Below are 60,948 nucleotides of genomic sequence, written 5' to 3'. Positions count from 1 at the left end.
AGTACACGTTTGATAATAATTTGATGTTCATACGATTGCCAACAATAGTGTGACAAATGTTATTCAAGTACAGACAAGCACCAGTGAGATCTATTGGGGATTCAATAGTAAATATCACCTCAACGAACTTTTTCTTCATTTTAGACATAAACATCAAAGGTAAATGTGATCTCCAGTCTCTTTCCCTGCTCCTAAGTTTCATGTCGGTTGGTTTTAGGCCGAAATCAATAGCCGGCATTACAGCACGACCGGTCAAAAGTCGTAATTCTAAAAATTCACTTACTAAATGATAAGTTTTAAAGTCCACAACTTTCTTTAAAAATGGCAATATATTTATCTTGTACAAATCAAAAAACACTTCCAAAATTATTGGTATTACATCGTATTTTGCTGTATTCTTTTTTGAATAATAGCGAATGTTGAATTCTCTAAATGATTTGTCAGTGCCATCGTATCCAAATAATGTTAAAAAGACTTGTAATTTGTCTCTAAAGTCATACTTTGTTTCTTGTTTATTCCAATTTCCGTTAATACTAATACCTTGTCGATAATTAGATATAATTTCATTATCTTCTAACTTATTATAGTCATATAATGCGGGTTCGTCTGAAATCTTTTTCTTATAAAAAGAACTCAATATGTTGGTCCAGGTCTCCCAGGAATTTGCAAAACCATTAACTAAATATGGCAGATCATAATAATGTGCAATTTCGTGCATTAAAGCCCATCGTAATCCTCGAACAGGATTTAGAAAATTGTTTACTATAGATTTACCAAATGATATACTTCTTTCATGATAAAGTCCAGTATATTTGTTATAAACTTGATCAAAAATTCTATATTTTTCAACCATAATATGTCCGTACGAATCATTTTTATTTACATATCGACTCGCACCTGTCACATAGTTGTAGTATTTTATTATATCCTCTTCATTTTGAACAGAAGCATACAAACTGAACTTATTTGCTAACATTGCCTTTACGTCACTTGCTGTCATTAAAATCTGTACATAATAACTCTCAACAAAACCATAAACTTCTATTCTTTTGTAAAACTCTCTTTCAGCTTCTTCTGACATACGGTAGGTTATATTTTTTGTATCCAAAACAGGTAGATCAATCCAATTGGTAGTTCTTAATTTTACCTTCACATCGATGTTGTACGATACTGGTAACATTGGCACACAATCGGATGTCGTTGTATAAACTTTTTTACTGTTGTTTGTCTTCTCAAAGTCTTCATCGATAAGGTTTTCATACTCTTCAGTAATGCAGTAAAAGTGAAAATATGTCAGATTTTTTACTGCCTGAGTCGTTAGGGTAAAAGTTGTTCCTTTTTTAATTATTAATATTCCAAAGTGACTCTTGTAATGATACCTTGGAGATCTGTACGTATGAACTTTCCATTTTCAAAAATTTAAAAATAGTCGATTCATTATCGAACATAAAAAATACATACATAGCTTGTAATAATTATTTTTCAATACGTACCTCGGTATTCCAGTTTACTACACCTTCGGTGTTCGAAACCTTAAATAAAAAAATATTCAAAATTGTTAATATTATCATTTTTATGTCTATTTTAGAAATTAATATAAGTAATTTAACAAATATTCTCTTACTATTAAAGAGATTTTAACCAGTTTTGTAATTTATATGAGGCATTTCACGTCAGAAATATCACGATTTGCAAAGGGTATGCCGATTTTCGCAAAATTTTGTGGGATTATAGTTCTATATAAGAGACTTCTTTCCCCCAAATTTTTTCAAAAAAAATTCAAAATTGTTGAAGATACGCCATTTTGAATTTTAATATTAATTTTATAAAATTTTGAATATCTCGGAAAATACTGTTTATGGATTTTTATGAAATTTACACATTTTTCAGGTAAAAGTATGTACTTTCAAATGCAAATAAAGTTAATAAAAAAAATTAATTTTTAAATAAAAAAAGTTTAAAAAAATTTTTTAAACAATTTTTTCTTTATTTACTTTCTCTGTTATTAACATATTTGGATTCCTTATGAATTCACCGTTAATTTCATAAAAAAAAATTGAAGGAGACTCAACTGGTTCTGGAGATATTGAATTTTTTGTAAGAAAAAGCGTCGCCGCGCCACAGCACCATATTGCACAAGTCGCGTAGTACGTTACCGCAGTCGTGCATTGCTGCTGTGACTATGACTATTTTTTACAAAAAATTCAATATCTCCGGAACCAGTTGAGTCTCCATCAATTTTTTTTTATGAAATTAAAGGTGAATTCATAAGGAATCCAAATATGTTAATAACAGAGAGAGTAAATAAACAAAAAATTGTTTAAAAAATTTTTTAAAAATTTTTTTATTTAAAAATTAATTTTTTTTATTAACTTTATTTGCATTTTAAAGTACATACTTTTACCTGAAAAATGTGTAAATTTCATAAAAATCCACAAACAATATTCCGAGATATTCAAAATTTTATAAAATTAATATTAAAATTCAAAATGGCGCATCTTCAATAATTTAGAATTTTTTTTGAAAAAATTTGGGGGAAAGAAGTCTCTTATATAGAACTATAATCCCACGAAGTTTTGCGAAAATCGGCATACCCTTTGCAAATCGTGATATTTCTGACGTGAAATGCCTCATATACTTTTTTTTAACAAATTTAAATTTATTCATGTTTGAATTGTCCTACGTGACTGCTGTATAATTTGATAAGTAAACAAATGATGTAGATGATCTCTTATAATAATTAATTTTCTTATGTAATTTCTAAGAAATTTCTAAAATCTAAAATCAATTCTTCAAATTTATGACGACAATCGATTGTCTCTATCGATTGACGTAGTTTCTACAAATAGTTTTATTAATTTTCATAGATTCTCAGTAGAGAAAATTTTAAATATTACTAGGATTTTATTATTTACTGAAACGTCAAATCATACCCATAATGTTGATAAAATGTAAATGCTCACTTTCCAAGAAATCTAACAGAATTTTGCTATATAAGACGTGACATTATAGAAAATTTTAAACTTAAGTTTTGAAGTTATTATTTAATTCTTAAAATAGTGAATAATGAATACCTTATTACTATTAAAGTTATTATCAATACTTGTCGTTTCATCAATAGCAAAGCAGAGGATTCAATGGAATTCATACGTAAGTTGCAATTCTACAAATTGTATAAAAATAATTCTTTGATTATTTCTCCTTTATAATTTATAAATTATTTATTAAACTACGTCCTGAAATCCGTAAAATCTATTTATATTTCGCCAAACTTTGCTAATAGTTATAAAGACGTGATCCACGATTTGCAACCTATTTATTAACAGGTTGCTTTGCAGAAAACGATTTTTGGAAATGTGTTATGAAATTATTTAAAATCGAAATGAAATTATAATATTCGGAAATTATTTTATAATATACAGTATTCTAACTAAGAAATATATCTTTTAGGTTACTACAAGAATCGTAAAACCATTGATTCGAGAATTTTCGGATCCCTGGACGAAAAATCTCATTCAAAATCAATTCTATCATTACAAAACTCATTTTGGAATAATTATTAAAGAAGGATCGAAAATAAGTTTGTCAGTGGAGGCAGCCTCGACAATAGAAAACTTATTTTTCTATTGTCTTGCTGATGCACCTGATGGATCATTCAACATATTGGATCTTGCTGGGAAATCGAATTTTAGTAAATCCTATACAGCATACTATGATTGTGTGCCTATGATGTCAGTTTCTAACAATGTTCCAGTAACGATAAGAATTAAAACTAGAGAATGGTTACCATTACCAATGTTTGATTCCAATGATGTTACACTTCATTCTTCAGAAAAGGATGAATCTGAATTTTACCAAAAAGTACAAGTTTACGGATTCGTTGAAAATTACTATACACAAATGTTGCTCTCAGTGCGAGACATTGAAAATTTAAAATCATCATCTTCTAGTCTGTACGTTGGCTTACTGAATCAAATTGAGGTAGTTGAGTACTACGACTATTTGACAACTATCCATACTTATGAGAAGAAAGACATTCTTTCTTCCCTAAAATTCATCGATCGAACATCTTTATTTATACGCTCAGAAAGATGCAATGAATACAATGTTCTTAATTCAGCAACATGTTCGAATTTCAATTTTCATTGGATATCTGTTACTGATAATATTGAAGCATTTCTACAACCTGAAAGAGGATCGAGTTGGATCTTATTGCAACAGTTTGCCCACTACTACAACAGGAAGGAAACGGATGTTAGTTTTGGAGAAACGTACAATTTGTGGAATGATATGTTTGCAATCATGTATCAACAAAGGTTCAGAAAACAAAATAATCGCGTTAATACAGACTTGCCATATAAGTTAAACGATATTTTTAGTTATCAATATGGAAAACTCTTCCCGCAGTGGAATTATGAAGAAAAGTTAAGTTTATTTATAAGTCTCTTTGGCTATGATGGAACTGACACGAATTTAAGGGAATTCCGAATTCGACATATGCCTAACAATCAGGTTGTAACTTCTTATTTTCCGAGTAATATAGTACCTACTATTCTGGAAATATTTTTTGATCTGTACGATATAAATTTATTACCATTTTTGAAGAAAGTGATCAATTTTGATGAACACAGTTTATTGAATTACGATTTTGAATTACTACTTGCAACCGGAAAGAATGTAATGCCTGCCGTTGATTCTCGTATTAAGCCAACCGATTTAAGTATCAGAAGTGAGGAACGCGATTTGAGAGAAATTTCTCCTCTGATGTTGATGACAGAGATGGAAATTAATTATGTAAAAGTTGCATTTAAAATAATATCTCCAATTGATCTCACGAACTGTTGTCTGTATTTAAATAACAAATGTCACACTATTTATTTTTGGATGATGCATTTGGAATTGCCGGCAGGTGTTTACTCTGTTTATATAGCAGAGAAGAAAGGTGAAAATGTTTACGCTAGTGACATAACATATCATTCTATAAAAAACTATTCGTATATTAAGGTTGATGTGAGAAATATTCCAGAGGATATAGCTTCGCCCTTGATTCACTACTCTTTTGATGTCTTAGATGTTAATGACAACGTATTTATAAACATATTTATAAAATACTCTGACATGACGCTCAGAATAAAAGAATTGCATAATGAAATCTCCGGTAATTCGACAAACGATGATGAATACTTTTCGATAAACTTGAAGCGAAATGATTCGTCCATTATGAAATACAGTTGCAGCCATTATTCACTGTACCAGACATTTTCTCCAGTTTTGCAAGTCATTAAAATCAACGATGAAATTACTATTTATCACCAAGATGCAGATCGTTTAAAATTAAATTTAGAGTGGGAGGATCAAGTAGCAGAGAATAGTTATACTTTTCTAGTTACAAATGTCGGTTTGAATCCAATCATTCCAGAATCAAAAGTAAAATCTGAGTCTGATGTTAAAAAAGCTGTAAATTATTTTAATAGGCCCACAACTGCATTGCAATATGCTTTTGATGCTCTAGGTTTTGGTGACGAACTCTTCTTGATAATTCTTATCGACTACATTGATTCAACAATAACTATGAAACAAATCAAACATAACATTCATGGAGTTTTTTGGAATGAACTTTATTTTTCGATAAGTTTAGAAAGAGATGGTGATGTTATTTTTAAACATGAATTTTCAGGCGATACGGAGAAGAATAAAAGTCTGTTAAATAAAGTTCACAAATTCTCTCCGGGTGATAAAATTAATTGCTACCACCGAGAACCAAGAAGACTGAAATTCAATTTACCCGAATATAATAGCGTAGAAGAGAAGAATTCATTTGTTTTGACCACTGACGGTTTATATTCTTTAAGCAAAAATTCAGTTTACGATATGAAGGAAAATAAAATTGCTTATAAAGGTACACGACGACATGTTATTAATGCTTTAGGTTTTGATGACGAACTGTTCTTTATAATATATATAAATTTCGACGATTCGACAATAACTTTAAAACAAAACAAGCGTGATATTCATCATCGTTTTTCGAATGAACTATATTTTTTGATAAGTTTAGAAAGAAATGGTAATGTTATTATTAAACATGAATTTTCAGGCATCACTGAGAACAATAAAAGTCTTATAGATGAAGTTCACAAATTCTTCTCGGGCGATACAATTTACTTCTATCATTCAGAACCAAGCAGACTGAAGCTGAATTTACCTGGATATCATAGTCTAGGAAACTCTAACTATTTTCTTTTGAAAAATGATGGTTTATACAATATCCAGAATGAGACGAGTAATATTTTGGGTGAAAAAGCACATACACCCGAACTGCAATATACTTTCGATGCTTTAGGATATGGTGACGTATTGTTCTTAAAGATATTTATAAATTACGTTAATTCGACAATAATTATAAAACAAATTAAAGACAATGTTCATGGTAGTATTGATAATAAATTATATTTTTCTGTCAGAGTTGAGAGAAATTGTTCTACCATTCTCAAACATAAATTTATAAGCAACGAGTATACTAAAAAGCTTGTCAATGCTACTATTAAATTTAAGTTTGGTGATAAAATACACTTCTTTCATAAAGAAGCAGGTCGTTTTAGAATAAATTTGAAAGAATACCGCAATAGTAAGTTAAATAATTACACTTTTGTTTTGAGAAAATCCGGTTTGCGTAAAATCAACGACGTTGATTCATTTGTTGCTGCCGATATACAAAGAATTATTAAATTCAACAAAGATTACAATATTGACTTGAGCTACAATGAAATATATCAAATTTTTTTTGCACATTATTTCCGTTTGCTGCGTTCTAATAATCTACAATCTTATATCAATAATTATTGCGATTCCACATATTGAATAAACTAATTGTTAAATGTACTATACTCCAACAATAAGTCCCGCAATTATATTATTTGTGTGCATAGAATTGAAGTTTTTCTTCTAAAATGTATATTATTTTTAACAATAGTTTATAGTTACTTTCCTCTCTTACAGCCTTCAAATGAAAGTGTTATTTATTTTTATATTCATTTGCTTGATTTCTGCAATTATACTCTATGTACTTTGTTTCTTGAAGGACTTTTAGCCCTATGGACTTATTCTCAATAAATAAATGAGTGAAAAAGTGAATCTATACAAAAAAATGTTAACTTAATGTTACACTGAATTTTATTTATTATTTAATTTTTCTGAAATAAAATGTTAATCAATAGGGGAAGAGGTTCGATTGTGGGCATGGTTCTGTTGTGGACACCTCCGCAGAACTTTTGACAGAAATGAGTTTTGTCAAATGTGATAAATATCACGTGTTTGTGTACAAATAAACAATGTTTCTATCAATTTTCATGTTTTTTTATTGCACATAATTATGAAAATTTTCATAGAGAACGTAGAATATTCATATATTGTCTTAAGAGTCCCTGATAATATCCCAGTAAAAAAAAAGTATTCAGAATAGAGAAAAAGTATTGGTGGAGACGTTCGGTGAATGCGTTTTCGCGACAAAACCGTATTGGTGGGTTACGGTGAATACATTTTGCTTACCGTGAATACTTTTTTTTTTAAACTTTCGATTTAAAGATTCCTAAGCAAAGTTGAGAATATTTATAAAGAGCGTAAGTGAGCTGAAGTATAAAAATGACTATTGCGAGAAGGAAATAAGAAATTTTGAGAAAAAACGAAAAATTAAATGTGACAAACAGATTGTCAAATGTTGATCAATTACCATATGCTTTTCTGTGCCTACAACGTATGATGATTAAAAGGAACTTTGACGTTACCGGCGGAACTTACTGTTTCACATACATTTACTTGGATTTCTCAAGTTTCTGTCGGTATCGTCAATGTTCCTTTTCATCATCATACGTTGTAGGTTTGTCACATTTAATTTTTCATTTTTTCTCAAAATTTCTTATTTCCTTCTCGCAATCGTCATTTTTATACTTCAGGTCACTTACGCTCTTTATAAATATTCTCAACTTTGCTTATGAATCTTTAAAACGAGAGTTTAAAAAAAATGTATTCACGGTAAGCAAAATGTATTCACCGTAACCCACCAATACGGTTTTGTCGCGAAAACGCATTCACCGAACGTCTCCACCAATACTTTTTCTCTATTCTGAATACTTTTTTTTTTACTGGGATGGATTATTCTTCAAATCATACATATATTTTCAATTAATTTTGTCAATTTTATTGATTTACAATGGAATTATTTTGTATTTCTTGTCAGCAACATTGTGTAAACCAGCATTTGTCAATAGAAAAGTGTTATTTTTTCAAACCATTGTAACCCTCTAAATTAAACTTCATATTTTCTGGTTTTGCATGGTTGATGTGAATTTTATCGTTGATATTGAAATTATGTTCACGTACCACAGGTAATAAATAAAGTGAAATAAATTTAATAAAAAAGAAAAATTAAAGAAACTTTCAAACCACTCGCATCCCGAGTGGCTTGATTCGATTAATCAAAAGTGAACCCAGCTAGGTGCACTTTCGGTGCACTTTTGGTTCTTTCATAAAATACTTGTTAATTTGAGTAGAAAAGTACGAAATATGCATAAATATGATGAAATAGTTAGATATAGAGTAGATTTATACAATAATTTTAATAAATAATAAATAACAATCATAAAAGTGTAGTGATGCGTGTCACATTTTTCTTCTTCTCTATTTTAGCCAATTTTTAAAGTGAATAAATATAGATCAACAGAGAAGACCCTTAATATTAATAAAGAATTGTTAAATAAGTCAATTTTCATTGATTATAACACTAATTTATTAATAATTATTAAAATTCTAATTAAATGTAAATAGTGTGGGTAACTATAAAAATTACACAACAAAGCAGATTTCCCCTGGCAGCGTTCGACCCAATATGCTAAAGTGCTTGCTGTTTAGAATACTACTGATATATCGCCGCGCATTTGTCACGACAAATGGCGAGGCTGACATTCGAACTCCTATTTTCAAAAAGCAATTATTATATTTGTTGTTTGTTGGTTTAGTTAAACAAAATGGAGAATCTAATTAATATTTGAAAAATAAAACATATAATACCAACCCCCTAAGAAAAAATGAATGATTTAAACCAATAAAAGTAATAAACAAACTCCTCCTATTTTCAAAATCAATTTTTCTAATTGTTGATTAAGTTAAACAAAATGGAGAAAATATTAAACTTTAAAAACCATAAAATTTAGTCACACCCTATTGAAAATCCCCATATGGGAAACCACATGGGAAACCACATGGGATCCTATGTCAAAAACCATGTAAAACCCTACTTCCGTGAAGGAAACCACGTGGTTTACCATGTGGTTTCCCAAGTCAAACCATATGGGAAATTGAGACAGGATTTTAGTTAGGAATAGACATGGGTATCATTTATTTATAATTATTTTCCCAAGTCAATCCCCAAGTGAAAAACAGTATCATTTATTTATAATTATTTTCCCATGTCAAATCCTAAACCAAATCCCATGTGAAAAACATTATCCGCCTTATTGAATATCCCTACATGGGAATCCACTTGGAATTTTACAAGGGATTTCACATAGGATTTTATATGGGAATTGACATAGGATTTCATGCAAGATTTCACCTAGGATTTAATGAGACATCACATAGTATTTTATTAAAGATCCAATGAAGAAATTTTCAAAGGATTAAAAATTATTTAATAAAAAATTAAATAATAAATAGTATTAGTGTTACAAGTCATCAAAAAAGTAAAAAAACGATCATTTGAAACACGTCCTCTCTGCTACAGGTTCTCAGCTTTTATATACTTCCAGAATCGTCTCAACAGCGAGAGAAGTCACTTTCGCCACCTAGCGGTGAAAGTATAGGAGCGACAGTAATCTTTAACATTACTAAGGAAACCATGTGGAATACCACGTAGGATTCCATGTGGTTTCCTACGTGGGGATTTACATGGGATTTTACTTAGGAATTTAAGTAGAAATAAATTCCCAAATGATATTTTTTATTCGTGGGTTCAATATTGGCATAATATTTTTCTCGGAAATATCATCCACAGTATCCTAGCTGAGTTAATTAAATATAATATTTAACTAAAATAATATAATATATTTCTTGAGATAAGTATTGAAATATAATTTATTCTTAAATAATTTGAAATTTTTAGGGGTCAAAATAAAAGAAATGCAAAATGAAAAAAAGAATTGAAAGGATATTGTTGAGAATAAGGAGAGTATTAATAAATACATAAAAAAAATTATCTCAATCAAATATACATCGTTTTATTTTATTCACAGCCACAAATATACACATAATCCAAGTTTTAAAAGTATAGTCATATTTATTCTAAAATTAATAAAATACATCATTTTCACAAGAAACAGTACATATTAAACTAAATGTAAAATAAAATGAAACGCCTTTTACTGTAAGTTTTTTAAAATTAAGAAAATTTGTCAAATTTTGAAAAATGAGAATTTTAACAAGCTGTGAACTGTTAAAATGTAGTACATTTTGAGATATGAATCGAGTATTGTCAAAAAATTGTGAAAATGAATGAAAAGTATGAGAAAATTCTCAGTTTTCAAAATTTAGCAGATTTTTTACATTCCCAGACAAATCATTTCAATTGTTCGATGATAATGAAAATGGTCATGTCGTGTTTATTTAAATTTTCCTGTGTTTATTGAAAGTTCAGATAGCGACTGCAGGTTTCCAGTGATTATTAAAGTACTTTTCAGTTCTGAGCCTTAAACTTGAAGGTTTAAGCTTTTATTTAAGCTCTTGTAGAGATTTTTATCATGTTGCGTTTTCTTGTTACACTGCCTCAAAAAGTGCTAAAAATGCTATTTTTTGGAAACTTTAGTCTCGTTTTGTATGAGAATGACCGAATGAAAAAAATTTTTTCTGGTACATTCTTATTCAGTGACATCTAAACTTTGAATAAACACAGAAAATTTTAAATAAACACGACTTGTCTATTTTTTTGTAACCCAGTGAAATCATTAATATACCTAACTATAAATCATTATAAAACCATTATTGGTTTTAATTAAATAAATATAATTAATGATTAATAATTAACCACTTACATTAATTTATAAATTTATTTATTTTCTTATTTCACCCTTGAAAAGTTGCAAAATTTCATTTTTCTATATTATATTTAAATGTTAAAACATTTTCATTTACCTAAATTTTATTTACTCGAATATTTACATGATTTAAAGAATTTTTAACCTAATTCCCATATGACATATTTTTTAAATTTCCCAACTATTTTTTAACACATAATGCAAGTCTCAGAAATTTCATTTTTGTCTTAAAATATTACAGAGGTGGGAAAAGTATTTAAAAATTTTATTCCTATTTTAGGACAAATGATATTTCTGAAACTTGGATTAAAATATTAAAAAATAATTCGTAAATTTTGAAAATTACAACAAACGAAATTTCGGATAAATGAATTTTTTTGTTAAATGGTTTTGGCATAATATTTTTCTCGTAAAGATCATCCACAGTACCCTAGCTGAGTTAATATGTTCAATCATTTTAACCCTCATTTAAATAATCTTATTATTTGGGTGATTAAATTTAAAATGTCATTTTCATGTCCTGCCCAAAAATCTGGAATACTAGTTCATATATAAAAGTTTTTGAAGTCAATTAATTTTCTTAATCACTCCTTCTACTTAAATTAATAATTCTTAGTCGCTAAAAATTCTCTGAAAAAATTTGGCAGAAGAATTAGAAGCAAAATGTCAGTGGTGTCCCTTGTCCGCACTTAAGAAATCAGAACTTTACCTAATAATAAAAATTTTGATTCTCACATTTTTAGTACCAGAAAAATTATTTTGTACAGCTAAGAGTCTATATTTTTATATAGTAATTGTGCTAGCAGAATAATTTTGATCCAGTGCTAGAAAAAAAATCAAAATCGCCTGTCCGTAAGTTTCATATTTTTAAGTAATTATCGCAAATTTTGAATATTATGCCTGATATTTAAATAACCTAGTGCAGATAATTGCCTTATTAAGCGTTAATAGTATTGGTGATATGTATAGCTTCTTAAAGAAAAAACATTACAACATTCTATCGCATCTATAACTTGTACGGTTGGTGGCAGAAAGCAAGTATCGCTTTGTCGAGTACACCATGTCAGTGGTGTCCCCATAAAAAAATTGTTCATAATATTAATATTTTTTAAATATTATTGTATCTCATTTTCAGTTATTACACGTACTTTAAAAACCGCACCGACTTTAACTTAAAAATAAAGTATTTCTTTTTCGAAATTGAGAAATGAAGCAAAATGTCAGTGGTGTCCCTTGTCAGTGGTGTCCCCTCAAAATTCTGTTTCTTGCAGCTTATTATTTTATTTTTAATAAATTTGCGTTAAATTTACTCTTTATATGCAGTTAATGAAGATTTGATACTGGATTGTAATTTATAAGCTGATTTTATTCTCACACTATTAAAAAAAAATTATCAGTGAAATCTTTCAAAAATGTCAGTGGTGTCCCTCAATGTTCATATGTCTTTTTGGTCTTCAAAAGCATATTAATTTATGGCAGAACTCATTACAAATATTTTTTAAGTCATGTTGAAACATTCATTATTGTAATTTGAAATATTTTAACTTTTTAAAGTTGTAAGAATTTATTTGAGAAAAGAATAAACGAAAACAGAAAATTTCTTATCATTTCTGCCTATCATTTTTCACCTGGTGAAAATTAAAATTTGCTTCCACCTGCTCGACCACTATTATTTTTGTCCATCATATATTCTAGTCAACCAAAATAGAGTATCGTTAAGTTCAAAATCCATTTACACTTTTTTAAGTATATTGTATGCAACCAAAAATTGTAGTGCAAGTTACTGCAAACTATATGAAACATGACTTATATAATTTACAATTAAATCGAAAGCTAAATTAAATCAAATTATGTTATTACCTTCTCTATAAATGCCATTCCCAATTTTTGAAATCCAAAAATTGAAAAAATTATTGGCAATTGTGTTAATCGTTGGCGTAAGTCATCCATCTAATAAATTGAAACAATTATTAGCATTAATGACTAGGACATTAAAATATTAATTTAAATTATTATAATTAAATAAATATATATAATGCTTCTATTTATTCAGCATCAGTGCCAGAAAATTATTTTTACTTCTAATGTTTTGGTGTAGTCACTTCTTAGTTATTTGCAATATCATAATTAAGATGCTAAATACCAATTATGTAATTTACTTTTGCTTTGATTCCGAACATTTTTATTACCTCTATTACAAGTGATTTGTTTATTTTGTAATTTGCTAATTTAGACAGAGTTTTTATTATCTCATCGCTCTAAAATAAATTTTTTTTTAAATTTATCAATAAACTTGTAAATTTTTTTTTTGTAGAATAAATTATTTAAAATTTAACATTATATATTTACCTGCTTCTCGATTTGACAACATGGCGCGACAATGAGAAAAAATCTTAAAGCGCTTTTAATAAATTTTAGTAAACATGCATACTCTCTAAATCTGAATATGTGAAAATTCACATATTATTTGTACTCGTCTTCTCGATCAATAAGTGCATATACACTTATAATAAGTGAAATTTCACTCAGAATAAGTGACACATATTCAGATTTAGAGAGTATAATAAATAAAACATTCCATAATAATATGCCGACATTGCGATGCTAACTGATCATGTAAGATTGATCCATTTGAATTTTTCTCAAACTTTTCTATCAGCAAGTTGTTTAAGAATTTGATTTTAATAGCAATGAATCTGTTACATAAAATAAAAAAATTATTTAATTCTTAAATAACATGTTTCTAAAAAACTTGTAAATTATTTTCAGTTGCTTTGTGATTTTAAAATACCATAAATATACGTACTTGATATTTGAGTGTATATTCAAATCTATAACTGTTGGAAAGTAGAACACCGAAAAATGTATTCCAAACAATTACCATTGTTTATATATACAAATTTCTGTCATGAAGCCTAAACATAAAAAGGCAAATATCCATCCTAGCAGACTTTTAAAAGTTGTACTATAATTTTCCTTGGAGCCAAAATTTCTAGTCGCATCATTCAGTTCCATCATACTTTTATAAAGATCGTTCAACTTCTATTAATTTGAAAGGCACAAATTACAATTCTTGTAGGAACTTTTAACATATGCTTGAATTTCGTCTTAAAATTATTATCACGTACCTTAAAATTAAACCAACCGTTTATGTGAGCAGCAAATATTACTATTGTGTCAATGACAGATACTCCTTCGAAAACATATGCAAATGAGCTTATCGAGAGATCATCAGACTGTAATCCGTGAAAAACGTCACAAATCATCAAACAAAGAATACCTGTAATAAGAATAAAATTAATAATAAAAATTAATAATAATAATTATACAATCAAATAATTACAAAATCAATAAAGAATGAACATAAGTTGTTTTTTGTTAGTCATTAATAAATTATTATTATTTAGTGGAGCCATTTGCAGATAATTTTGCAGAACATACCTAAAAATATTATCACCGGAATGGAACGGAATTTATTATATTTCGTACCGCCTAAGGGGTATCCACTGAAGCCAAAGATTGACAGCCAGTTTATGAAAATCAGAGGATAAATACTTTCACGAATGTTATTCGGAACCCACTTTACAAGTTTCAATAATCTCTCCATTGCTTTTCTTTTTTGTTCGAGTATAACAGTGACAATGTAGTAAATAATTATGAAAGCTCACTTACTATCTTTAGAATATATTTTGCAAATTATACGCTTGCGTTCTCTTCATGCTACACATATAATTGCAGCAATTATATGGCAACAACTGAATTATTTAGATTGATTTCTATCAACATTTGCACGTTTATTGCGAATCCTCTCTGTCAACTTCTTTTTAAAATCAGCCAGATCTATGACTTTCTGATATCTGATATATTCTGATATCTGATATATTCTGATATCTGATATATTCTGATATGTTATTTATAGAAAAAATAGAATTTTTTCTCTTATAAGGAACTCAACTTCTCTTAAAATCAACATCGCTTTTTACCCAAATAAACTATTTAGTTATAGAGCTGACGATTATCAATTTCTGATAAGTATTTTAAACACTTTGTTGTATGAAACAAATGTTTCATTGAAATGAGGAAATTTTTTTTAAATAATTGAATTTTCAAGAAGATTTTTTTAATTTATAATCATAATAATTGGTATTTTGTTGAGATATTTTTGTAAACTTTGAACATAATTGAATTTTTTATCAATCATTTGTAACTTTTTTAAAATTCAAATTTTGTAGTGTTTTTAACTAAAATTCATTTATAAATTAATTATTTTTATAATAGCAATTCATGGGAATAATCTTCAGTAAAAGGATTTAGGTGACTTAAGAAAGGTGATATTTTGGAACTTGATTGGTACGTTGGTTGATTACTATATGTCAACAGAGTAATGTCTAAGTGCTTACATTTCCAGGCAATTTTTAATACTCGTTTAATAAACTCATGACTTGAATTTGCAGAATTTAGAATCAACATTGGACTTTTTAATATTTCGCAAATAGTATATAGTGCTCGAATAGATTTAGAATTTTTTAATAGATCATTATCAATGATGATTTTTGATACCGAGGTGACTAAGAGTTGATTATTTCCATAAGTGTTGATATTGGGATTAACATTCTAGGTACTTGTCCCTTGACATAATTGCTTTTTACTTCAGGGTTTGTAATCATTAAGGATGGAAAATGGGAATTAATTTTTTTCACTAGAGAATATATAATAGAATCTTTATGGTAAGGTTCATCGTCAAGATCGAATACAACTTGATGCACTTTTGCTTCTTCGTTTAAATACTTTATCAATCCATCGAAATTACCGCTTGTAGATGAGATGTTTAGTATTACTCTTGATAAAATAAAGGTAACAAAGATGCTAATAATTTTCATCCTTTACAACAGATATTATTATAGTTCAAATGTCAGACACATACTGTTAATAATTTTTCAGTCAGAGGAGTAAATTCTATTAAAACTTAATATGAAAAAAATGTAAGCGAAATAAATTTTAAATAAATATTATCTATTAAAATCAGAAGTAATGAAAATATTACATTATTAGAAGTAATGAAAAGCAAATATTAGAATATAATTCTTCAAAATTGGTTAAAGGAATAATCCTTTTCTTTTTCACTAAAGGAATAACAATAATAATTTCTTTTATTTACAGAATAAGTGTAGGAAAGAATTCTATTCTAAATTTATATCGAATTCTTTTGTATTTGTATACTACATATTATATTTGTGAAACTCCGTCTTTAGTTATTCAGACAATACAATTTTATATTTAAGGTTCTTGTTTTTTTCTGGTGACTATAATGAGAATTTTTACTTATTCATAAAAAATCAATCAAATTAGAAAATCGTTTTAACTATGTATTTCGGATGCGGTATTTTATTTACAAAAAAATAATACAGTAATCAGAGGATGTACACATCTTTTCTGTTTAAAAAATCTTTTATTTCAATATTAATGTACAGCTTAAAAGATAATTGTACTGTTTAATTAATCATGTCACAGATATAAAAAAGTAATTATATAAAAATATTTAATGTTACGATTCCAAAAAAAGTCGATGATTTTTCCTCACGTTGCGATCGATGATAGCAAAGTAAAATATGAAAACGATGCCTGAAGTACCTGAGAAAAATATATCTTTAATTAGTATTTTATATATTTTTTAAAAATCGTCATTCAATTATTTTAGGCTTGCCACGTAATCTGGGAACCTGGAAAACCTGGAAAAATCAGGAAATTTTCATAGGAATTCTGGAAAATTATTGTTTTCTAAAGTTATTGTGCTTATTCTTGAAATCTAATTTTTCTTAAATATTTCAAAAAGGTTTAAATTTGAATCTTTTGAAGAACTTTAATTCCTATGGAAAAATAATAATTAAATATTTATTTAAAAAAGATAAATATAATAATGCTTAATGCGGAATACAGTATTTTATATGAAAGTACCATGTATTTGTAAAAATTTATTGAAATTATTTAATTTTGTAAAATATAAATGTAGTTTTAAAAACCTGGAAAAAATTAGTTTTTTAATCTGGAAAAATCAGGTAATTTGAAATGAGAAAAAGTGTGGCAACCCTGTATTATTAAGAATGGAATAATAGGAAAAAAAATAACCGAAAAATTAAAAATAATAAAGTTTCATTTTTATAATAATCTTACTGAACAAACACTCCTCAATGATAAATTTAACATTTTTCCAGCAGTTAATTTACATGGAATTCGACTTCTCATCATAATTAGTAATAAAAGTTTTCTTAATTTCGCCGGCATTTGATACCAATAACTATCGTAACTGCAAATTAATGAAATAATTATTAATTTAATAATTTCACATTAAAAGAATTATATAAATTATTTTTATAAATATTTAAGGAGGAAACCACATTAATTTTTTCATTTTGTATGTACATTGAAATTATTTTATCCCTTTCAAGAAAATTCCTCAAAAATACTTAGGAAATTAGCCCCTAATGTGGTTCCGTCATTCTTAAAATGTGAAAATTTTTATTTATTTGAAAAAAAAGTCAATCTTAAAATTTAAAGACAAAATACGACGTAATTTATGCTGGAAAATATTACAGATTATCTGCAAGATTAGCACTGGAATCCATTAATCTTTGTGCAGGAAAACTGTTTAGAAAGAGATGAGCAATTGAAGCTGCAGTGAATGCTCCAAATCTCATAGCAATATCAAATTTATTCATATTTTCAACAAACTGAAATTCAAAATTCAAATAATAAATTATAAAGTAGAAAATTAATTTTCCCTTGAAAATAAAAGAAACAAATTTTACTTTAATGTAATAATATTCACAAAAAAAGAAGTTTCAAGAAAAGTATTTCACCTGAATTAATGAAGTAGAAATTAATATCGCATTTAGTCCGACTACGAAAAAAAAGCAAGGACTGAATAGGGATTCGATGATACTGCACAATCTAAAATTAGTATTCTAATTTTAATAACAATCATGTGGTTAAATATAATTAAATATATTTTTAAAAAATTAAGAACTTTTTGAATTATTATTTGAAAACTGATTTAATACTCATATCGCAAACTTATAGAAAAATGGATTTAAATTTAGGAAATGAAAGCAAAATATTATAATATATAGTTTAAAGATTAAAAACAATTCGACTATTTTCTCTGACTAATTACATTTTTCTTTGAAAATGAAGATTTTTAATAATACGAACTCAATCGCTCGATTATGTTGTTCAATGCAAAAAATCACAGCTTTTATGTTGTAACTTTCACTTTGGTTGCTATTAATTTTTTTCAATTGTACACTAAAAGAGAAAAGATTTTTATTTTATTTATTTTATCTCTAGGAAAATTTTTCTATTATCATAAAAATTTGACAGAAATTTATTTTAAAATAAATTTTTATAATAACGTATAGTTTGTTATAGTATATAGTTTTTTTTGAAATAAAATTTACCCAATTATTTGAAATAATGCACAGGCATGTTCGGTAAAAACTGCCAAAATTGATTCAGAACCAATGAGAATGCACATTTCCAAAATGGCATTAAATGAAATATGTAACATAACCCAATTAAAATAGTCATCGGAATAATCGGCAAAATAATACATTTGATATGGCAATTTTTTTGTACGCGTTTCATTTAAAGGTAAAACAATGTCGAGAAATTGTGGCACCACTGACATTAGTAAATAAGTTACTAATGTTCCTATTAAGCAAACTGTAATTTTTTATTATAAGAAAATTTATTAGTTTATACTTTTTATATAATTATTATTTTGTTATTATTATCATCAGGATTTTTATTTTAAATTCAAATAATACTTACTTGTATAAAAAATTGTATAAATTCTTCCACAATTGGCGAAATTAAAAATAATCATCTGTTCGCTTTCTGATGACCAAAATTCCCAATCGCGTTTAATTTCGTTCAATAGTCGACTTAACTGTCATAAAAGATATTAAAGGTTTATAATTTTTTATTATAATGATAAAAGGGTTGCCATAGATCAAGAAAGTCGCAGGGAATTTAGGGAAAAGTCAGGGATTTTTAATCAATTATTATTTATTAATTTTTTTATACATTTAATCGCAATAATTCAATTATTTTTATAAATAATAAAATTATTTTTAGGAATTCAATTATTTTTAATAGAATTTTAATTGATTCCCTCAAAAAATGCATTAATTCTTTGAAATTTTATTAAAATTCGTCGAAAGACTTCAATTTTAAAAAGCATTTCAATATTATTTAATAAATTATTTATTTTTATATTAAAATAATTGAATTCTCGTAGAACTTTCTAATAAAAATTGATTTAAAAATCAATTTTAGTTAAATTTTTAGACAATAAATAATTGAATAGGCATTAAAAGCATTAAAGGATGAATTTTTCAGAAATATTTGACTTTTGGAAAAGTTACAAATTCTTGTCAAAATTTCAATTATCTTTATAATTTTATAAAGATAATTTATAAATAATAAAATTTTCGCAGAAATTTAATAATGTTTTAAAATTAGAAAAAAATATTCGTCAAAATTTAAATTATCTTTATTATAATTAATAAAATATTTCGCAGAAATTTATTTATTTTTAAAAATTGTAATAAAACTCTTTAAAAAATTCAATTATCTTTATAAATAATAAAACTATTCCCAAAAATTCAATTTTATTCAGAAATTTAAAAAAAATTCTCGTCAAAATTTCAATTATCTTTATGAATAATAAAATTTTTCGCAGAAATTAAATTTTTTCAAAAATTTTAATTAGGTTCTTGTCAAAATTTCAATTTCATACAAAAAGTTTTCTTAATTCAATGATTTTCAATATTTTCTATTTTAATACAATTTTCCAAAAGAATTCAATTATTTAAAAAAAAATTTAGTTAAAATTCTACGCAAATATTTAAGTATTTTCATAAATAATAAAAATTTCACTGGAATACAGTTGTTTACAAAGAATAACATTTTTTTACAGAGGTTCATTTATTGTCATAAATAACAAAATTCTTTTTATGATTTCAATTATTTTCATAATCAATAAAATTCATCGTAGAATTTCAATTATTTTTAATCCAATTTTAATGTGAATTCCTCGAAAAGTGTAATAGAATACTATTATAATTGTAATATAATAATTATTATTCTTAAAAATTTTATTAAAATTCGTCGAAAGAATTCAATTATTTAAAAATTTGTTGATACAATTTTTTATGAGAGTTGAATTTTAAGAAACATTCAAAATTATTCAATAAATTATTTATTTTTGCATATATATATATATATAATAATTGAATTCTCATAGAATTTTCTCATGAAAATTGAGTTAAAAATGGATTACAGTTAAAATTTTAGATAATATTTGAATGTTGAAAGCATTAGGATAGTGTGAATTTTTAGAAATAATTGAATTTTCAAAAAACCAATTTAAAATTTTGGAAAATTTGAATTTTTCATATTTTTATCTAACAATTCAGTAGAATTAATTTTTATGAAAAAGTTTAATTGAATTTTTTTAAATTTTTTATTTTCTAATGTATATTTAATTGAATAATTTCCGAATTATAGTAATTTTTGATAAAATTGAATAATTGTAAACAAACGAATTATTGAAAATTCTGAAAGAAAACTTTGTCGAAAAATTCTTAAAAATAATAATTGTTTCTAAGAAGAATCTGAATATTCTTTTGTGGTCAGGGTAAAAGACAAAATTTTGTCTGGAAATCAGGGGAAAATAAAATTAAATTTTTATGGCAACCCTGGAATAAAAATAGACAATTTTTCTCATAATGAAAAGTGAACCTTTTTTTGTTTTGTTATATAAATAATGCAATACACCAAACAACCGATTTCGGTAAAAATCGACGGCAATGTTTCCATCATTTTATTCCAATCACCCCAAACTTTGAAGAAACCAGCTCCCTGTTCATCAGAAAATTTCTTTTTCAATTTAATTCAAGAAAATTTTTTAAAAATTTTTTAAGTGTTTATTTAATTAAATAGGCTAAGTAATTTATTTTTAGTTTTCGACTACACAGAAAGTAATAATAATTTCCTTCGATAGGTATCCATTTTAATCCAATTATTTCGCTTAGCAAATTTTCCACTGCCCTCACTAAAAAATAGATATAATACAAAAGAATAAAATAAATTCTCAATTAATCATACCGTGGTAACTAAACAAATTGTCATTGCAACAAAAATGAAACATTGTATAAGTGAATTCCTCCTTGGACTGTGAAATGGCCATTGACCAATGCAAGATAAGAAAAATTTATTAATAAAAAAATAACGACTATCAAAAAAATCAGACATTTCTCCTGTGAATGCCATTTAAAGACTGCGATGGATTTCTACATATATATTGAGGGAAATGAAACTTCGCCGTCGATATATTGCGAGAAATTACAAATCATTTATTCATGTCAAATTGTCAACCCTTTAAGAAAAAGATTTCTATGAAAAATAATTTCATCCTATGGCTATTTTTCCATTCCAAGAGTATAATAAATTTTAAATGAATATTAAATGGAACAAAAAATTGTCAGCAACTGGTCTATAGGTAATTTTCTTTTGAATGTTTGACTTATTTATTATTACCAAAATTATTTCTATAGAACTCGTGATTCTTAAGCTTCTAACAATAAAGTATATTTTCCCCCAAGTTGTGAATAGTCATCATTCTATCTCCAAACAGATAGTGAGATAAATTTTTTAAAAACTAGCAATTGAATCTAAAATAATTATATAGCCAGGAATAAAAATATTAATTTTTAGTCATCATTCTTGTTATCAAATTGTATAAGAGATGATAACTTAATAATATATTTTAATAATATATTTAAATAATAATATATCATCAAGAAGGAGATGATTACATTTAAACAAATTTTTCTTTATTTATCAACCTCTTTACATATTATACTTTAACAAATGTTTCTTTTAATCCATTTTGTCATGTGTAATATTAGGTTTGGGTAATTTTATTTCAATAATTACTTATTTCACTTAATCTTCTCTTTGCATCATTTAAACTCATTACTGTAAGTAAAAATTTAATGATCGATATATATATATATATATCACGATTATTATAAATAGTTTATGAACTATGAAAATTTTCTAAAAGATTAATAAACAAAATTTTTAAACAATTTTCAGATGATTTTCACTAAATCTTAAAATGAGTGCATTTTAATATAATTATTATTTCTTATCAAAAAAATTTTTACGAACGTTCCAAGTAACAAAATTTTGAAAAAAAAGATTTGATTATACAAAATTTGATTTGTTACAAATTATTTTTAAATGTATTTATTATTATTATTATTATTATTATTTATTATTTATTATTTATTTTATTTTTTTTATTTCAGAAATGTATTTCATGATATTTTTAGAATATTTTACCGTAATATCTACAAGAAAGTTTATGTGTTCTATAGGATGATATAATAGTTATATTTCAAAAATATTATACCTTTTACATCTTTGCCATTGTGCACATCACTGTACACAGGATCATAAGGTTCATCAGCTGTATTAAAAGCTGTGATTTTCAGTTTATAAGACATTTTTGGACCCATTTTGTCATCAAATTTGCCTTTAGGATGTAAATTTGATATAATTATATGTTTACTTGTTAAGCCATCATCTATATTCAAAAGCTCGATTTTGTACTTATTAATATCGGAATTATCCACTTTTTTTAATTTAATCTCACATTTATCATCCTCAAACGTAATATCTAAATTTTCTATAATCGGCAGTTGATTTTTTGTTACTGAAAATTATCGAAAAGAACTCGTATTTAACAATAGATTCATGGTTGCCACAGGTCAGGGAAAAATGTTTTAATTTGGAAATATTTTATAAAATTTCAATTTTGAATGAATTTAATTTGAAATTTTAAAGAACTCAGATTTTTGAAATATTTTAATAATAATTCAAAGTCTTCAGAAATTAGTTGATTTTTTAAAATATATATTTAATTAATTATTAAAAATAATGAATTTATAGAAGAATTTTAGTTAAAAACAGTACAAAAAGAATTGAATTTAGTAAAAGTTTTAAACTATATTTCAGAAATTCAATTATGTTCAAAAATTTAAAAAAATTCTTAACAAAATTTCAATATTACCCTAGCTTAAAAATAATAAAACTTTTCTCAGAAATTCAATTATGTTCAAAATTTTTTAAAAATTCTAGTCAAAATTACAATTATTTTTATAAATAATAAAATTCTTCGCAGAAATTCATTTATTTTCAAAAATTTTAATAAAATTCTTGACAAAATTCAATTATCTTTATAAATATAATAAAATTATACGCAGAAATTCATTTATGTTCAAAAATTTAACAGAAATTCAATTATTATTTTCAAAAATTTTCCTCAATTTATAATGACTTTCAATATTTACTATTTTAATAAAATTTTTCAAAAGAATTCAATTATTTAAAAAAATGTAATAAAATTCTACGCAAACATTGAATTATTTTCATAAATAATAAAAAAATTCACGGGAATTCAATTATTTACAAATTTTTTGATAAATTTCTTCACAACAATTCAATTATTTTCATATAAATAATACTTTTTTTTTACAAGGATTCAATTATTTTCGTATAAGTAATAAAATTCTATTTAATAATTCAATTATTTTTAGTACAATATTAATTGAATTCCTTTGAAAAATGCATTTATTCTTAAAATTTTTATTAAAATTCGTTAAAAGAATTTAATTTCAAGAAACATTTCAGTTATTGAATAAATTTTTTATTTTTATATTTAAATAATTGAATTCTCGTAGAATTCTTTCAATAAAAATTTATTTAAAAAAAAATTTTAGTCAAATTTTTGGATAATAAATAATTGAATATTAAAAGCATTATAGCATGAATTTTTAAAAATAATTAAATTTTGAAAAGGTTTTAATTTAAAATTTTGGAAAATTTGAATTTTTTATATTTTTATCTAACAATTATGTAGAATTAATTTTTTCAAAAAGTTTAATTGAATTTTCTCTAAAAACATTAGAAATAATTGAATTTTGAGGAAAAATTCAATTATTTTCAAAACTAATAAAATTTTTGGCAAACATGTTCAACAATATAAATAAATTCTTTTCGAAAATTCAATTATCTTTATAAATAACAATTAACAAAATTCTCCTCCAAACTTTAATTATTTTTGAAAATTTTAATAAAATTTTTAGAAAAAGTTCAATTATTTTCAAAAATAACAAAATTCATTTTATGATTTAAATTATTTTCATAAACAATAAAACTAATTGCAGATTTTCAATTATTTTTAATACAATGCAGTGTTAATCGAATTCCTCGAAAAATGTAATTATTCTTGAAAATTTTATTTATATTCGCAAAAAAATTCAAGAATTTAAACATTTTTTGATATAATTCTTTATTAAAATTCAATTTAAACATTTACCATTATGCGACGTCACACTTTTAAAACACATGCTTTGCACAAACTGTGACGTCATTATATGGTTCATATTCCCTTAAGAAACATTCAATTAATCAATAAATTATTTATTTTTTGTATTTAAATAATTTGAATTCTAGTATAATTTTTTTAAAAAAAATTGATTTAAAAATGAATTTTAGTTAAAAATTTTAGAAAATAATAATTTAATTGAAATGATAAAAATAATTTTGAAGGAGTTACAGTAACAATATTCTTATAATATTAAATAATGATTTTACCACTCGATCATCTTTAATTATAAGTTATTGAATTTTAAAAAGGTTTAAAATTTTTTGAAAATGTTAATATTATCATCAATAATAGAGTTATTTATAAATTTAATAAGGAGAGAAAATAAATCTATCTACCTTTCTCTGGTTTAACATCAATTATATCGGAAGTGTATATAACAGCACATTCATCAACATCATCACAAGTAGCAATTTGAATTTCGTATTTATTTCCTCGATCCAATTCAATTGTAAAGTTATTTGTAGCTTGTTTTAAATATTCGGTCCTATATATGTTTTTGCTAGGTGAGTTAATAATATTGATTTTGTATTTTACATTGGAGTTCTCAGGAATTTTTGTTTCAAAGTTAATTGTACAATGATTGTCTAGAAGAGTAATATTAAACCGATCTTTCTCACTTTCAGATGATCCACCTAAAAATAAAAAAAAGTAAACTTAGTTGTTAAGGAATTATTTTTGCGTTATTAAAAAAGAAAGAAAAAACTTTCCTTTTAAATATGATGCCAATCCTATTCCCCACACCAGAAGTGCTACAATTCCCCTGAAAAATTATACTTAATTTAAAATATGAAAAACGATTTTCAAAAAATGTAAATAATAATTAAAATTCCTTGAAAAAATGAAACGTTCCATTAATATATCAAAAAACATGGTACTGTAGGTGTATTTGATAGTTGATAACGAATGTAAGTCGGATTTGAAAAGTTCACAATGGCGGATCCAATATGGCGGACATAGAAATTTCAAATTTCCTATATTTCAATATAAAACGTGATATTTAGGAGTTTTATTTTTTATATATTATACTCATTATGTAAAATTTATTTATAATATTTATATATATTTATTTATTTCTGAAAACTGTAAATTCAATATCCGCAAAATTTTAAAACACTTTTGCATAACCTTGACTGTTGTTCGACAATCGTGAAGTTTATAAATGACGATAAATAAAAATTCAAGTAATAATTTATTATCTTTAGTATTAAAAAATGTATTATTTAAAGTTTAAAAAAATGTCAAGTTTCTAATGCCACGTAGGTAAATTTTTGCCAATATTTTTAGCAATTTAGGGAGCTGTAAAAAATTTATTAAAGGTGTTATTTTAAAAAAATCGAATATTTTTTTAGCATTTTCTTAAATTTACATCTATTGAAATGCATAACTAACTATTTATTATTGTTTAAAAGAATATTATACATAGGGGAGACTGGGGCGAAAAGTTAAACTGACAAAACCGTTAAAATTCATTATCTTTCGAACAAAAATAGTTAGAGCATTGCAATTTTAATTATAGAAGGGTGTTATCATCCTAAATAAATGTCCGGAGTTGTGTGCAATTCTGTTTATTTTTGTGGTGTCGATATTGAAAGTTTTTTTTCAACCTACTTTTGAAAATTTTTTCGAAAAAGAAAATATCAACTTTTAAGTATATTTTTTGAATTTATTCTCATCGCGATTTTTTTAGATCCTTATTTGGGTCCCCTGAAGAGATACCTAAAGGTATTTGCTAAATATCTTTAGTCAGATTTTTTATATTTGTTTTTAAAGCCAAAAACGCACCCTGGGGCGAAAAGTTAAATAATGGGTGGGGCGAAAAGTTAAATGTATTTTTACATGTTGTTAAAAATTTTTTTTTTATTTTTTGTTTTTTTGGGTTTATTTGTTTAAACATTATTTATTTGACATTGGGCAAGTACTCTGTCAAAAAATAAGACCGTTTACGTGAAATAAACCAAAAATTTTTTTTTTTTTTGAAATTTCAATTTTTTAACTTTACAACTATTCTAAAGCTTTTGTCAAATAAACAAAGATCTTTTATTTACTAAATTACTTGTTTACGTATACTTTAACTTATCTACTACTTATCACCTATCAGAAAATAGTTTTAGTAGGCTAAAAATAGAATTTAACTTTTCGCCCCAGCATGGGGCGAAAAGTTAAAAAAACAAAATTTTCAAAAAAGGACAAAACATGTATTCTTAGCAAAAATATCAGGAACTTTTTTATTGAAAGTTGTAGAGGACAAGTTGCCCTACAATATTGATTTACAAATATTTGCATCTAAGCGGCATATATTGCCAAAAAAAAATCATTTATGCAAAATTTAACTTTTCGCCCCAGTCTCCCCTATATATTTAATATTACATGAAAAAAAATACTTACAAACACTGTTTGAAGCTAACCATTTTCTAACTTCGAAGGAAGACGAGAGAAGGAAAATAAGAATTTTATTTATTAAACTTTTTCAAAAACTGGAATGTCACTTTCTATAGAAGAGTCAAATATGGCGTTCTGAAGAAACTATTCTGTAATTCTATATTGAACTTTGAAATTTTGAAATGCAGTTAAAATTTTAAATAGCAGTGAATTTTATTTGTAGTCAACCAATAGGAAATTTGCAACGCATTGATAAAAAAATTTATTATTCTGCAGGCAAAGCGCAAAGTTGACAAAAAAATAAAAGCAATGATAAATAATAAATTGTAAAATATAATAAATGAAAAATTTACAAAAAAATATAGCGGTTTCTGTAAAGTATAGTTGAAAATAAAAAAACAATGCATAATAAATGCCCATGTCGAAAAATTCCATGGAAGTACCCCTTAGAAATTCCATGCAATAAATTCTGTTTTAAATAAATATTTAATCATTATTATTATTCCATAGGAATTAAGATTTTCAAAAAATTTAAAATTCAAACCTTTATCAAATTCAACAACTTATAAGAATATTATTATAAAACATGAAGATATCAATATAATCACTCGGAGTCTTCGACTCGGTGTTATTGATATCTTCCCAGATAGCACGCAAGCTTGCTGCAAACTTGCAGCAAACTTGCACTGCAAGTTTTGCAAGATTGCAGTGCAAGCTTTCTGCAAGTTTGCAGCAAGCTTGAAATGTCTGAACTGCTGCAAACTTGTACTGCAAGCTTGCAGCAAGTTTGCACAGCAAGTTTGTAGAAAGCTTTCAGCAAACTTGCTGCAAGCTTGATGCAAAGTTGCAAAATTTTTTTGTATGCATAAAAAATTATGTTTTTTTACCCTTTTTTGCAAATATTTTTAATTTTATTGAATTTAAAAAAGGTACAAAAAGTAGAATTTTTTATGAATATATAAAAAAAATTTGCAACTTTGCAGCAAGATTGCAGCAAGTTTGCTGTGCAAACTTTCCACAAACTTGCTGTGCAAACTTGCTGCAAGCTTGCAGTGCAAGTTTGCAGCAGTCCAGACATTTCAAGCTTGCTGCAAACTTGCAGAAAGCTTGCACTGCAATCTTGCAAAACTTGCAAATTATTTACAAAAATTTTAATGAAATCCTCCCCAAGAATTCAATTATTTTTATAAAATAAAATTTTTCACATGAATTGAATTATTTAAAAAAAAAGGAATAAAATTCGTTCTAAGAATTCGATTAAAAGTGTATTAAAAATAATTGAAATGGAATGGAGTTTTATTATTCATGAAAATAATTGATTCTCGGTAAAAAATTTGTATTATTTACGAAAATAATTTAATGTTTGATTTAAATTTTATTAACACTTTTTTTAAATAATTAAAATTTTTTGAAAAATTTTATTATAAAATAGATATTGAAAATGATTGAATTGAGGAAAATTTTTGAAAATAATTGAAATTTTGTCTAAGAATTTTATTAAAATTTTTAAAAATATTTTAATTTTGGAGAAGAATTTTAATATTTTAAAAGATAATTGATTTTTTGACGTCCCAGTAAAAAAAATTCGATAGACGGACCGCGGAGTTCGTATACGAGCTCGGTAGCTCGTATGAGAAATATGAGAAATCTCTCATACGAGCCTTTTCCGTAATGAGAAGTGTATAGATGCTTGTATACGAGGTGACTTTTAAAGCATTTTTCTTAACATAACACTATTTTAAAGTAAATGTAGATAATAGAAATGAATTTTCAAAGTAAAACAAAGCTGAATTTATAAGGGAAATGAAGTTTTAAGAAAAAAAGAATAATTTTGTTCAAAAAATTTATTCACACTGAAAAAAGGTTTTGATAATTCCTTATTACTCTTACTTACCGACATTAGATATTTCTCGGATGCGGTAAGCACGATTTTGTATTAAATTTAATTATTTTATATAAAAACATTTATATAATAAATAAATAATAATATATTATTAATTAGTAATGAAAAAAACTTATTTATTCTACCGCTAATACAAAATCGTGCTTACTGCATCCGAGAAATATCTAATGTCGGTAACGAATACCAAAAATCAGACAGAAGGATTTTCAAAAATATCTAAAAAAAAAATTTTCCACAATTTTTTAATTTTTGAAAAAATTAATTTTTGGATTTTTTGAAATAACTTTTTTCTATATTAAAATTTTTATTAATTCTTGTCAAAATTGCATTCCTGACATAAAAACGAATCGATTCATGTATATAAAGTATATATTTTATCAAAATTTATAGAATTTTGTATTTTGTATTTTTTGACATTTTATCTTAACACTTTAAAATAATTATTCTAAAATAAAAAATTAAACGATTCGTATATATTATATTGAGGAAGCTTAATGATCATGAAATGAACAACTTGTTATATTAGTTTCAAAATAAATCTAATTCGGGATGAGGAAAAGTCAATGAGCCTACTAAATGTTGTGAAAGAATATTTTATTTAAGAACCAACTAAAGAAGAAAGACTTGACAATATTACAATATATGAGTAGTGTCGAAAAATATAATCTCACTTGAAGACGATTAGAATTTAGTTTTGAATTTTTGTTGCAAGGTTTTTTCAGATTCTCCTAAACTGTTAATAGTACTCAATTTAATTGTATAGTAAGTGCCAGGGATCAGATCTTTTAGCCATCTTTGAGTATAATTAGTATTTTGAAAAAAATCTTCATTTACAAAATTCATCTCTCCTTTTTTATAGCTCAATTTGTATTTTGTGTATTCGTTTTTACTGTTAGCCAGTGTCCAATTAAATCCACACGTTGAATTCGTAATGTTGAACACTGAAAGTGACAATGGCGCAGGAGGTAATTCTGAAAGTTAAAAAATTATTTTCGCATTGTCCAGGTGAAAAAATAAACTCTAAGTGAAATATTTGTAGTTCAAAAGTGATAATAGAATAAGTTTCAAATAAAATTTTCTTGGGTATACCTGTTGCAGAGACACTATTAAATTCAGGGAAAGTTTCAAAAGCAGAACATCTATTTTTTTCACAGGCAGTAATTTTTATCATGTATTTATTTTCTGCAAGTAAATAAATTGGAAGTGATTCTAAATCATGTGTTATGCTTCTATTTCTGTAAATTTTATTATTCGATGTATCTATAACATCAATTAAGTATGTTACATTAGAGTTTTCTGGAAATTTTTCTTTAAACGTAATAAGACAGTAATCATTCTCGAGTTTCATTTCAAACTTATCTGTCCTTCGTTCAGAAGATTTGCCTAAAAATAAAAAGAATGAACTCAACTTTTTTAGAACCAAATGTAATATTAAAAAAAGCAATTATAAAGTACCTTTGTTATTTCTTGTAAAAAAAAATACTGACAATCCTGTCCCTCCTATAAGAAATGCCGCTAATCCTCTGTAAAATTTAAAACTAGTTGCTGAAAAACATTTTTAGGGCGAAATTTTATCATGTGCCGCACCTGACTTCGCGTGTAGCCAATCAGCGCATGAGAGTTCCCCACTACCGAGCGACCCCCTCTTTCTACAGAGTAGAATATAAATAACGGCGCTCAGGTTGAAAACTTACATTAGTCGACGCTGTTTTACCGCACAGTGGGGCAAAAAACACGGCCTTGGACAAAACAACTTAGAGGCCGCAATTTTTAACCCTCCATCCGTCGCATGGTGAGAATTTCCCTCACCCAGTTTCTTTTTTTATTTATAACTTTTAAAATACAAAAAATTATAATTTCATATTCTCAGTACCTTTTACGGCACTCTTCTTCTTTACATTAAAACAATTTTGGTGTTTTTTTATATTTTAATTTCTTTGTTATTGAATTTGAAAGCAGCAAATGTCGGGGATTTTTGACGCGAAGTGAGGGAACTTCTCACCATGCGACTGACCGCGTATACTCGATTTCATTTGTCATTAATTTTTTATTTAAATAATTAACAGGAAATAAAAGTTAATTTTACTGCCAATAGGTTGTTTAGAAATTCTAATGAACATTCAAAAAAAATTTGGCATTTTAGAACAAGTTTGGACTAATTTATGAGGGTGAGAATTTCCCTCACCTGCGACGGATCGCGTTACAAAAAAAGGTGCGACGGATGGAGGGTTAACCAAATTTAACAAACTTTTGTTTTAATTAAAGCTAATTAAATTGCGCATCGATTCCTCGAGGCCGATTTTTAATAAATAATATTTGAAATTTTTTATTTGTTAATAAAAATTTAAAAAAAAAATTTTCAACAAGGGCTAATTTTTGTAAAATTTACTATATTTATTAGTAAACTAACTTAATTAATTAAGAAACTTCTCCTGAACATTTTCCAAAAATAGAATGTTAATTAAAAATTTTTCTTATTTGTTATAAACAATGTAATGCAGAAAAACTTTTTTGTGCAAATCTTTAATATTTTATTGTTTGCAAGTAATATTTATTTCTTACAAAGTATATTTAATAAGAAAACTTATTATAATACTAAAAATTAATAATAATTTGATATTATTTATTAACTTTTGTCATAAAAAATGATAAATATATAATTTTTTATGACCAATTGAAGCTTCTCTGCTGTTAAATAGTATTAGAATAAGTTAGCTTTTATTTCGTTATAAAGTAGAATAATTTAAAATTCACAACCTTATTGTTTAAATAATATTAATTATGCTCATTCCTTTTACAAAATATTTCTAGAAGAATTCGCTTAAAGTTAATGTTTCGTGAAACAACTTTAAAATATTATTCATTGTTTATAAATAATCTTAACTAATAAATACCAGATATTATTCATTTCTTTCATAATGAGTTTTTGCAAAACTATTTCCATGAAGTTAAAAATCAATTTAATCTGATATTAGTGAAATACTTTTATATGTAGTTATTTAGTAACAATTATTGTTAACAATTATTATTAAATTGTTACTAAATAACTACATATAAAAGTATTTCACTTATATCAGATTAAATTGATTAATATATATAATAATAATTGTTAACAATAATTGTTACTAAAAATAACTACATATAAAAGTATTTCACTAATATCAGATTAAATTGATTTTTAACTTCATGGAAATAGTTTTGCAAAAACTCATTATGAAAGAAATGAATAATATCTGGTATTTATTAGTTAAGATTATTTAGGTATAAACAATTAATAATATTTTAAAGTTGTTTCACGAAACATTAACTTTAAGCGAATTCTTCTAGAAATATTTTGTAAAAGGAATGAGCACTTTATGTGAAAAATTAACAAAGCTATCTATTTGTTAATTAATATTATTTAAACAATAACACGGAGAAAAAGGAATTGTTAAATCTACTAATTAATTGTTAATATAGAAATAGCAAATCTGATTTGTTGTTGCAACAATTTTTTTTGTTCTACAAACAAATTAATTGTTATCACAACAATTTTGATTTGTTACTAGAACAAAAAAACTGTTTCAACAACAAATCAGATTTGCTAGTTCTATATTAACAATTAATTAGTAGATTTAACAATTCCTTTTTCTCCGTGAAGGTTGTGAATTTTAAATTATTCTACTTTATAACGAAATAAAAGCTAACTTATTCTAATACTATTTAACAGCAGAGAAGTTTCAATTGGTCATAAAAAATTATATATAATTTATCATTTTTTTATATTTTTTATGACAAAAGTTAATAAATAATATCAAATTATTATATTATTATATTATATTATTAATTTTTAGTATTTTAATAAGTTTTCTTATTAAATATACTTTGTCAGAAATAAATATTACTTGTAAACAATAAAATATAAAAAATTTGCACAAAGAAGTTTTTCTGCATTAAATTGTTTATAACAAATAAGAAAGGTCGTGTTTTTTGCCTCCCTGGTTAAAAAACCGGACAGATTTCGGACTAATCCGAAATTTGTCCGAAACAATGCGGTTTATGGTCAGGTTTTTGTCACCCGCAATTAATACGAAAAAAAAAAAAAAAAAAAAATTCGAATTCTATACGGTTTGTGAACAACTAATGAAACGAGTTGGTCCGATGAAGTCCGAAATTAATCAGTTAACTTTAACTAGTGAATCCGGAATTAGTCCGAAACAGTCAAAAGTTAGTCCGGACAATTTAGTGAATGTTAATAAAAAAATAATTATACAAGTTACACATATTAATTATTATTACTTCGTGGTACATTCAACATACTTTTCGATTTACCTATATCGCAATTTTATTTACATTAACTTAAAATTTCAAACGCTTGGGGATTCGAACCTACACCTATCTAACATTATATCGCACCGAAATCGAATACACTAACCACTATACCACGCTCGCATGGAAGTTCAAATTCATAATAGAATTTATGAAGTGCCACGAAAAGAAATGACAAGAAACAAACACATCAGTGTTAATTTTAATATTGAAACAAGATAACTAATAATACCTACTAGTAAATTTGTAAAAACAAACTGACTGCAGAATTAAATATTTTATTTACCGTAAGTAAATACCCTGAATAAAAAGTGGGACCGATTTCAGACTAATCCGGAATTTGTCCGCAACAATGCGGTTTATTGTGGAGTTTTTTCACCATGAATTAAGTTTTAAATCAATACCGTTTTTTATAACTATGGAATACGTAATTAGTCCGGTTTAGTTTGCAGTTAATTAGATCATATGCAACTAGTAAATGCAGAAGTAATCCGGTTGGTTTAACCAGTGAATCCGCAGCTAATCCGAAACAGTCTGCTTATGGACAGGTTTTTGTCGCTCGGAATTTGTCCGGATAAATTCAAACTCAATGCGGTTTGTGTATAACCAGTGAATCCGGAATTAGTCCGAAGTTAGTCTGATAATACCGAGGGGGTATTTTCTAAGAAAAATGGTGTACACAGTAATCCCTATTACGCACATTACGGCTAATACATGACTAATACGCCTATTACGCTAGTATTACGCCAATACGTTATATTACCCGACTATTACGCTATATTACAGGAATATTACACAATATTACAGGTGTAATTCTGAGTATTTTGGATGAAAACTTAGTCAATAGATTGTGAACAAACCTCACAAAATATTTGTATAATTTTTTTTTAAATTGATCTTTGACTTTATTTGATATAATGAAAAAATTTAGAATGTCGTAGTGCGTATATTTTATTATATAATAAATATTTTTGAAAGTAATGCAAGTGCTGGTATTACCGTGGTGCACAAAGCTTCATGATCGGAATACCGTGTGCCTTATACCGCGAAAATTTCAACTTTTAGAATTCGCAAACGGTTGAATGAAATTAAGCAAATTTAAAACAATGGTTTATTAATTTAACAATAAATATTCTTATATTTTAGCAGATACTAATAATAATCACAGAATTCGTTATAAATCTATTAATAACTTTATTTAGTGCCTTTATTTAGTACATATACATACCTAATAATATTTAATTAAATATTTTTTATATAAAACTGTATTTTTGCATTACAATGAGCAATTTATCAAACTTTCCGCACCTACAAAATTTAGAATTTTTTAAAACGAGAAATTTAAGTTAAATAACAATAATTTTTTATTTATTAAACACATACAATAAGAAAGTAACTATCTGAATTTTTTGATTAACAAATTGGAATATAAATGGTAAAATTTGACAAAAATAGCGAAACCACGGTAACTCACGCACCCACGGTAATACCCACACTTACCCTAATATTTGCTTTAAATAAATAAATAATGCACATGAAACGAAATGAAAATTTTTCATTAATTTACAAGAATAAAAAATTATAAAGCAAACGAGAACATTGTTTTAAATCATGAAACACTTGAAGCATTTAAAATCGAGTTTAATGTACATAGTAACTTAAAATTATTTTCCTCTATTTGAGGGCGTGGTATACTGTACAAATATAATTTTTAATATCATAGTACCCATGAACATCCATATTTATAAGAGTCAAATTTCTATGTTTGACAATGTAGTTAAATAATTATTTGATAAATTAAACTATGCAAATAACAATACTATTACGCGACTATTACACGATATTACTTACTATTACACAGCTATTACTCGGTAATACGCTATATTACTGACTATTACGCACCATTACGCACTATTACGGGTATTACATAGCTTTACCGGGAATGTGTACACTCCAATACGCAAGAAAATACCCCCTTTTGGATAATACACAACTTGGAAATGTGAAATTATTAAATCCGGAATTAATCTAGTTTTGGTCAGGTTTTTGTCCTACGAAATTATAATTATAGTTTGAATTTATCTGCATTTAATACAAATTGTTTTTAATATATTAATTCAATATTATAACAAAATCATTGCGGATTAAGTCTTTGAATTGGATTGAATATGGATTGTTTTGAACTGTCTGTGGATTGTACATATTTACAAATTCTTATAATAATAAGACTTATTTTCGGACTGGGGTCTTTTGATCGGATATTATTCGGATTGATCCTGACTATTACCGAATTCTTTGCATACAAATTTCGGATTGTTCTATACTTGTTTCGGATTAAATCTTTTAACTGGATTAAATTTGGATTATTGCGGACTAATTTCGTATTCTTTACATATTGATTTCGGATTATTTCGTATTTGTTTCGGATTATACCTTTTAATTGGATTAAATCCGGATTGTTGCAGACCATTTTCGGATTCTTAGCATACAGATTTCGGATTGTTTCGTACTTCTTTCGGAATAGGATTTTGCCACACTTAGTTTCAAATTGTTGCGGAATAATACCGGATTTCTTGCTTACAGAGTTCGAATTGCTCCGGACATTTTGCGGATTAAGTTTTTTTAACTAGATTAAACTCGGATTGTTGCGGACTGATTCCGTATTCTTTACACATTGATTTCGGATAATTCCGTACTTATTTTAGAAGAATTCTTCACCGGTCATAAATTCGGATTGTTGCGGACTAATTACGGACTGAATTCGTAGACATTCAGGATTACTCTGGAGTGTTTTCGGATTCAGGTTTTCGTTCGGATTGATATCAGACTAGCGCGGATCATTTTCGGAACTTTTTCGTACAATTTTCGGACTAATCCGTACTAATGTGTCCGTATTTAATCTGGAATTAGTCCAAAATTTTTACCAGGGCTCACTGTGTACTGCGTTAACGTCATGTCTTAGCTAAAGTGGTATTCTAACAACCATTAGGTTCTCGCCTGCTCAATTTTTTAGAAAAACAGGGACAAAGAATTTAATTCTTTAAATTTTTTAAAAAACTAATGTCCACGCTTTTAAGTCACTTTAAGGTTTTATCTACCTCGATTGTAATTGTCCAACTAATTTATAAATAGAATCCCATAAACAAATTTAAATAAATATTAATGAATAAACAAGAGTTTTAAAAAAAGTACTCACAAAAATTTGTGCAATTTCATTGCTGACCTTGGTTGAAAAAGTGTAAAAACAAACAGTTTATTTATTAAGGAATATATTTTTTCAAACAAAAATGACACTTTATAGAAGTGTTAAAAAAAATCCTTCTGTAATTCTATATAAAACTTTGCAATGTTTAAATACTTAAAACACGAAACATGAATAAAATTTATTTACAGTAAGCCTATAAAAAATGTATAATCTAATTATTACGTTGTCATTGTTGATAGCAAAGTAAAATACGAAAAAGAAGCCTGAAGAACCTAGAAAAAAAAATTATTTCTGATAAGTATTTTTTTTAATATTCAAAATTTTATCATTCTCGACAGTTATTATTAAGAAAATTTCTTTCTTTTGGTAAAATACTACATTTTAAGGAAGGAAAATTAAAAAACAAAATGAGTAAATTTAAAATAAAGGAACATAAATTTGGAAAACAAAAACATGTCATAGTACGAAAAAAAGGATTTCAAAATTATTGAAATTATATTCTCACCGAACAAACACTTCTCAGTGATAAATCTAACATTTTGCCAGCAGTTAATTTACAGGGATTTCGGCTTCTCATCATAATTAGTAATAAAAGTTTTCTTAATTTCACTGGCATTTGATGCCATGAGCTATCGTATCTGTTAATAAACAAGACATTAATTTTATTTAAATATTTAAGAACAATTATTTTAATATAGAATTTATTTGTAAAAAAAATGTTGCTGAACGGTACTAAAAATTGTACTGAAAATTAAATACTTTGTTAAATTTTAATTTATTGTATATAATTACAAATTATTTACGAGACCAGCACTAGAATCCATTAATCTTTGTGCGGGGAGACTGTTCAAAAATAAATGAGCAATGGAAGCACCAGTAAATGCTCCAAATCTTACGGCAATATCAAATTTATTGAGATTTACAACAACCTATAATATAAATTTTCTTTTTTAATAATTTAGTACTAGTAAACAAATTTACATGACCCCTTAAAATTTACATTTACTATTAAAAATTTTTAAATTCCAGTATTATTTGCAGAGAAATTTAAAAAAAAATTCCAACCTGAATTAAAGAAGCAGAAATTAAAATTGTATTCAATCCCATTATGAAAAAGAAGCAAGGACTGAAAAGAGATTCGATGATACTGCAAAATCTAATTTAATTTTTTTGTTAATAATAATTATACTTATAACTTAAATAAAAAGATTCTAAATAATTGCCTAATTATAAACTAAAGTACTCCTTTCTATGTAACTAATTACATTTTTGCATGAAAATGAAGATTTTGAATATACGAACTCAATAGCTCGATTATGTTGTTCAATGCAAAAAATCACTGTCCTCAAATTTTTCCTCTCACTCTCATGGTTATTAATTTTTTTTAATTGCACACTAAAAGAGAAAACAAATTTTTATAACATAAATTAAAAACAAATTTAAAAAAATTTACCCATATGAATTTAAAAAAAAAAATTTTAAACAATTGTCTTGCAAAAATAAATTTAAAAAAATTGGTAATTTACCCAATTATTTTAAATAGTGCACAAGCATGTTCGGTAAATACTGCCAAAATCGATTCAGAACCAATGAGAATACACATTTCCAATACAGCATTAAATGAAATATGAAGCATAATCCAATAAAAATAATCCTCGGAATAATTTACAAAATAATACATTTGAAATGGCAATTTTTTCGGACGCGTTTCATTTAGAGGTAAAACAATATCGAGAAATTGTGGTATCACTGCCATTATTAAATAAGTCAATAAAGTTCCCGATATGCATCCTAAAATTTTTATACTTTAAAGAAAAAATTTTAAGTATAAAAAATTTTCTATTTCTCACATTACGAAAAATTTTATAAATTACTAATAAAAATAATTATCCTTTTTTTTAATACCCGTATAAAAAATAGTATAAATCCTTCCATGACTTGCGTGACTCAAAATAATTAATCGCTCACGATCAGAAGTCCAAAATTCCCAATCACGTTTAATTTCGTAAAAAAGTTGACTTAGCTTTAAAGAAAAAAAAATTATTTTATATTAATAGACAGAAGGATAAAAAGAATGAATCGATCTTCAAAAAATCTCACCTTTTTTTGTTTCGACAAATAAATAATACAATAAACCAAACAACCAATTCCTGTAAATATTGTTGGAAGGCATTCTATCATTTTATCCGAATCGCCCCATACTTTTAAAAAACCAGATATCTAGTAAGAAAAAAATTTCCCATTAATTTTAATTAAAAAGGAATAAATTACTTTGAAAAAAACTAAAAATTCTTAAATTCCCAACGTTTATGAAATTTTACAATAAAATTTTACTTTTAACCCAATTAATTTAAAGTAAGAAACTCTAAATAATTATTATTTCTAATATTAAAGTTTGTTTTATAATTATAAGCATATTTTAAAACAAGAAGAAACTTTATTTTATATCAATTCTAATTTAATTATACCGTAGTGATTAAACAAATTAAAAGCGCAATAATAATGAAACATTGAATTGCAAAATTTCGCCATAAGCTGTGAAATGGCCATTGTCCAATGCAAGATAAGAAAAATTTATTTATATAAAAATAACGATTGTCAAAGAAATCAGACATTTCTCAGTTAAATTAATGTCAATACAAGACTGACGAGATTTTATGATTTGAAGGTAAAAAAACTACCACAACCTATCGAGAGGGGTGAAAATTTTATTTATTCATATCAAACCCTTTGGTAGATATTCACAATACGGCTTTATTCAATTTCTTCTCTTGAATGAATGATAAATTTTAAATGGAATTTTCAACGAAAGAAAATTGCCTCTGATTGTCTCTTAGAAAGTCTGCCAGAGAACGATTATTATTTTCATAGTAATCATTTCCATGGAACTCGTGCCTCTACATGTATATAGATTCTGACAAACTTTATTCACCTCCTGAGACCATTAGTCGTTTATCATTCTTCAAACAGATAACATATCATTTATTTTATAATGTAACGTTTGTTTACTATTCTTGCTTATTTTATTACTTTTCTCTTAGTTTTATTTTTTTTATTAATTTTAGATTTTTATTCATTTTTGAATAGTTAATTTTATTTAACGAAATATTGTTAAATAAACTCAATTGACAATAAGGTTCATTGATAAATTTTTTACACTGTATTAATTTATTAAATTTTGGATGTGGACACTAACGTGATTTGTCAAGTTCCAACGTCAAAATGAGAATGAATTAAATGCCCGACCTGTCCCAGCGCTTTTCTTTTTCATAGTGAGTCCCAAGTGAATTACTTATTAAATTACAGATTTTAGTTATCCGCGGTCGGTAAAACAGAACACTAATTTCTTCAACCAAGAAAAGGAAAATTCTCTAGGTTTTTATTAACATTCAGAAATATTTTTATACAAAATAATTGTAAATTATCTTATTTAATTTGTGTTTTAATTACAATTGATAATATTTAAATAATTAAATTATTAATTAATTAAATTATTAAAATACTTCCTGGAAATTGTAGATTCGTTTATAACTGCGGAAGAGTCATCATGTTCTAATTGAGGAAAGTAGAGTAAAGTATGAAAACGACGTTTGAAGAATCTGTAAGAAAATAAAATATTGTTATAATAATTTTTTTTCAATTGCAAAAAAGAGAAAATAAAATTAAAATACGACTCTAACCTTACAAAAAGTTTTCAGTGACATAACGCAAATATTGCCGGCAGTTAATGTACACGGAGCGGTAGTTCTTATAAATATCATTGACAACAATTTTTTCGGTTTCAATGGCAACTGATACCAAAATCCATCGTACCTGTTAATGGGAATAATTTCTAAATAATAATTTAAAAAAAAAATTTTAATTTTAATTAAATAAGAAATTAAATAAATTAAAAAAAATATACATGAGATCGGCTAGAAAAACACTATTATCCATTAGACGTTGTGCTGGTAAACTATTGAAATAGAGATGAATAATTAGGGCAATAGAAAATGTTGCAAATTTTACAGCATCATTTAATTTATTCATATTGACAACAACCTATAATAAGAAGAAATTAGTAATTGTGTCGAAATTTATTTTGAAAAGATAAATTCCTTTTTACTTGTAATAAAGTGGCACTGATAATAACAGAGTTTAGTCCCATTGTAAAGAAAAAACAAATTGAAAAACAAGATTCGATTGTATCGCAAAATCTGTAAAAACAATTACACATAAAAATTTTATTGTAAAATAAAAAAAATGTTGTTTTTTTCCAAATATACAAACTCAATAGCTCGATTATGTTGTTCAATACAAAGTGTTATTATTTTATAAGTTGCCTCTTCTGCATCTTCTTTAGAATTCGTTTTAGAATTATAAACATTTTTTATAGTTTTTAGACGATACCTGCAGAAAATAGATTTTTTTATAAACTATTTTTTTCAATTCAGCCATAAATATATTTTTTTTTTAAAATAACAATTTTTTCGTCTCTTTTATTATTATAATTACCCAACTATTTTAAATAATCCACAGGCGTGTTCGGTGAAAACGGCAAATATTGATTCGGATGCAATGAGAACGAACATTTCAATGGTTGCAGTTATAAAAACATGAAGTTCAATCCAATAAAAATATTCATTTTTATCGACAAAATACTCTAATGGAAATGGCAATTTTCTTGGTCGAGTTTGATTCAGTGGTAAGATAATATTTAAAATTTGTGGTGTCAATGTCATTGCAGCGTAAGTTATCGTCGTTCCTGTCACGCATCCTAACACATTCAAATGGAAAATTATAAATAGCCGATCCAATATGGCGGAAGAAGTCGAAGTTAAATTAATAAATAATAATAATTAACAAAAAACTGTATTATTGTTAATAGTAGTATTAAAAAATAAAAATTTGTATTAAAAAATACGTACCAGCATAAAGTATTGTATAACTTCTTCCATGCTCTGCATGACTCGTAAGAATAGCGTTTTCATCACCAAATGACCAAACTTGCCAATCACTTTTTATTCTTTCAAGAAGAATCTTTAACTGTCAGTACATATTGATAATAGAAGATTAATAGGTAAGAAAAAATTTCTTTCGTAAGTACAGTGCTAAATTTAAGGGGTTACGCCACTGTAATAATTATAATAATTCAATATATTTTAATTGTTTAAATACTGAAATATAAAAAAAAATTCGAATGTTTAAATTTTCGCGCACTTTTTGAATATATGAAGATGGCGCGCTGGGCCAAACCAGCAGACGACGAGTCAAGATACGTCGGACTCAAGGTCGACAACATTGGTAAAAAAAAATTGTTAATACACCTAAAAAATTGTTAAGTCACTCCTACAGAGGCCTAACCCCTCATTAATAAAGGACGTATTTTTTCTTAACCTAAAAAATAATTTTTCAAGAATTTCGAACGTTACGAACATCTTGAGATTCAATATGGAGATGGTATTCTTCACCTGCGAACGCCAAGGTCACCGCTGAATGGCAGTTCAGTTTATAAAATCAGATTTCACGCCAGCGCCACCTAGCAATGATCTCGGCGTTCTCAAGTGGAAAAATTAAACCCCAATTTTATCAAAAAAAAATTGTTTCAGTTAAAAAATATAATTTTGAGAATAAGTTAATTTTTCTCACAATTTAAATTAATTACAACAAAATTAAATTAGAATTCGACTTACTGGAATTAAAATAATTTCCCTTTTCTTACACTGGGAAAGTATTTGAAAAAAAATAATTTCGTTTTATTTCAAAATAATAAATAATAAAATACTAAATTACGAAAAAAATAATAATTCAATTAAAATGGATGAATATATATATATATGTACTTTCAGTTGAATATACATATGTGACGCTCCACGAGAAAAGGGACCTTATTTACTCTTGTCATAAGGTCCCTTTTCTCGTGGAGCGTCACATATGGATATAAATAATTGCCTTGCAGTTAAAATGGATAAATAATTGTTTAAAAAAATAAATTATAGAGGAGTGTAAGGTATGGTGGCGGACACTTTCTTTTTTGCGTCTCTCTCTCTCTCAAAAAACAATATTTTTCAAAATTTCAAAAGCAGGCAGTTGCTGACATCTATTAAGCATATTTCTGTCAGAAGCGTCTGCTAAAATTTAAATTCAGTGAAATTTTACAGCTCTTGGCGCAAAAAACTGATTTTTTTTATTTTTGAAAGTTGTAAGGTATGGTGGCGCATTTGGTGTATTTAACTAAAATATTATGTAGATGTTAAAATTATTTATTAAAACTACTAGAAATGATGAAAAATAACAAAAAGAGAAAAAACTGATGATTTTACATTATAGAAAAAAAAGTTTCACTTCCCAGTAAAAAAAAACTAATTCAAATGAATTGAAACGAATTAACATTTTTGGTAGGCTCCAATTCGTATTTGTCACAAAGCGGGATTCACTCAAGCTCTTTGTATATTCAATTGAATTTAATTCAATATGTACCAATTTGTCCAAACGAATTCGCATTCGAAAGAAATGGCCAAGGAATGCATTGAATTCGTGCTAACGAATTGAAAAAAATTAAAGGCTCAAAACTTGTCCAGTGAATTGGTACGGATAGAAGGTTCGGAAGTTCAATACAGTTTCACGAATTCAGGAAAATTGCATCATGGCTCCAATTCGTATTTGTCACAAAGCGGGATTCACGAAAGCTCTTTGTGAATTCTTTTTAATTCATTTCAATTAGTTTTCGTTTACTGGGTTCAGTTATGGTTACAATTTGGACATGTGAAGTAGCTGGTGGCTGTTTTAACGCAACTAGAATAAGAGAAGACCGCAAGTGTCACATATTCGAGAATTGTTGCGTTGGAGCACATGAGGCATTAGTACACAAAAAATGCAAAGACACCCAGTGAGAAATTTCTCACCGGTCCAATATCGGTCCAATATTGGGAGCCAAGAGACCGATCATCGGTCCAATAAAGGCTCCCAATATTGGACCAATATGGGCTGATGCTTGGGATGTAACGGCATCGCCAATCATCGGTTGTCAATATTGGTCCAATATTGGCCGAATATTGGCAACCAAGAGAAAAAAATTTTTTTAATTAAATAATAATAATAAAAAATTAATGTTTATAATTTTTGTTTAATATATTTATTTGTTTAATTATTTATTTTTAATAATTCATGTAAATAATAAATAATTTATTATTTATAAATTATAATAATTTAAAAATGCAGCAGCTATTAGAAAATAGCATTCTGCAAAAAAATTCTATCATTGAAAAATCAATGATAGGCGAGAGAAATCCGCGTCTTTAAATAGATTCGCAGATGATAGACAAGAGATATCCGCGTCATTAAACGGATTCGCAGATATACTCTGGTCTCGCGACGAATCTCTCGATACTTATATACACTGGAGTCGCCGTGTCAGTTGCGAGAACGGTTACAGCGTCCCTCTTGCGGCGGAGATAAGAATTGTCACGTAAACTGCGGGTATAATAAGGCGGTCGGTAAAGCGATTTAGCAGTTTACGTGACAATTCTTATCTCTCCCGCAAGAGGGACGCTGTAACCGTTCTCGCAACTGACACGGCGACTCCAGTGTATATAAGTATCGAGAGATTCGTCGCGAGACCAGAGTATATCTGCGAATCCGTTTAATGACGCGGATATCTCTTGTCTATCATCTGCGAATCTATTTAAAGACGCGGATTTCTCTCGCCTATCATTGATTTTTCAATGATAGAATTTTTTTGCAGAATGCTATTTTCTAATAGCTGCTGCATTTTTAAATATTTATAATTTATAAATAATAAATTATTTATTATTTACATGAATTATTAAAAATAAATAATTAAACAAATAAATATATTAAACAAAAATTATAAACATTAATTTTTTATTATTATTATTTAATTAAAAAAAATTTATTTAAAAAAATTTTTTTCTCTTGGTTGCCAATATTCGGCCAATATTGGACCAATATTGACAACCGATGATTGGCGATGCCGTTACATCCCAAGCATCAGCCCATATTGGTCCAATATTGGGAGTCAATCGGCGCCCAGCACGGCAACCAATATTGGACCGATATTGGACCGATTAAAGTCTATTGGCAATTTCTCACTGGGCAATTGCAACTCGTGCAAAAAATGATCCGCCACTGTGCGTTACAAAAATTGCGCCATCATACCTTACAAGCTATTGATGAAAATATGATGGTGTTACTTTCATACAGCGCGAATTGAGAAAAATGTAAAATACAAAAAACTGTTGTCCAAGGTCTAAACAATGCGTTCCATACATTTACCAGACTCAATTTTCAAAAAATCTTCACTCTGGCACTGTTAACACACATATCCAATAAAACTTTTCTTCTTTTTCTCACTACTTTTTTATTCAAAATCACTTAAAGTACAAAGCACGCGTTTGATCATTAATACTACTGCATATAAAATGTCATCACGATAAAAGACATCGACCATAGTGATAAGGCGCTTCAGATGTGACGTTACATGCCAGATTTGACAAGTCCGCCAACATACCTTTACACGCCACGATACCTTACATTCCCCTATATTTATTTTTTTATAAAATAAAAAAATCTTAAAATTATTTTCTATCAAAATGGAGAATCATTTAAAAAAAACATTTTTACAAATAATTACTTTTTCCTCTTTGCATATATAAGCGAATGTGTAAGTGAGACATCCAATAGCTGTAAAAATTGGTGGAAGACATTCTATCATTTGATCCACATTGCCCCAAACTGATATTAAACCAGACACCTTTTATTCAGTTAATAATATTTATTAATTATATTAAATTATTAATAAATATTCTTAATAATTATAATGTTATCAAATTCATTATATTTCTATTTAATTTAATTTGCTACCATTGCTATATATACTATTACTTTTATTTATTTTTTGTTATTATTATTATTATTATTATTATTATTGCTATTATTATTTTTATTGTTACTAATATTATATTCCGCGTGGAAACGTAAAAATGAGAAATTCCAGCTAACAGGTGTATTCCACGTCAGTTCAACACAAAAAATTTTACTAGATTTTGGGATTCGGTTGAAATTTATCCTCTGGTGGCAATAAATAAAATCCCCAAGCGATTTTAAAAAATTTCAAAAAGTGACGGATATATTGGATTTTCAATTTTTTTATACTCTTTTTTTGAAAATTATATATCTTTGGTTATCCTTAACAGATTTTATTTTTGACCTCTTAAATTGTTCGTATTGAAATATATTTTTATTTAAAAAATTATTTAAATTAATTGTTTAAACAATTAATTAGTTGTTTAAACAAGTAGTTTTTGAGAAAAAAAAAATGAAACGTAAATCCGAGCACTTTCCTCTGTAGCTTGAGTATACGCACATTTTTGTTTGCGCGGTCGCGTAAACAAAAACGAATCTATTCTCATCTGTCATCCTCAGTCGTGATAATTAATTTGTCAAATTCGGAAGCTACCATGTCCACTTTTGAAATGTAAAAAGAAGAAAATGATTTTTCTTTTCAATTGTCCTACGATGAAAATTTCTGGACAAGTTCAACACATTTATGGCTACAAATGGTAAAAAAATGATTAAAGTTGAAGGTAGCATATTTTTACCATGGCTTTTCAAAAAATTAAATTAATTGTTTAAACAATTAATTTAAATAAATTTTTTAACTTTAATTTTTTAAATAAAAATATATTTCAATACGACCAATTTAAGAGGTCACAAACTAAAATACGTTAAGGAGAACCATAAATATATAATTTTCAAAAAAACAGTACAAAAAAATTAAAAATCCAATACGTCTGTCATCACTTTTTGAAATTTTTTAAAATCGCTTGAGGATTTTATTTATTGCCACCAGAGGATACAATCTACCCAAATTCAACCGAATTCCAAAACCTAGTAAAATTTTTTGTGTTGAACTTGACGTGGAATACACCAACAGTGAAAAAAAATTTAAACCCACAAAATTTATATATTCTGACTATGGTAAAAAATTAGTAAACCATGGCCAACGACAAAAATAGTTTAAAACCTGAAAAATTAAATATTTTACTCATAGCCACATTCTTGGGTCGTAAACTATTTTTGCCCTAGGTCATGGTTTGCTAAATTTTGGAAATGGTAAAAATATGAAAATTTTTGTCTTAGGCTATTAGTGAGAATTTGCCATTTTTCCGTTTCCACGCGGTTTATTATTCATATTTTCATTTTATCTATATTTTTTATTATAAAAACTTGTTTTAAAAAGTATAAAAATTTGTTTATAAAATAAAAAAATGTTAAACTAAATTAAAAACACTAGTTTATACTTTATAACCATTTTGTACATTCTTTGCCACTTTTTTTTTTCTTGTGTATTTTGCTCTGCTGAACATAAAAATCACAAGAAAAAAACTTTTTATTGATATAAGTTAATTTCGAAAAAAATGTTTAAAATAAAAAAAATAAATAAAGTAACAAAAAATATTTTTTTGTGATCAGCAGAGTAAAATACACAAGAAAAAAATAGTGGCAACAAATGTACAAAAAAATTTTTTTTCAGTTATAAACGATAGTGTAATTGATAAAATTTATTTTTATTTATTTTATTAATTACACTAAAGTATATAAATAAAAAAAAATTTAGTTAAATTTTGAAAAAAGAGTAAATATAAAAATTTTTTTTTTCGTAAAAAAGAAGAAATTTACTGAAGGTAATAAACATGAGAATAATGCAATAGTGACAAGGAATTGTGTGCAACGTTTTCGTGATAATGAAAGATACGGCCACTGTCCAATGACATAGAGAAAAAATTTATTGATCTGAAAATAAGGTCCGTCAAAGAAATCCATTTCTTGATTTATAATCTGAACACTATATAATATTTGTTTTGTCCTATTCTCACTGACCAGTCGTTTACACTTTATTTTCTATAGTTCCCCCTTTTCCACCTTCTCTTCTTCTTATTTTTCTTTTTTCTCTTCTCTTCTCTACTTCTTCTTCTTAGTAATTCAATTGTCGCGTATAATTTATTCACAATGCGTGTCTTATTTTATTTAAACATGATGATGGAAAGACAAGAAATCATTATTCTAGTTGTTAATATGTATATAGAGAGAGAAAGAGAGGAAAATGTATATATTTTTCTTTGGAAATTAATTTCGATGATTCAATGCGACAAGTGTAGCTCGCTATAAGATAATTTGAGAGTTAAAAATCTTGGAAACAAATTATATTTTATTTACTATTTTTCTTTCATTTCTGGGTAATAATTTTTGTACGCGTATATATTTCAGATGTCAAGAAGTCAAGTGTCTTTTCATCATTTCATATAAGAGAAATTAAACTTCATGTAATGTCTTGCAAAATGAAATTGAAAATCAACATAGAAAAAAAGGGGAGAACAGTTTTTCAAATTGGAAATTTATCAATAACAGCTTTTTCTTCAATTTTTTTATTAATTTAGTTTAAGTAATTTATTCATTATTAATTAATTTCTTTTTTTAATTAATTAATTTATTTATTTAAAGTTTGGACGGAAAAAAAAGTCCTTAACAAAAGAGATCTTATAATCTAAAGAAAAATTACAAAAGAAATAAATCACAATACTGGCCGAATAAGTAATAGAAATTAAATCAAATGAGAAAATCGTCTTTTTAAGATCACTGATAAATTTGTTCTCATTTGAGTCGAAAAAAATCAATGCAATCGGAATAATTGTTGGCCTCCACACTAATTTTTGAAAAAACTGAATTAGCGGCATAATATTACAGCGGTGATGTTGTTCATAAAAAGGTAAATAATTACGCAATCTCCTGGTAAGCACATAAAAGTTAATTATTAACTTAATTTATTATTATTATTAATTAATTAACTCATTTTTATTGTCTTTTATTAATTTTTCAAATTTTTCTTTTCTTTATAATTATTATTTTTTTATTCATTGAATTATTTTTTAGATACTGCCTTTTATTGACCTAATTTTGCAAATAAATGATTATTTTTAATATAATTTTTTTACTTATTTATTATAAATTATAATTAATTTATTTTATCGTTTATTTCTTTTTTTTATATTTTACTTGGAAAGTTTTCATTTATTTTTTTTTACAAATTTAAAAAGGACGAAAAAAAATTATTGAGAAAATACGTGAAAAATATTTGTGATGAGCGATTTTTTAAAAGGCACTAGAAACATAAAACTAAAGGTCATTTCAGTATTTGACCTGGATATCCGTTGATTGTAGGTAAATTTTATTTTTATTTTTTTTACAATTTCTTTTCCCACGTCTACGTGTGATATCATCATCGATCAAATTACAACAAATTCACTTATTTCCTGATTTTTCATCGTATAAAATGTTTTCATTTATTCTTCACACACCTGACACTATACTTTTTATTTCTAATATTAACAAAAAAAATTTCAATTTTCTTTATTCATATAAATTTTATTATTTATTTTATTTCATTACTTGAAATTTACTAAAATTATTTATTTAATATTTTATTTTTCTATTTAATTAGTTATTTATTATTTTATTATAATATTAATAAAAATAATTTAAGAAAATTAATTTATGAAAAATATATTGTAATTTTTCAATTTAGGAAAATTTATTTTATAAATCGAAAAATTTAAATAATTTTTCATTAATTTTATTATTGAATTCAATACATGAAATTTTACAATTTTAAAAATTATTCCAAATACAAGAATACATTTTACTTATTGATATTTTATTTATTATTATTTTTATTATTAGTAGGTATTATTATTTTTTGATTGTTATTTATTAATATTTTTTATTATTTATTTATTGTTTATTTATTTTATAATATAAACTAGATTTTGTTCTTTCGTAATTATTTATTTATTCACGGGACAAGTATTTATTATTGTTATTTTTTTAATTGTTAATTATTATTTTCCCCAAATAAAAATATTATTTCTGTTTTAAATATATTTTTCATTTAAAATTTTTTATTTTAAAAATAATAATGTGAAAAGAATTCCTTTATTTTTTTATTAGGAAATAAATAAAAATAAAAGTTACATTTCACTGGAAAAACAGAAAAAAGAGAAGTGAAATTTTTTTTTTGTAAAATTATCCGAGTTTTGTGAGAATGAGCGAAATATATATATATATATATATATATATATATATATATATATATATATATATGAATACGTGGGAGTATGTGGAGTAATTTTAGTCTAGTCCGTCCAATTGACTATACCACCCTAAGCGTCGACCAATGGGAATAAATTTTCCACCCTCAATCCTCATGTTTCCCTGATACTCTCTTAGTCGCATATGTAGAGGGAGTCGCAAGTTTAGATGATTAGAATGTTTAGAAAGTGACAAAAAATATATTTTAAAAATTTGAGGAAAACAAAATGTGAAAAATAAAATTGAGTGTAACATTAAATTATAAAAGAAAAGAATATATATATACGTAAAATGATTTTCACTTCTTTTGAATTTTCCTTCTTTCGACTCTCATTCGCTATCCCTCCGCTTGAGCTTGCGAGCTTGCAAAACCCAACCCCTATTATATGGATTCTCCTACGATAACTGGGTCGAGCTATGCTTTCCTAGTACGTAAAGTTGCCTATTCGAGAACTTTGTTGTCGTGAGGCAGCAAATTCAAATATGGTGTTGGAATATATTTAAAGACAAAAAATTTTTTATTAAATGAATTAATAAAAAATAAAAATTATTTATTTACTTACTTATCTACTTATATATTTACATATATGTATTTATTCATTTACGTATTAACAGGTTTACTTATTTGTTTATTTATTTACTTATTTACATATTTACTTAATTACTTGTTTACACTTATTGAGTTATTTAATTATTTATTTACTTTTTTATTTATTTGTAACGCGCTCTCATGAAAAGTACCTAGAAAGCAAACAGATTATAGGTTATGATTGTTTTAGTTTTATCTTTATTAAAAAGTTTCTTTTTAAATTGTGTAAATTTAAAACCAGTTTTTATTAAAATTTTGAATGTATGTTACGAAAACTTGAACATCAATAATTTGTAATAGTAATTGATTCTCTTTTCTGTATTTTTACTAAAAAAATTATAAACATAAGCTAAAGTTGATTATAAATGCTTCTATTATACCCAATGGGAAATTTACAACTGGCGTAGTACTGCGCCAGCACTGGCAGCACTGGCGGCAAGGCTGAGAGCCAGCACTGGCATAACTCTGGGATGATAACGCCGTCCGGCGCTGCCGAAGTACTGTCTGTCAGTGCTGCCAGACAGCGCTGGCGCAGCACTGGACCAGTGCTGGCTGAGAATATTGCCGCAATAAATGCCGTATTGTTATTAATTAGTCGTAAATTAATAATTATAAATAATTTAACAACAAAATGGTAAATAATATTAATAAATAGTTATTATTCATAAAATATTTCTCTTCTTAAAGAAATTGTATTAAAGACGGAGACTAACAATATGGATATAGTAAATGAAGTAGAAAAAAATTGTTTATAACATTTAAAAATTAAATAATAAACAATTACAGTAAGTGTGCATTAGATTTTCATATTTTAGTACCTAACGATTGGAATCTAGAAATATCGCAAACCTATGAAAATAAACAAAATTGCTGACTAGGGGAATCGAACCTACGACCTACGGACTAACAGACTAACGCTCTTACCACTATGCTAACGACACATGTGTACAGAAAAGTATTAATATCTCGGTATCATTCAGACATACAATTATTGAGTCAAAGATGAGAAAAAAATAGGGATACGTTAGAAATAATAAATTGAAATAAAATAAATTAAACTAAATTTTTAAAAATTAAATTACTTTACTTATTGCATTTAACATTTTACGTAATTCTTAAATTACGTGGTAATTTTTTAATAATTTTTTATTCATAGTAAGAAGTATAATAGTATTTTAATAGGAACCAAATTATTATTGAGATTAAAGTTTAAATTTTGTTTATACCCAGGTGCGAAAAGTTGGTCGGGCCATGGTCGCGCCGACCAAGTGGATAGTCGTGCCGACCTTGGCAGCCAAAGGTCGGCCGAACTAGTGAATTGTAACACCCGCCGTCCAGTGGCTAACATGGTCGGGCCGACCAGGGGTGCCAAAGTTTTCCCGACCATGAGAAAGAAGGTCGGCTTCATTTTGGCAACCATGGTCGTGCCGACCTTGGCAGCCAAAGGTCGGCCGAACTAGCGAATTGTAACACCCGCCGTCCAGTGGCTGACATGGTCGGGCCGACTATGGTTGCCAAAGTCGGGCCGACCAGGGGTGCCAAAGTTTTCCCGACCATGAGAAAGAAGGTCGGCTTCATTTTGGCAACCATGGTCGTGCCGACCTTGGCAGCCAATAGTCGGCCGACCGTTTGCAAAAAATTATTAACTTTACAATTAACAGATATTAAGTGATATCTTAATATTCATTATTTATTTATTTATTTATCGCATTCATCTTAACACTAGACGCAATCTTATACATAAATACAAATTAAAATTTCTAACGCTCGCAGGGATCGAACTCGCAACCTAACGCACCGAAGTCTAACACGCTAACCATTACGCTACGCTTACATGAAAGCCTAAGAACAAAAATGAATTTATAAGCTGCAATTTAAAAAAAGAAATTTGTAATTCATAACGATTAATAAATCAGATAACGTTTATTAGTTTTTGTTTAATCCATTTTAGCTAAAATAATTAACACAAAAACTTTTAATTTCTACCATGGCAGTATAGAAATGTTTTTTAAGATGGTCGGGCCAACCGTGGCCAGAGTCGGCCCGACCAACAGAAATTAGGTTTTTTACACTCTGGCTGCCATAGTTTTACCGACCATCGGCCCGACTGAGGCCAGAGTCGGCCCGACCAACAGAAATTAGGTTTTTTAAACTCTGGCTGCCATAGTTTTACCGACCATCGGCCCGACTGAGGCCAGAGTCGGCCCGACCAACAGAAATTAGGTTTTTTAAACTCTGGCTGCCATAGTTTTACCGACCATCGGCCCGACTCAGGCCAGAGTCGGCCCGACCAACAGAAATTAGGTTTTTTTCACTCTGGCTGCCATAGTTTTACCGACCATCGGCCCGACTGAGGCCAGAGTCGGCCCGACCAACAGAAATTAGGTTTTTTACACTCTGGCTGCCATAGTTTTACCGACCATCGGCCCGACTGAGGCCAGAGTCGGCCCGACCAACAGAAATTAGGTTTTTTTCACTCTGGCTGCCATAGTTTTACCGACCATCGGCCCGACTGAGGCCAGAGTCGGCCCGACCAACAGAAATTAGGTTTTTTAAACTCTGGCTGCCATAGTTTTACCGACCATCGGCCCGACTCAGGCCAGAGTCGGCCCGACCAACAGAAATTAGGTTTTTTTCACTCTGGCTGCCATAGTTTTACCGACCATCGGCCCGACTGAGGCCAGAGTCGGCCCGACCAACAGAAATTAGGTTTTTTAAACTCTGGCTGCCATAGTTTTACCGACCATCGGCCCGACTGAGGCCAGAGTCGGCCCGACCAACAGAAATTAGGTTTTTTAAACTCTGGCTGCCATAGTTTTACCGACCATCGGCCCGACTCAGGCCAGAGTCGGCCCGACCAACAGAAATTAGGTTTTTTTCACTCTGGCTGCCATAGTTTTACCGACCATCGGCCCGACTGAGGCCAGAGTCGGCCCGACCAACAGAAATTAGGTTTTTTAAACTCTGGCTGCCATAGTTTTACCGACCATCGGCCCGACTCAGGCCAGAGTCGGCCCGACCAACTAAAATTAGGTTCTCTAAACTCTGGCACCCATAGTCGGCCCAACCTTGGGTGGAAACAGTAACCAAAGTCGGCCCGAATTTGGCTGCCGACCTATTGGCAGCCATAGATGGGCCGACCTGGGCCCGACCTGCCAACTCTGGCGGCCGACCAAAATTCGCACCTGGGTAATTTTAATTTGTTTAAATAATTTATTATTTACAAAATTAGACAATTATGTTAAATTATTATTATTATTATTAAATTTAATAAAAATAAAAAATGAACAACTGAAAAGTAAAGTATTAATTTTTTTCAATAAATTTATATTTATAAACATTCATAAACTTTTTTTATAATTTTTTTCAAGTTTATGTCAAAAAAGCAATGTTGGCAAAGAGCGTTGTGAACAATTTTTCTATACTCAGCCAGCACTTGCCGCCGAGCCTTGTCCAAGCTTTGGCGAAACAAAAATTCTGTACTGCGCCAGCACTAATTGTCGAGGCTCGGCTAGACTACGCCGAACAATCGTCTGAGTACTAAGCCAGTGGTGAGCATCGGCACTACACTGGCATTTCCCATTGGGTAAGGGGACATTCCAGTTCAAAACAGGAAAAAACAAGGCCTTTTTAGTATATATTATTAAAATAACTATGACATTTATTTATAAAATTCCTTTTACATGTGACAAATAATTTATTTAAGAATATGCACAACAAATTTTTTTTCATTTTTACTTCAAAATGGCGGCGATATACGCCATTTACAAAAATGCCCATTTCTTATGGTAAGATCGATTCCAAACTTTCTAAAACAGATAAAACCAAAAACGAAATGTCATTCTCTTCGTAAGATATTTCTTTAGGTGTGGAACCTCAAAAAATGTAGAATTTTCTTCCCCTCCTTTTTTTAGATTCCTTTTTCCCAAAACATGAAAAAAACACATGTTTTCATTCAGAATTTCTCTTATAAATAAAAAGGGAGTTGGAAATTTTCCCGTTTTTGAGGTTCCACTTATAGAGGGAGCATCCATAAATAACGTTACACGATTAGGGGAGGGGGGTGGTTAAAAAATGTAACTGATTGCAACAAGGGGGGAGGTGGTTGATTTTGAAATGTAACGTTGCAAAATGTTTCTTAATATTATTATAAATTATTATCGTTGTTCATTATCAGAGTTAATTTTAATAAATAATAATATATGAAAAATAAGAAAAATTACTTCATTAATCCAGAAAAATAATATAAATCTTATTTTTGGGGGTATAAGTCATTTTTGCAACGTTATATTTAGGGGGGTGTTGGTAATTTGCAACCAAATGCAACGAAGGGGGGGGTGGGGGTCAAAAAACCCGAAAATCAGTGTAACGTTATTTATGGATGATCCCTAGACATGATGACAATGAATCAAATGCCGTTTGATTTTTCAAAATCGCTTCGTAAGAACTCGAAATATGTATAACTCTTACCAGATCAAAAAAAGACATTTTGAGATAAACGCACTTATAGTTTTGATTGACAAGTTTGGACAATTTTTTTAAAAAATCATCGGATTTTCTTGAAAATCGTTACTTAGGGGTTTTTGGGGTCGCTAATTACGAATATCGTATCAGATTTTTCAAATTCAAAATGGCGGATCCAATATGGCGGACAGTTTTTTTTTAAAGAATCGGATTTGCTTAAAAATCGTTACTGGGGGGTATTTGGGTTCGCTGATTACGAATATGATATTAGATTTTTGAAATTCAAAATGGAGAATCTAATATGGCGGACAATTTTTTTTTAATTCATCGGATTTGCTTGAAAATCGTTACTGGGGGGTTTTTGGGGTAGATTACGAATATGATATTAGATTTTTGAAATTCAAAATTGATTAATTTTGAAAAATTGACCGCCATATTGGATCCGCCATTTTGAATTTTTAAAAACTGATGTCAAAATCGTAATCAATAATCCCGAAAACCCTCGAGTAACGATTTTTAAGCAAATCCGATGATGTTTTAGAAAAATTGGCCGCCATATTGGATCCGCCATTTAAAATTTTTAAAATCTGATAACATATTCGTAATCAGCGACCCTAAAAACTCCCGAGCAACGATTTTCAAGCAAATCACTTGATTTTTAATTTTCTCTTCCGACATATTGGATCCGCCATTTTGAATTTTGAAAATTTTATATCTAATTTGTGATCAGCAACACCAAATACATTTTTGTTTGTTTTTTTTACAAAATGCAAATAAGAAAATATTTAAATCATTCGATTGGGTTCTGCTTATCCGCATATAAAAACATCTTTGACACTATAAGAAATCCGAAGATAAAAAAATAAAAATCGATTATTTTGACATTTTGAACTGGAACGTCCCCTTAAGTAACTTTCTTGGGTGTTCGGTCACATTTATTTACTTATTTGAAATTAACGGATAATAACCCAATGGGAAATGCCAGTGTAGTGCCGATGTTCACCACTGGCTTAGTACTCAGACGATTGTTCGGCGTATTCTAGCCGAGCCTCGACAATTAGTGCTGGCGCAGTACAGAATTTTTGTTCCGCCAAAGCTTGGACAAGCCACGGCGGCAAGTGCTGGCTGAGTATAGAAAAATTGTTCACAACGCTCTTTGTCAACACTGATTTTTTGACATAAGCTTGAAAAAAATTATAAAAAAAGTTTATAAATGTTTATAAATATAAATTTATTGAAAAAAATTAATATTTTACTTTTCAGTTGTTCATTTTTTATTCTTGTCAAATTTAATAATAACAATTTAACACAATTGTCTAATTTTGTAAATAATAAATTATTTAAACAAATTAAAATTATAAACAAAATTTAAACTTTAATCTCAATAATAATTTGGTTCCTATTAAAATACTATTATACTTCTTACTATGAATAAAAAATTATTAAAAAATTACCACGTAATTTAAGAATTACGTAAAATGTTAAATGCAATAAGTAAAGTAATTTAATTTTTAAAAATTTAGTTTAATTTATTTTATTTCAATTTATTATTTCTAACGTATCCCTATTTTTTTCTCATCTTTGACTCAATAATTGTATGTCTGAATGATACTGAGATATTAAAATTTTACTGCACACACGTGTCGTTAGCATAGTGGTTAGAGCGTTAGTCTGTTAGTCCGTAGGTCGTAGGTTCGATTCCCCTCGTCAGCAATTTTGTTTATTTTCATAGGTTTGCGATATTTCTAGATTCCAATCGTCAGGTACTAAAATATGAAAATCTAATGCACACTTACTGTAATTGTTTATTATTTAATTTTTAAATGTTATAAACAATTTTTTTCTACTTCATTTACTATATCCATATTGTTAGTCTCCATCTTTAATACAATTTCTTTAAGAAGAGAAATATTTTATGAATAATAACTATTTATTAATATTATTTACCATTTTGTTGTTAAATTATTTATAATTATTAATTTACGACTAATTAATAACAATACGGCATTTATTGCGGCAATATTCTCAGCCAGCATTGGTCCAGTGCTGCGCCAGCGCTGTCTGGCAGCACTGACAGACAGTACTTCGGCAGCGCCGGACGGCGTTATCATCCCAGAGTTATGCCAGTGCTGGCTCTCAGCCTTGCCGCCAGTGCTGCCAGTGCTGGCGCAGTACTACGCCAGTTGTAAATTTCCCATTGGGAAAGTGTAAAATTTTGAATTGAAGAATTCACAAATTTTCCATTTTTTATTTTATAAATAAAAATAATAAATAATTCTTCTTAAAAATTAATTTTGAAATGAAAATAATTTTAATTTTTCTTCTAAATTAATTTCGAAATTGATAATATGTACATAAGTAATAGAAAAATTATTTTATTTTATCTGTACTGATGTTTATTTTTAACATTATGAAGTAAAATTTTATTATTTTCATTTTTAAGGGCATTTGAACCATTATAACGTCACAAATTGTGCAAAGCATGTTTTAAAACTGTGACGTCATAATGACTTAAATTAAATATATTCTTAAATAATTTAAAAAAATTAATTTAAAAAATGTAAATTATTTATTTATTTTCATTGTTTTTTTTTCTTAATTAATTTTAATTCTACATTAATTTAAATTTGTATGTTTTTGTATTCTCTAATCTTATTTTTCTTTTTAATTAGTATTAAAATATATTAATTTTTTATTTATTATTATTTTTTTTATAAATTAATTATTACATAAACTATTACTTAGTTTTACAAAATAAACTCTACCAATATAAAGAGATGAGTGAAAATGTTAATTTAATCATTTGTTATTTTTATTTAGTATTTGATGTATTCTTCCGAATTTCCGATCGAAAGAGATTCATAATTTGTTTTCGTTTTTTTTGTTTATCATCGTGATATAAATTTACTATATATACTATAATCTATTATGGGACGTTCCACGTCAAACGAAACAGAGCTGTAGCCAAAAATTGGCGCAATGAAAAAAATCGGTTAAGGGCTTAAAAAATTCGTACACTCGTCTACTTTCGAAAGCATGTGGGCGATCTTGAAAATCCAATATGGCGGCTTAATTATAAGCGAGCAAAGTCAACAAAATCATGAACCCACAAATAAAATCATAAATAAAAATGACAAAATCCATGAAAAAAAATTGACCGAAATTTTTTTTAATGTTTTTGGGGTCGCTTAATACAAATCTTCAAGCAGATTTTGATTAGAGTCTGAAAATTCAAAATGGCGGAACCAAAATGGTGGCCAATTTTTAAAACTCTTTAAAATAGCTCAAAACTTGTTACTCGGGGGTTTTCGGGGTCGCTGATTACGAATATGACATCAGATTTCGAAAATTCAAAATGGCGGATCCAACATGGCCGACATTTTTTTTTTAATTCACCGTATTCGCTCAAAACTTGTTACTCGGGGGTTTTCGGGGTCGCTGATTACGAATATGACCTCAGATTTCGAAAATTCAAAATGGCGGATCCAACATGGCCGACATTTTTTTTAATTCATCGTATTCGCTCAAAACTTGTTACTTGGGGGTTTTCGGGGTCGCTGATTAGGAATATGACATCAGATTTCGAAAATTCAAAATGGCGGATCCAATATGGCCGACATTTTTTTTGAAAAATTCATCGCATTCGATCAAAACTTGCTACTCGAGAGATTTTGGGGTCGCTGAATACAAAAATGAAGTTTCTTTTATGTAATTGACGTCAATTTCTTAAATAATTGTACAGTCGGCATTGGCGTTACCCGATGTACACCGCGGGGAGGTTGCACGATCGGGTTTTGTATCAAGCAATGCACTCTGCCGGGATGAGAGGAAAAAAACACTATCGTCAATAACGAAAACAATTTTTGACAGAACCAGAACAAAAAACTATCTCATATTACAATTAGTTATATACTGATGTATTTTTGCTCTAGTTCTGTCAAATATTTTTGTTTGTTATATATGATAGTATTTTTTCGATTTTCTTTAGCACGGATTTATAATTGAACTAAATAAAACGATTAAAATATTACGAAAATATTTTGAATTTTCGAAATATGATGTCATATTCGTAATCAGCGACCGCGAAAATTCTCGAGTAGCAAGTTTTGATCGAATACGATGAATTTTTTGAAAAAATGTCGGCCATATTGGATCCGCCATTTTGAATTTTCGAAATCTGATGTCATATTCCTAATCAGCGACCCCGAAAACCCCGGATTAACAAGTTTTGAGCGAATACGATGAATTAAAAAAAAATGTCGGCCATGTTGGATCCGCCATTTTGAATTTTCGAAATCTGAGGTCATATTCGTAATCAGCGACCCCGAAAACCCCCGAGTAACAAGTTTTGAGCGAATACGATGAATTAAAAAAAATGTCGGCCATGTTGGATCCGCCATTTTGAATTTTCGAAATCTGAGGTCATATTTGTAATCAGCGACCCCGAAAACCCCCGAGTAACAAGTTTTGAGCGAATACGGTAAATTAAAAAAAAAATGTCGGCCATGTTGGATCCGCCATTTTGAATTTTCGAAATCTGATGACATATTCGTAATCAGCGACCCCGAAAACACCCGAGTAAAAAGTTTTGAGCTATTTTAAAGAGTTTTAAAAATTGGCCACCATTTTGGTTCCGCCATTTTGAATTTTCAGACTCTAATCAAAATCTGCTTGAAGATTTGTATTAAGCGACCCCAAAAACGTTAAAAAAATTTCGGTCAATTTTTTTTCATGGATTTTGTCATTTTTATTTATGATATTATTTGTGGGTTCGTGATTTTGTTGACTTTCCTCGCTTATAATTAAGCCGCCATATTGGATTTTCAAGATCGCCCACATGCTTTCGAAAGTAGACGAGTGTACGAATTTTTTAAGCCCTTAAACGATTTTTTTCATTGCGCCAATTTTTGGCTACAGCTCTGTTTCGTTTGACGTGGAACGTCCCTTATATATTTATTTTTTAATTCAATTTAAAAAATGTTAATTTGCAATTTGAAAGAAAATTAAATTATTTATTAAAAAATAAACTTATTTTTATTATTTTTGTCATTATTAATAAATAAAGTTAACAAAAATTCAAGAGAAGAATATTTGTAAATATAACAGAAATAAATAAAAAAATAAAAATAAACAAAAAATAAAAATTACTATATTAATTAATAATTTTAAAACAAATAAATTTATTTTTATTTAAAGAGAAAAAAAAATGAGTAGAATAAATTTCTGTATTCAATTATAAAGTAAATGAATTATTTCACGTTATTATTTATTTTATTTATATTTATTCGGTGGTGTTTCAAGAATAGGTAAATAAATAAATTTTTATAGTTTATTATTTTAAGTTTGTTGTTGAAAAATAAAAAAAAAGAAGATTCCAATATTATAACTCGCTAATACTAAATTCGTGAATTAAATTTTAAAATGAAAAAAAAATAAAAATTATTAATACCAATCACGTATTTGCAACAAAGTTATGGACAAAAGTTTTCAATGACCTAGACATTTGCATTATCATTTGTTTAACGTTAATGTCACCTACAGTTTTCGAATTGAATTTACAATATTAACTGAAAAAATAGTGCAATTCACTCATTCATTTTAATGTTCATTTTAATATTCATTTTAATATTCATTTTAATATTCATTTCGATAAATGTAAATTATTTTTCTTCATTTTTTAAAACTCATCTTTTCTTTTTAAATACACTGAAAAAAAAATATTGTTGTTTTGAGAGGAAAATTCCTCTTTCAAAATTACTCTTAATCGAAGAGTATTTTCCTCTTATTTTAAGAGGAATATTGTTAAGTGGAGAATAATCCTCTTAAAATAAGAGGATTATTTTTGAGCCATATACAAGAGGAAAATATGCATTGAAATAAGAGGAATCCGCTTAAAACAAGAATTTTTTTTTTCGGTGTATTACCCTTATATTATAATTTATATAATTTTAAAAAATAATGTCAACAATATATTCTTTTCGATATTTATTATTTGTTCAAATTCACAACTTATTTTTATACATTACTAATATTATTATTAATAAATATTATTATTATTAATTATTAAAGGTTATTATTATTATTATTATTTTTTTTATTATTATTATTATTATTATTATTATTATTATTTATTAATATTAATGAATAGTTATTAAATTTTGTTTCTCATAAATAATGATTAATATTCACTTTATTTATTTTCTTGTTATTAATTATAATTATTTCTTTAATTATTTGTTATTCATAATTTTTTCACTTCAAATTTATTTTTATTTATCATTACTTATTTATAGAAATATTATTTGCCACACTATGAAAATACTCTCAGCGCACTCTTTATTTTTTTACAATTTT

General features: G+C 27.0%; 5 protein-coding genes and 1 long non-coding RNA gene across 9 annotated transcripts; 1 reads left to right on the top strand and 5 right to left on the bottom strand.

Moving 5' to 3' along the window:
* The first annotated feature begins 3,066 nt into the window (after positions 1-3,066).
* Positions 3,067-10,301, top strand: LOC122498380. Its single transcript, XM_043606073.1, has 4 exons — positions 3,067-3,150; positions 3,451-5,899; positions 6,095-6,351; positions 10,284-10,301. The coding sequence occupies exons 1-4, from the start codon at positions 3,067-3,069 to the stop codon at positions 10,299-10,301; spliced, it is 2,808 nt and encodes a 935-aa protein (XP_043462008.1).
* Positions 10,302-12,647: 2,346 nt separating this feature from the next.
* Positions 12,648-14,884, bottom strand: LOC122498446. 3 transcript variants are annotated; one of them, XR_006301230.1, is made up of 6 exons: positions 14,754-14,884; positions 14,210-14,361; positions 13,888-14,123; positions 13,431-13,777; positions 12,942-13,031; positions 12,648-12,871 (listed from the first exon to the last, which is right to left on the bottom strand). It is a non-coding gene; the product is annotated as an uncharacterized LOC122498446 (long non-coding RNA). The 3 variants fall into 3 exon arrangements; XR_006301228.1 differs by having other exon boundaries at positions 14,523-14,875; XR_006301229.1 differs by lacking the exon at positions 13,431-13,777 and having other exon boundaries at positions 14,523-14,875.
* A 2,295-nt stretch (positions 14,885-17,179) lies between these two features.
* On the bottom strand, positions 17,180-19,037 carry LOC122498429 (putative odorant receptor 85d). The gene is made up of 6 exons (XM_043606147.1): positions 18,909-19,037; positions 18,536-18,800; positions 18,291-18,383; positions 17,939-18,029; positions 17,673-17,809; positions 17,180-17,385 (listed from the first exon to the last, which is right to left on the bottom strand). Exons 1-6 carry the CDS (start codon positions 18,961-18,963, stop codon positions 17,238-17,240), a joined length of 789 nt encoding a protein of 262 aa, XP_043462082.1. The 5' UTR covers positions 18,964-19,037; the 3' UTR covers positions 17,180-17,237.
* A 2,917-nt stretch (positions 19,038-21,954) lies between these two features.
* LOC122498428 lies at positions 21,955-27,142 on the bottom strand. Its single transcript, XM_043606146.1, has 5 exons — positions 26,986-27,142; positions 25,308-25,360; positions 24,936-25,232; positions 22,561-22,863; positions 21,955-22,121 (listed from the first exon to the last, which is right to left on the bottom strand). Exons 1-5 carry the CDS (start codon positions 27,006-27,008, stop codon positions 22,069-22,071), a joined length of 729 nt encoding a protein of 242 aa, XP_043462081.1. The 5' UTR covers positions 27,009-27,142; the 3' UTR covers positions 21,955-22,068.
* A 2,323-nt stretch (positions 27,143-29,465) lies between these two features.
* Positions 29,466-36,555, bottom strand: LOC122498405 (angiopoietin-1 receptor-like). Of its 2 annotated transcripts, XM_043606111.1 has the most exons (4): positions 36,387-36,555; positions 30,338-30,405; positions 29,972-30,265; positions 29,466-29,853 (listed from the first exon to the last, which is right to left on the bottom strand). In XM_043606111.1, exons 1-4 carry the CDS (start codon positions 36,404-36,406, stop codon positions 29,564-29,566), a joined length of 672 nt encoding a protein of 223 aa, XP_043462046.1. In that variant the 5' UTR covers positions 36,407-36,555; the 3' UTR covers positions 29,466-29,563. The 2 variants fall into 2 exon arrangements, with proteins under 2 accessions (XP_043462046.1, XP_043462049.1); XM_043606114.1 differs by lacking the exon at positions 30,338-30,405 and having other exon boundaries at positions 36,387-36,554.
* Positions 36,556-36,888: 333 nt separating this feature from the next.
* On the bottom strand, positions 36,889-47,287 carry LOC122498378. The gene is made up of 16 exons (XM_043606072.1): positions 47,076-47,287; positions 41,303-41,420; positions 40,890-41,151; positions 40,665-40,784; positions 40,501-40,591; positions 40,300-40,436; positions 40,076-40,208; positions 39,984-39,994; positions 39,123-39,147; positions 38,496-38,615; positions 38,301-38,418; positions 37,922-38,186; positions 37,698-37,790; positions 37,461-37,551; positions 37,188-37,324; positions 36,889-37,033 (listed from the first exon to the last, which is right to left on the bottom strand). The coding sequence occupies exons 1-16, from the start codon at positions 47,217-47,219 to the stop codon at positions 36,889-36,891; spliced, it is 2,010 nt and encodes a 669-aa protein (XP_043462007.1). The 5' UTR covers positions 47,220-47,287.
* Between the last annotated feature and the right edge of the window lie 13,661 nt (positions 47,288-60,948).

This window comes from Leptopilina heterotoma, unplaced genomic scaffold (genome assembly GCF_015476425.1).
Source record: "Leptopilina heterotoma isolate Lh14 unplaced genomic scaffold, ASM1547642v1 Lhet_15, whole genome shotgun sequence".
NCBI lineage: Eukaryota > Metazoa > Arthropoda > Insecta > Hymenoptera > Figitidae > Leptopilina > Leptopilina heterotoma.
The sequence above is the reverse complement of the archived record's forward strand: the minus strand, read 5'-3'. Positions and strand labels throughout refer to the sequence as shown.

What these genes read in the sequence shown, in the direction of transcription:
- LOC122498378 (XM_043606072.1), bottom strand. Translation starts at nt 47,219, where the DNA reads ATGGATTTCTTTGACGGACCTTATTTTCAGATCAATAAATTTTTTCTC. An exon ending in TCTCATGTTTATTACCTTCA is followed by an intron (nt 41,421 to 47,075) that starts GTAAATTTCTTC and finishes ATGTACTGACAG; the next exon opens with TTAAAGATTCTTCTTGAAAG. An exon ending in GGATTATTTAAAATAGTTGG is followed by an intron (nt 40,785 to 40,889) that starts GTAATTATAATA and finishes TATTTTCTGCAG; the next exon opens with GTATCGTCTAAAAACTATAA.
- LOC122498428 (XM_043606146.1), bottom strand. Translation starts at nt 27,008, where the DNA reads ATGGTTAGCTTCAAACAGTGTTT. An exon ending in GTTAGCTTCAAACAGTGTTT is followed by an intron (nt 25,361 to 26,985) that starts GTAAGTATTTTT and finishes ATAATTTTTCAG; the next exon opens with GGGAATTGTAGCACTTCTGG. An exon ending in TGATGTTAAACCAGAGAAAG is followed by an intron (nt 22,864 to 24,935) that starts GTAGATAGATTT and finishes GATAATTTTCAG; the next exon opens with TAACAAAAAATCAACTGCCG.
- LOC122498405 (XM_043606111.1), bottom strand. Translation starts at nt 36,406, where the DNA reads ATGAAATTGCACAAATTTTT. An exon ending in ATGAAATTGCACAAATTTTT is followed by an intron (nt 30,406 to 36,386) that starts GTGAGTACTTTT and finishes TAAATTTTACAG; the next exon opens with AGGATTAGCGGCATTTCTTA. An exon ending in TTTTACAAGAAATAACAAAG is followed by an intron (nt 30,266 to 30,337) that starts GTACTTTATAAT and finishes TTTTATTTTTAG; the next exon opens with GCAAATCTTCTGAACGAAGG.
- LOC122498429 (XM_043606147.1), bottom strand. Translation starts at nt 18,963, where the DNA reads ATGATTATTTTTAATTTCGCCAATTGTGGAAGAATTTATACAATTTTT. An exon ending in TTATACAATTTTTTATACAA is followed by an intron (nt 18,801 to 18,908) that starts GTAAGTATTATT and finishes AAAAAATTACAG; the next exon opens with TTTGCTTAATAGGAACATTA. An exon ending in GCATTATTTCAAATAATTGG is followed by an intron (nt 18,384 to 18,535) that starts GTAAATTTTATT and finishes TTTCTCTTTTAG; the next exon opens with TGTACAATTGAAAAAAATTA.
- LOC122498380 (XM_043606073.1), top strand. Translation starts at nt 3,067, where the DNA reads ATGAATACCTTATTACTATTAAAGTTATTATCAATACTTGTCGTTTCA. An exon ending in GGATTCAATGGAATTCATAC is followed by an intron (nt 3,151 to 3,450) that starts GTAAGTTGCAAT and finishes TATATCTTTTAG; the next exon opens with GTTACTACAAGAATCGTAAA. An exon ending in AAATAAAATTGCTTATAAAG is followed by an intron (nt 5,900 to 6,094) that starts GTACACGACGAC and finishes ATGAATTTTCAG; the next exon opens with GCATCACTGAGAACAATAAA.